The following is a 72,089-nucleotide window of genomic DNA, read 5'->3' as shown; positions in this document are numbered from 1 at the left end:
GTAACAAATTATAGGAGAACATTAACTTTCAGAATGGGAAAATAATTGACAAATGAAGTTCAACATAGATAAAGTTAAGACTGTAAGTTTTACTCCAGGCGAGATGGAGAAAGAAAGAGATGTAGGAGTAAAACACATCAATCACTGAAAGTTGAACCACATAAAAAAAGCAATTCTGGCACTGAGTTTTATGTCTAGTGGGATAGAATTGAAAAGTAAGGAAGTTACATTAAACCTGTATTCAACTTTGATCGGGTCACATTTGGAACACTTGCATGCAGTTCTGGTTGTCATAAAGGATACGGAAGCACTAGGGGTGGTGCAGAGAAGATTTAGAAGGATGATACCAGAAATGCACATGTACGCATATCAGGAAAGAATTGACAAACTGGTCCTCTTCTCTCTTGAAAGAAGAAGGCTGAGACGTCTTTAAAATTATGGAAAGTTTGAAAGAGTGAATGCAGGAAGAATGTTTCCTCTTGTGGGGAAGAGCATAACTAGTGGCCATTAATATAAGAGAGTCACCAAGACATCCGATAGGGCAGCATTTCACAGAAACCTGGGTTCTGCAAGAGGCCTCCAGGGGTCCCACAGAAATACAGGAGCAACATTTCCTACATCAACAAAATCCACGTGAGAGCAGCGAATGAAATCAAAGAATCCAATCAGAGTCAGGATTCAACATGTGCTGGCTGGTGATAGGTTAACTAGGGCCAGAAAGAAGGCCAAGCTCTTCCATAAAAGTGGGAGGCAGGGGCCTGTGTCCCTGAAAGTGCCAGAGAAGGCTCAGTGGACAGCAGATCAAGCAGCAAAGCGAGTGGAGGAACGGTCAGTGGATTGAGTGGCCAGCAAAACAGGTGGAGGAGCAGGTAATGGAGTGAACAGAGGAGTAGACCGTGAAGTGAGTGAAAGAGTGAGTGGAGGAGTGGGCGGCGGAACGAGTGGAGGAGTGAGTGGAGGAGTGCGCAGCGGAGCAAGTGGAGGAGTGAGTGGAGGAGTGGGCGGCGGAGCGAGTGGGTGACTGAACAAGCAAAAGAGTGGATGGCGAAGCGAGCGAAGGAGCGGGTGGTGGAGTAAACACAGGAATGGACGGTGGATTGAACAGTGGAGCGGGCAGCCAGAGCAGACAGCGTGGTGAAGGCCCAGTGGAGGAAAAAACAAACAAGAGAAAGCAAATGAGATGAGGGCATGAGGTTTGCATTGCTGCAGCTGGCTTGAATACCATGTAGCTGGCGAATGTAGCTGTACATATTTTTTATTGTGCTTCTCCCTAATTCAGAGGTCACAGGTTCGAAGTGATTAAGAGAGCTAGCGGAGGTGACTGAGCCAAACAACTGGCTATGATAGTGGCTTATCACTCATGAGTGCTAATCTGGGAATGCTACTTCGCAAAGGATCAATGGCTGAAGGAGGGCAGAAAACAAGAGATGAAGATGGACCACTTCAGCCAATCAGTGCAGAATAATCAGAGGCATCTTACAGAGTAAGTTACTGTATTGCACTTGTGGGAGAAGCCCGCACAATTGACAAAATGATTGATTAAAGCCTTCCATTAAAGACATTGTAATGTGCGTGCTCGGTGAACATGCTGGTAAAATGTTTGAGGCGCTAAAGCTGTTGGGCAACTTTGCCATTGACGAATTCACGATCTTGCTGCTGACATCAAGAGTTAACTAGTTTCTCACCTGAAATGTTGCAAAGCATATTCAATGTAGCTAGATGAGTCAACTGGCACGTCAGGGCTTGCAATATTGATTGTATTCGCATGCTATGCGTTTGATGATATTATTGAGAAGGACTTGCTGCTGTGTACCTTTTGCACAGCAACGCTACTGATGAAGAAATATTCAACTGCATTAACAACTTTATGGGAAGACATGGAATTAGTCAGAAGTGTGTGGATGTGTGCGTTGATGGCACCGGGGCAATGGTCAGGAAGACAGCAGGTGTTGTAGCACCACACTGCATGAGCAGTCACTGGTTCCTCCACAGACATCCACTTCGCTGTTAAGAAGATGCTGCACCTCTAAAAAAATGTGTGCATGATAGAGCAGTGTAAATGATCAATTGCATTAAAGCTCACCGACTGAAATCAAGGCTGTTTAAAACTTTGAGGCACGAATTGGGCGGAGAGCACACAGCACTGCTACTATAAGGGTAAGGTGGTTTTCATGAGTGTGGTGACCCACTGTAATTATATGTTATATGCCTGGACACACCCCTGCTGCGCCTGACCCGAGACTCCTCCCTTTCCACCTGATCGAGGTATAAAGGTAACGGTTCCTCCCTTTTGCCTCAGTCCGGGCCAGGCTAGCTACAAGGGTGTGTTCCAGTTCTTTGCGATTAAAAGCCTGTTGTTTTCACTCACTCACTGGAGTCCTCATAAATTGATGGTGCATCAATGAGGTAAAGTGCTTGTGAGAGTTTTTGAGCTTTGTGGTGAAGTTTTGATGTTCTGTGTGGATCAGAAACTTTGACTTCCGGAGATTTTGACAAGTATCTCATGGTTTCTAAGGCTTACATATCTTGCAGATAGTTTTTACAAGGCTAAATTAAGTGAACCTGTCACTACAAGGAAAGGATATTACTATCTGACTGCAAGAGATAAGAGTTGGAATTCTCTGTCCCCACCTGCGGTTGGGATTCTCCAGTCCTGCTGCAATGGATGGAGCTCTGGCTGAGCACAAAATTCTCCGGTGGAGCGGTGAACGAGATCGGAGAATCCTGGTCAAGGTTTTGTTGTTGTGGAAATCGTGCATTTGGACTTTGTACATTGAAAGTAAGAAATTTGACTGCTTTCCCGCATTGAATGACTTTAGTGAGATTTTTCCTCTGGCTGGGTCTTTTCATTCGACGGTCGCTCAGGTTCATCTTTCTTTTCATTTGCACAGTTGATTATTTTTCTGCTGCCTTTCAGCCTTTTTTCTCTTTCGAATTTTGCTCAGCTTTTTGTGATCTGGCTAGGTCCTCTGCCTCTGTTTGGTCAGGTCTGGCAACAGAACGTTTTAGGCTCTCTTGAAACTTGAGCCATGTCTTCAATTTAGGCAAAAACCCTCACAGGCTAGAGTGCAGTTTCATACTTTCAGGATTTTGGGGTCCATCCTTCACTGCCACCATGTTGCAAGAGTTGTTTGGTGTCTCACAGAGAGCTCTGGAGACCTATATGGTTGAACATTTAGTGCTCATTAAAAACTCTCCAGGTTATAACCCCTCCATGGGTGCTGTCTCCATGCTGGCTTACTAATGTACTCAGTCTATTATCATGTGAGGCTTCTTTCATCATCTTGTGGATGGTATTATTTTCCAAGTTACACATTAACCCTTGCTCTGCCGAACACCCTTATACTACAGGGTTGAGGCAGCTCTGGAAACAGGCATATAACAGATACAGGCACGTAACTGGATCAGCATGGCCTTGTACTGACTGATAATCTCAAGAGAAGAGACGTTAAGAGGTCTTAGGGACAACAGAGATGAATTTGTAGGGCTGGGGGGGTGCACTTAGGAAAGAGCTCCGACGTCAACTTGTCCAGGGGGCTAGAATGATGATCAATCAGAGCTTTGTTCAGTGGTTCAACAGCAGAACCTATGACTGCTGCCAAGATTGAGGTCCCCATCCTAATCACTGGTGTGACCCAATGGCAGAATTGTCACACAATAGGCAGTGTGTGAGCTATATTCCAGTGCAGACAGGCCAGTAAACAGCAGAGGAGGAAAACAACTTGACACACTCAGTAGCTGTACAGATGATAGTTACACTTCCAACTGTGCCAGTGTTCTCAGTAGGAGCCACCGATCCTAATCCCACTCCAGGAAGAGCAGGGAGGTGTCCTGTGTTGAAAGACAGTATTCAGAAAGACAGGTTGCTGAACATCTGGGTTACTTTTCAGCTGAAGGAAAAATAAAGGCGTTTTCATCACTGGTTATAACAATGTTCATTATATCAGACAGCCCTGACAAACTTTCACACAAGTTTCACACGGCACGGTAGCACAGTGGTTAGCACTGCTGCTCCACAGCTCCAGGGACCTGGGTTCGATTCCCGGCTTGGGTCACTGTCTGTGTGGAGTTTGCACATTCTCCTCGTGTCTGCGTGGGTTTCCTCCGGGTGCTCCGGTTTCCTCTCACAGTCCAAAGATGTGCGGGTTAGGTCGATTGGCCATGCTAAAAATTGCCCTTAGTGTCCTGAGATGCGTAGGTTAGAGGGGTTAGTGGGTAAATATGTAGGGATATGAGAGTAGGGCCTGGGTGGGATTGTGGTCGGTGCAGACCCGATGGGCCGAATGGCCTCTTTCTGTACTGTAGGGTTTCTATGTTAAGTTCTTTTAACAGGGCATAGATCAACTTTAATAATAACAGAAAATGCTGCAAATACTCAGACATGGAGAGAGAAACAGTTAACTTTTCAAGCTGATGCCCTTTCAAAAAATCTGGGAAAATTAGAGATGTTACATCAGGAAATGGTAGAATAATTCCAACAAATTGTGTTCTTATTTCAGATATCCAGCAATTTGTAATAGTGAACTTTACATTCTTTAGAAATGTAAATGTACAAGGAGTTTATGGTATTATAATTAATGTGGGATCCTTGATTACTAAAAGAGGCCATTCAACCAAAACATTTGAGAGCCACTGTGTTAGTGCAGGATGTACCCTCATTAATCCCACCCTTTACCTAGATCGCCTTGGTTTCATCACCAAATGGAATCTGCTGGTGGCCTTGGCTAGCTTCCAAGGGATGATCTGCTTGACCTCTCGCTGGCATTTCCTTCTCCTCGGGGCTGGGGTTGAGACTGGACCCGAGCTGCAGGTAGCTGGTCAGTGAGTGTTTGTGTGAGTCGTTTCAGTGCTGGAACCCTGTGCACAGCTCTGGCAGTATCCAGTAGCCCTTTGCCAGGTGAGGAAAGAAGATCCGGATCCCAGCCCTGGGTCCACTACATTGATTGCAGCATACAGGACACGGACCTGGCTGCAGGTGGTGCCACACATTGTTCTTGAAGAGCAGGTGGTTGTGCAAGTCCTTCTTTCAGTGAGTGTGCTGCAGGCTCCCACACTTTGTTGCACCTGGGAGGCCACCTCCAATTCACCAAACATGCAATTAATCTGGAAATTCAGTTGTGCACCGCCGGTTCTCAAAGTACTGCAGGGTGAGGTGGGTCTGCTTCTCTTGCCAAGCTTTTCAAAATGAGTTCTGACTGCCCAGAGCAACTGAGCATTTAGATATTGGTTGCATTGGATAAGGGTGAAGGCCTGGATAGTCCTGTATCATAATCCAGAGCAGCTGAAGTGAGTGAGGCGAGGCTGAAAGCAGAGCAAAAGCAATCCAGTGCGAACCCCTTAAAACTTAGTTTGGAAGCAATTATGAAACAAAACAACCCTGGCCAAGGTAATGCACCTTTACTATGTTATTGAACATGGGTTGAATGATTTATTAAACAATATTTTTTTAAGTCATAGATTTGAGAGTTGAATACCTCTCGGAAGAAAGCATTAAACTAGAAACAACTTATAATTAATTATCTGGCACCAAAAGAGAAAATTCTGGAAAATCTCAGCAGGTCTGGCAGCATCTGTAAGGAGAGAAAAGAGCTGACTTTTCAAGTCCAGATGACCCTTTGTCAAAGCTTTGAAGAGGGTCATCTGGACTCGAAACGTCAGTTCTTTTCCCTCCTTACAGATGCTGCCCAGCCTGCTGAGATTTTCCAACATTTTCTCCTTTGGTTTCAGATTCCAGCATCTGCAGTAATTTGCTTTTATTATAATTACATGGCATTTTGAACATAGTGAAACATCGCCAAGGTGCTTCACAGGAGCATTATAAAACAAAACATCATACCAAGCCCCATAAAGACACAGGCGAGGCAACAAAAAGCTTGGTCAAAGAGGTAGGTTATAAAGAGTGCCTTTAAGGAGGAGAACAAGGTAGAGAGTTAGCGCAGTGTAACAAATAAATTCCAAAGCAGGGACGTAGGCAACTGAAGATACAACCATCAATGAAGGAGCGAATAATTTTGGATCTGCTCAAGAGGCCAGAATTAGAGAAATGCGGATATCTCAGAGATGGGGTTAGATAGAAAGGAGAGAGGCCATTGAGATATTTGCAAACAAGGATGAAAATCTTAAAATAGAGATGTTCCTTTACTTAGCGCCAATGTAAGTCAGTTAACAAAGCTGTGATGGATGGGGCTTATGCAAGTTATGACACGATCAAGAGTTCTGGCAACCCCAAGTTTACAAAGAGTGGGATATGGGGGACAACCCAGGAATGTGTAAAGATACTATTCAATTGATTTTTAAAGTCAATGTGGTTTACTTTCATGGGATTTGGGCATTATTGGTTAGGTCAGCATTTATTGCTCATTCCCTAATTGCCCTTGAAAAGGGTGAGCCACCTTCCTAAACCATTGCAGTCCGTTTGTTGTACAAAGTACTGTTACAGAAGGAATTCTAGGATTTTGCCCCAGCAACAGTGAAGGAATGGTGATATAGTTCCTAGTCAGGAGAGTGTGTAACTTGGAGGGGATCTTGCAGGTGGTGGTGTTCCCATGTGTCTGCCGGCCTTGTGCTTGTAGGTGGTAGAACTTGCAGGTTTGGAAGATACTGTCAAAGGAGCTTTGGTGAGTTGTTGCAGTGGTAGTGGATGGGCAGACTGCTTTGTCCTCAATAGTGTTGAGCTTAAATAATGCTGGAGCTGCATTTATCCAAGTATTCCATTACACTTCTGATTTGTGTCCTGCAGATAGTGGACAAGCTTTGGGGAGTCAGGAGGTGAGTTATTCATCACAGACTTTCGAGCCTCTGATCTGTTCTTGTAGCCACAATATCTATATGGATGGTTCCGTTCAGTTTCTGATCAATGGCAAGCCCCAGGATCTTGATTTTGGAGGGGTTCAGCGATAATAATGCAACTGAATGACAAAGGAAGATGGTTGGATTCTCTCTTGTTGGAGATGGTCATTGCCTGGCACTTATGTGGCACAAATGTTACTTGCCACTTATCAACCCAAGGCTGATATGTTGTCCAGGTCTTGCATGTGGCCATGGACTGCTTCAGTATCTGAGGAGTCACAAATGGTGCTGAACATCGCGCAATCATCAGGAAACATGCCCACTTCAGCCCTTATGATGGATGGGTGGTCATTGATGAAGGGGATCGTCTGGACACTTCGCTAGTGAAGCAGGAGATAATTTCTTTCCATACTCCTTCAAGCTAATTGTTCCTCGTGAGACTTTGCAGACAGGTTACCTCTTTTCCAACAGCTTTGGAACATAGAAGGTACAGGGATACTAATGGTTGGTCATCTTTGACTGTGATTTCCAGTATTGGAATGTGGTAATCATTTTTTTAAAACATTAAATTAGTGGTTTGCCATGAATTAATAAGTTTGTAAAATCATGTTTTAATAAAGTATGGTTTCATAACAGTAACAAAGCAAATGTGACAGCATTTCAAAAGTAATCCCGTGGTTGTAAAGAGCTTCGGGAAGTCTTGAGAATGTGATAAGATTATAAGGAAGTAGGTCTGTGCAGTAAATTTTAGTTTAAGGTGACCATTTTAGGATGTTTTCATATTATATTAACTGTACTAAACTAACAAGGTCAAGGTGCCATTTTATAATTAGCACTAGGCCAAAGAAGCCCCTTTTGTATCCTGTACTTAACAATAACTCACATGTATTTAACAAGAATTGCTATGTAATTAGTTATCAGCCAGAAACAGATGATTGAATAAGTAGTACACCTCAATTATGTTGTCATTGAAGAATAGTTAATTAATCAAGTAGTTGTTGAGGCTGTATAAGTTTTGTCTGTGGGACAGGGAGCAATCAGGTACCATCAAGGAGAAATTTCCATTTTGTCCTTGGCAATCTGGAGCAGGTGCAGGATAACGACTGAGGACTTGCATTGATTCAGACAAGGGAAACATCATGAACATGCAGTCTCATTGTTCCATTTCTTGGAACAAAGTGCACAAATGGCTAAAACCAATGATATTTGCCCAGTAACAACACTTGACCTCTCAGCTAATTACAAAGGATTTGATTTGAGATGAAGTAATAAGGTTAAAAGTGAACGTTTCGAGAACCATCTTTGCTAATTCAAGAATGCAAAGCTTGTCATAAGAGGCTGGGTGTAGCCCTGGGGCTGGTTTTTGGGAAAATTGCTATCAGTGAGGAAATCTGGACCAATCTCCCAGTTGAAGTTGTAAGAGTCTGAGGTGTATTTGATATCGTTTTTCCATCTTTTCAAACAATATTTCTTCAGAAGTTATTTTTCAGAAATACGAGTCCTATGTTTCTTTTCAGCTGCCAGCTCTTAATTAATTATTAGAGCCGGTATGCCCTCAGATTTACACATCACAACCAACGTGTTTGGAAAAGTCATCTTCTATTTGTATGAAATAATAACATTCAAACTCCAGCATTCACCTTTGGAGCAAAGAATGCCTCAAGCTCAGTCATAACATTTTTTTAAGGTGCAAAACTTTGAGCTATTGAATAAAATGAATTTTAACACCATGGTGCTGAGAATTGCTCTTGGCAGTTGCATTGCCAGTTATGATTATAAAGAGGGAAGGAGATTTGCTACACTGCTTGAGCTAAAAGCACAGCCATCAGCTCAAACACTTTTATCTGGTGACTCATTTTGTCATGTGTGGTGCATATTTTGTTACTAAGACTGTACGAAGGATGGGTTAGACTGAGGAAACACAAAGAAAAATAAAGAACAACTTTCAAGTTCATTAAGTAAATGTCACATCAAACTGTCAATTGTGCAAGGCTTGCATTATTTTAGTTCACTCGAAACAACAGTCTAATATAACCATCACTTAATATTACCAAATCAACATGCTGAGATTGTCTTTACGGTTTAATTTTTTGAACTTTTTTTATTTTAAGGCCAGTGTAGGTTAAGCATCTGATTCAACAATTATGTTCTGTAGTTTCTGTTTTAGTTTTCAAATCAAAAACAATGATTGCAAGGGAAAACTAGCTCCTCACAAGATTGCAAGGTTTCAGCAGGTGGTGCCAACTGATAAGAAGCAATGCAAACTAAATGAATACCAAGTAGCCTTAGCCAACCTCCTTACAAAACACACAAAATACAATCGGGCATCAAACAAAACTAAAACATTTAGCCTCCTCCATTTTCTGAGATTAAATGGCATGAACTATTTATCTTTCTGAAACTTTAGAGCAGACTACCGTACAGTTTCTGTACAGGGTAACAACAACACCCCAGTCAGACCATCCTGATTTTCATTCATTGTAACCTGACCAACAATATCAGCTTTATCTGAAAAAGAATATGGGTTGTAGGGGACTTCAATTCCAAAAAGCTGGGAGTTTAGTTCAGGTGGGGGGCTTAAAGTGCTTTAAAAATTGAATCCAGATCCAAACCACCTCCAACCCCCAGCCTCCACCTATCCCCGTCTATTTTTAACCCACTTTCAAAAGGCAGGTTGGCAATTTAGGTTCCCTGCCTCTTATTTATCCACCATATCCCAATTTCCCATTTGACTTTGGGCAGCTGTCTTTTTCAAACCTTGGGAAACCCAGCAGTTACAGGAAAGCAACTGGGTCCAGAAAAGCACATTTCCACTTATCCATCTGATCCAGTGCACCTGTTTCGCCACCCACCACGATTGGATACCAACACCCATTCCCCTCCCGTCACCTCACCCCCCCGTAAGGTCTCTGATATCCCCTCCTTATCCCGAGGTCTCAGACCACCTTGCTTTTTCCAAGGCTTCTGTCAACACCGCCCCCAGCCCAGCCCAGCCCAGCCCAGAGGTTCACACCCCAACTGAAATGTCCGATATGCCCCCCAAGAAGTCTCCAGCATCCCTTCCTGGGGACTCTGATATCCTAATGCCTTAACCAATCAGACCTCATCCCCACCCCAAAGCCTTCGATCTCCCCAAGAGTTCTGCCCAATCTCTGCTGCACAGAAATCTCCAATCTCCCCGCTCCCAACCCAAAATCCAGAGTCTTTCCTCAGACCTTTGATCTCCAGCCCTTCCTCCACCCCAACATTGGATATGCCATCATCCCCTCCCATTGAGATCAGACTGCCTTTATCAGGGGTCAGGAATTGAAGACCCCATTCACCCCCCAACTCACGTCAAGACTTAAGCTTATCTGGTTCTGTGGTCTTTTCTACAGCATTTCCACCCTAACTAGAAGTCAAACTTGGATCAAATGGGGCACCTCAGTGACATCTGCACACAAGCTGCAGAGTTATACAGGGAACCCTTGATTTCTGGGTTTCCCATGAGCTATCGTCACCCTTACCTTACCCCATCTCCCATGCCCCCAGCTGGTTAAAAGTTAAAAATCCCATGTCTCTGCTATTCAACTTTAGATTCAAAGCAACCACAACCATAGATGGTCAGGGACCCGGGTTCTATTCCAGCTCTGGGTGTCCGTCTGTGTGGAGTTTGCATGTTCTCCCTGTGTCTACGTGGATTTCCTCTGGGTGCTCCGGTTTCCTCCCAAAATGTGCAGATTAGGTGGATTGGCTATGCTAAATTGCCCCTTAGTGTCAGGGGGATTAGTAGGGAAAATACGTGGGGTTATGGGGCTAGGGTCAGGGTGGGATTGTCGTCAGTGCAGGTGCGGTGGGCCAAATGGCCTCTTTCATCACTGTAGGGATTCTATTATTCTATAACAATATAAAACAAAACTCCTATTATCCTGCATTGGAAGGTCAATTGAGTTCATGAGTTCAAGTCCTCATGTGACGCCAGTAGACACAACTTTTTGATCCAAAGGTGAGAAATGTAACTCACTGATCCAAGCTTCAACTGTTTTAAGCTCTCTATTTTTACGTAACAAAAGTTTAATTGTATTCCATAAATGCGATCAAAACAATTACTTCACTAACTACCATTCAAATATGATGTGAGAAAAAACTCTTTCACACGACAGCTGGTTTGGGTCTGGAATGCATTGCCTGGAAAGTGCGGTGAGGCAGGTTCAATCAAGGCATTCAAGAGGGCATTAGATGATTACTTGAATAGAGTATGGGGGAAAAGCAGGAGGATGGCACTAAGACATGATGCTCATTTGAGAGACGGTCCAGACATGATGGGCCAAATGACCTCATTCTGTGCCATAACAATTCTGTGAAATCATTACACGCCTCAGTTTGTAATCATAGTCAAATATTTGATAAGGAACACTCCCAGATTATAATGCTTAGTTGAAACCTGACCCTGGGAACATAGCCCAGTAGTGTAAAATCATTTGCAAGAAAAATAACAGAAGCTATTCTAAGAAAGGAAAAAAGCTTATGTAGCAATAACATATTAAGAAACAGCGAGCATAGGTTTCATCAAACCTCTTTGTTTTTTTAAACGGGAGTGATAAATAAAGTACATTTTCTGAGGATACAGTTTATTGGGGCTTTCAGAATGTCTCTGACAAAGGAAGAGGTGAAAAAATACCAATGAAGCAAAAAATAAAAACAATGGAAGTATAATATGGGATTATATAAGAAATTGAAAGTAAACTCCTGAAAGACATGTTATCCAGCTGAGCTGTTTAGTGTTCCCTTTATATTTTCTTGGCTCCAGCTGCATGAGATCCAACTACCTTTGCAAAATGAGTGAGCAACAAACAATAAATTACATATGTATAGCATTTTTAACGGAATGTCTGAAGGGCACTTCACAGGAACGTAATCAGACAAAAATTAACACCAAGGAAATTAAGGTTTCAATCCCTCCACTGCCCCTGATTTCTCACCCTGCTGACCTGACATCCAGTACTGGATGAGCAGAAACTTTCTCCAACTGAATACGGGGAAGATTAAAGCCATTGTCTTCAGTCACCATCACAAATTTGAGTCCCTAGTGTTAGGGTGAAAGAATAGATTAAGTAAAGGGGAGGATAGCGCCAACACCCCAGTTTTAGAGTAAAGAGCACACACCAGTTAACTGCTTATACCTCAAGGACCCAAGATCAGCAGAACGTGCCAGCAAGGTTGTTTACTTGCAAGAAGAATACATAGTCTCTAGTTCGGAGGAGATAAAGGTGTGTTTTTTAGGGTGAAGGTTTATTAATAAATCTATGTAGGTAACTTTGGAATTTTAAGGAGTGTTCTGTGTACTGACTAATTGTATAAGCAGTGTGTACCTGTGACTTAGAATGCTCTGTATTAGAATGATCTCCCTTTGAGACCGTTTTAGAACTGAGAGCTGTATCAGAGAGTGCTGCTTCAGAGTTTTCTCTGGGGAAGTGCACTCCATGCTTGAATTTATGAATAAACAATTGTAACCTTTCCCTGGGTCTCCTGTGGTTAGTAGGAAGAAGTCCACCACAACACCATCTTTAATCAATACGACCACTTACCCCCATTTTCTCCCTTTCTTGTCTCTCCTAAATACCTTGTACCCAGGAATATCTAATGCCCAGTCCTACTCTTCTTTGAGCCAGGTCTCTGTTATTGCAATAATATAAGAGTTCCATTTGTCAATCTGTGCCTGTAGTTCACCAATCTTATGAACCACACTCCATGTATTCACATTCATGCACGTTAACCCCGATTCAGGTTTTTAAAATTTTCACAGAATCCCTGCAGTGCAGAAGGCCTATCAAGTCTGTCCAACTCTCTGACAGAGTGTCTTACCCAGGCCTTCTCCACCACCCTACCCCCGTAACCCCACACATTCACCATGGCTGATCCATCTAATCTTAGTGTCCCACATCTTCGGACACTAAGGGGCAATTTAGCATGGCCAATCCACCTAACCTTCACATTACACTGACCCCACCTAATGACTTACTAAGCCTGCTCTAATTCCCTCAAACTCTTCAAGTACTTTATTTACCTTGATACTACTCTCCGATATATCCTTATCGGCTAACACTTCCCTATGCCCCACTGCCAGTTTTTCTCCATGCCTCTCTGAACTTCCCCTCAGCTCCCCTCCCCCCGCCAACATTGTATAAACCTCCCCCTCCCCCCAACAGCACTAGCAAATATCCCTGCAAGGACATTAGTCCCAGTCCTGTTAAGTGTAAACCATTCTTCTTAAGTCCCAAGTGCCTCAGAACCGGTCCCCATGCCTCAGAAATCTAAAGCCCTCCCCTTTACTCCATGTTTCCAGCAACATGCTGAACTGTTCACTCTTCTTATTTTAATGCTCACCAGTACATGGCGCTAATCCTAATTACTGCGCTCTGTGACATCCTTGACTCTGGAACCAGGGAGGCAACATACCATCTTGGATTCACATTACAACTGCACAAATGCCTGCCTGTTCCTCTAACTATGGAATGCCCTACACGATAGAACTTCCACTCTTCCTCCTCCCCTCCTGTCCAACTGAGCAACCAATGGTATCTCAAACTTGGCTCTTGCTCCAATCCTCTGGGAACCATCTCAGTCATCAAAATGGAAAAGCGGTTAGAGAATGAGATTGCCTTGGGGAATTTTGAATTACCTGCCTGTTTCTTTTAGATACTCTGGCAGTCACCCATTTCTTCTTTGCCTGGGTACTTAATAGCTGCATTGTGACCACCTCTCCAGCCATGCTATCGACGTCATTCTCAGCCTTGCAGATGCACCACAGTGACTCCAGCCACTACTCAAGTTCCGCAACCTGGAGCTCAATTTCTGCAACCGATGACATTTCCTGCAGATGTAGTCATTGAGGGCACTTTGTGCCTGCATGACTTAGAGTAACTGACTCAATCCCTCTCTGATTTGATTTGATTTATTATTGTCACATATATTAACATACAGTGAAAAGTATTGTTTCTTGCATGCTATACAGACAAAACATACTGTTCATAGAGAAGGAAACGAGAGAGTGCAGAATGTAGTGTTGCAGTCATAGCTCGGGTGTAGAGAAAGATCAACTTAATTCAAGGTAAGTCCATTCAAAAATCTGACAGCAGCGAGGAAGAAGCTGTTCTTGAGTCGGTTGATACGTGACCTCAGACTTTTCTATCTTTTTCCCAAAGGAAGAAGATGGAAGAGAGAATGTCTGGGGTGCGTGGGGTCCTTAATTATGCTGGCTGCTTTGCCGAGACAGCGGGAAGTGTAGACAGAGTCAATGGATGGGAGGCTGGTTTGCATGATGGATTGGGCTACATTCATGACCTTTTGTAGTTCCTTGCAGTCTTGGGCAGAGCAGAGCCATACCAAGCTGTGATACAACCAGAAACAATGTTTTCTATGGTGCATCTGTAAAAGTTGGTGAGAGTCATAACTGACATGCCAAATTTCCTTAGTCTTCTGAGAAAGTAGAGGCATTGGTGGGCTTTCTTAACTATAGTGTCAGCATGGGGGGCCAGGATAGGTTGTTGGTGATCTGGACACCTAAAAACTTGAAGTTCTTGACCCTTTCTACTTCGTCCCCATTGATGTAGACAGGGGCATATTCTCCTTTACGCTTCTTGAAGTCAATGACAATCTCCTTTGTTTTGTTGACATTGAGGGAGAGATTGTTGCCGCACCAGTTCACCAGATTCTCTATCTCATTCCTGTACTCTGTCTCGTCATTGTTTGAGATCCGACCCACTACGGTGGTGTCATCAGCAAACTTGAAAATCGAATTGGAGGGGAATTTGGCCACACAGTCATAGATGTATAAGGAGTACAGTAGAGGGCTGAGAATACAGCCGTGTGGGACACCGGTGTTGAGGATGATCGTGGAGGTGGAGGAGATGTTCTTGCCTATCCTTACTGATTGTGATCTGTGAGTTAGGAAGTTCAGGATCCAGTCGCAGAGGGAGGTGCTGAGGCCCAGGCCATGGAGTTTGGAGATGAATTTCGTGGGAATAATAGTGTGAAGGCTGAGCTGTACTCAATAATTAGAAGTCTGGCATAGGGTGTCCTTGTTATCTAAGTATTCCAGGGTTGAGTGCAGGGCCAGGGAGATGGCATCTGCTGCAGACCTGTTGCGGCAGTAGGCAAATTATAGTGGATCCAGGTTGTCCGGGTGGCTGGAATTGATTCGTGCCATGACTAACCTTTTGAAGCACTTCATACTGATGGACGTCAGAGCCACCAGCCAATAGTCATTAAGGCACGCTGCTTGGTTTTTCTTATGTACCGGAATGATGGTCATCTTCTTGAAGCAGATAAGGACCTCAGATTGTGTAAAGAGAGGTTGAAAATGTCTGTGAATGCCTCCGCCAGCTGACCCGCGCAGGATCTGAGTGCACATCTGGTACCCCATCCAGGCCAATCGCTTTCGATGGGTTGACCTTCAAGAAAGCTGCCCTGACATCTGCAGTAGTGACTCCAGATAAAGGTTCATCCAGGGCTTCCAGGGTGGAGGGCATGCTCTGCTCCTTGTACAAGACTGTTCACAACAATGACGTCCTACTTGAACCCGAGATAAACTTCCAAACCCATATCCACTCCACTGCCTATTTCCACCTCTATATCACCCTTCATCTCAATCCCTACCTCAGCTCATACATTGGCGAAACACTCATTATACGTCTAGCACCTCAAGATTCTACTCATCCAATGGTTTCACAACTAACCTTCCATCTTCCACCACACACAAACTTATGCTGTTCCAAAACTCTGCTACCTTTATCCAAACTCGCAACAAGTTCCATTCCCCACCACCCTTGTGTTCACAAAGCTTCATTAGTCCAGCAATGCCTCAATTTTAAAATTCTCATTCATGTTTTCAAATCCTTCTTGGACCTCACCACTCCTTCTCTGTGGTTTCGTCCAGCCATACAACTGTCCAAGATCTCTGCACTCCTCCAATTCTGGCCTCTTGTAATCCGCAATTTCAATGCACCACTTTCCAAAACTCTCTGTTCCCTTTATCTCTTGTAAGACACTCTTTAAAACTGATCTAATATCTCCCATTGCTCAGTGTTAAACTTTGTTTGATAATGTCTTTGGATTATATTAAGGGTGCTATGTAAGTGAAAGTTGTTGAGACATTAGTCTGGTAGTAGGGTCGGGTGCATTCAGGGTTAAAGCAAGATGGAATATACCACTCCCCACATGGTGTTGCAAGAAGGCACGTGATCCAGAGCCAAGTTCAGTCTAGGGATGGACAGAGATGAGTAAAGATCTTGGATGGTGTCAGCTCCATACTTGTATTCTCTATTGTATATATGTATATATTCCTGAGTTAAGACTTGCTGTTAATATAATCAAGACTACGAAGTCTACTTCATGATGTTTGAAGCAGGATTTTTTGTGGTGGCTGCATCTGGATCAAAATCCTTACCTTTGCAAGAATGCAGAAAAAAAAACTAAGAGAAAGGGCACCTTCAACGGATTCTAACCTGAAACAAATTCAGAGCTGATGTGGAAAAAATTCACCAAAATGATAAAGCTCAGAAAACTGCCTGAAAGCAAGAAGGATAAAGTTTTACTCCAGCCTAAGTTTCCATTGACTTTCGCCTGGAAGTCCAGCTTCAGCAAGCAGAGCTCACAGCCTGCAAGGATGAGATAATTTTTCTAGCTACTGGACCGGCCAATCCTTTTTCTTCATTCAGTTAGAAGTGCTGTTTGAAAGAAAACCATCGCTAATCCTGATCCCCAACTTCGAGCCTGAACAAGTGGCTCCCATGTTCGGCAAAGAAAAAATAAAATAATTAGTTATGTCTATTTTGGGCACCTTGCGACCGTCCGATATCCTAAACAACAGGCCTGTGGTTCTTTTTCTACGTGTCTCGACTCTCAACACTATACCACTGATTAAACTAAGTTGGCCGCCAACTGACCCACACAACCATTGAGGACATTTCTTCTTCAGACAAGATTGCAAAGCTGCCATTTTGGAAAACCCACCAAAAACTGGTAAGCACAGGAAGATCCAATGATCAGCAGTGAAAGGTGACACTATCTTGGTGAAACCTGTAATCTCTTAAAGCTGTATCTGACCTCTTCAACTCTTCAAAATGAAACACAAATCTAACTCACCAGATTGGTTTGGACCAACCCAAGGGCCAAATCCAACAGGACATTTGGCAACCTTGAGAACAAATTTTTCACATTTCCTGATTCAGACTTTTGTAAAAAAAAAAGAGAAACACTTGATTAACGCTTTCTTTTACTGATTTGGTGATCTTGTGAATCATTTTATCCTGATACAAGACATTGATTAATCCTCAACCAGCTTCTGGGAACTGTTATTGCCTTTCATGAATATTTTCATCTTCCAGCTAGGGAAAGTTCAGAGTTTAAAAAGAGGCACAGGAAACTCCCAGCAAAGACAACATCTAATCAAACCACTTGAGGGCGCCAGAGAAACATGGAACTTTCCAGAATCCCCAGCGATATATCTTTTGGGGGGGTGGTTTTGGCTGAAGGTCTCATGGACATTCCTCCAGAACCATACCAGAGGCTGGTAATGAAAGAAAAAGAAAAAGCCCTGCACCAGGCGGACCAAGAAAAAGCAAAGATTCACTCAGAAAGTGCTTACATCAAAGCTGAGTTGTCCAAACTCAACCTCAAGTACGTGCAAGCATGATAGTAGCAAGAAAGGCAATCACAGAGCTCATTTCCTTAAATGACTCTTTGATGAACTAGTAGGAGCCCCTGAAGAACATAAGGATTTAGAAATAATGATGAAAGCTACTTCAGAGAAAAATAGCATTGGAGCTATCAGCAATGACAAAGCTATACACCGACACGCAGAATCAGAAGACAAGAGTTGAGCAAGACAACAAACAGTTGAAAGAGCAGCGAATTGTCCTCCAGGATCAGATTCAGAAACAATCCAATACCCTTCGGCAACATGACAGAATAAAGAATACCTTGTGGGGCAGAATGAAAGCAAAACAAATTCAATCAGACTCTGCTAAAATACAAGAAAACTCAAGATGAAGTATTTGAGCTTTGCAACAAAAATGAAAATCTGTCTTTGCATGCTACAAGGCTCCCTCAGATCAGAGTTTGTCCATCAGGAACAATACAAAGCGAGATAAAATGAATTTAATGCCACTCTGAATGAGCTGACGACTCAGTATCAAAGAAGACTCAAGAATGTTCACTGTTCCAGGAGGAAGCTGAGAGGTGCAAGAATGAGACTGCAGTGCTGAAACAAACAGTTGCAGGAAGGAACCTTGGAAAAACATTACATTCCCAAAGTGTCTACAAAAATATGAAAATTGAGAACATGAAATGCCAAACAAAGGTATAAGTTCACACTAAAGAGCATGAGGTCTGTCAAAAACAATTCACAGAAGCACAATTACAGAATGTGACCTTGAAAAGTAGCACAGAGGAATTATACTCTGCCAACGAAAACCTGATCAGTGGAGGGAATACAACATGGTGTAGCAAACAGAACTTGAACTGAACGTACAGTGTCCATAATCAGCCTTTCTCTCTTCTGAATAGGGATGCCTGCATAGCCCGCTATCTCCTCCAGACAGATGATGTCAAGTCTCGTACTTAGGGTCACTGTTTAAAAATAAGGGGGCGCTCGTTTAACACTGATGAGAAGAAATCGTTTCTTTCAGAGGGTTGAGTGTCATTGGAGCTCTTCCTCAAAAGCCAGTGGAAGCAGAGTCTGAATATTTGCAAGGCAAAGGTAAATAGATTCTTGATAAGCAAGGGGTTGAAAGGCTATGTGGGTGATAGGTGGAAGGTCACAATCAGGTCAGCCATGATCTTATTGAATGACGGAGCAGACTCAAGGGGCTGTTTGGCCACTCCTGCTCCTAATTCATAGGTTTGTTGGACTACCATTGTCATTGACCAGCCAGAACAGTAGTCCTTTGTTCTAAAACACTAAAGAGTATTCAGACTCGGACTTCTCCAATGATCTCTCTTCCCTTGTTGTGAATCAGGTTTGTCCATCGTAATTCCAAGTCCCAGAAAGTCCTCAATGGTCAGACCAATATACCACATGAGGCTATGATAGTACTTCCAGTGGGAGTGGTACCAGTGAAGGATCAACAGTCTGAGGAATCTCTTCCTCAAACACAACGATGGGCCAGTTGGGAGACACACTACCCACTGTGCACACACGGCAACTTTCAGCCAGCCTCCAGAACCACAAGGGATGCTAGAACCTCATAGCAGTTTTGCACCATTAACAACAAAACACAGAGGTGAGCATGCTACTCAATCTTCCTCTTACCACAGAAACATCCTTCCTCAGCCCCAGAGAGTGAAGGTCCAAACTGGAAAAGAAGCAAAAGCACTGCCAAGCAGATGAATACAATTTTCACCACCCCCACAAAAAAAAATCAAGAGTAACAATAACCATGTACCAAACTAGCCAGATCAACAAGGTGCGATTTAACCTCAGGCAGTACAAGAAACGGATGAAACCATACCCAAATGCTCTTCCTGCCCATCCAAACTTCAAGCCAACAACAAGAAACGAGAACTACCAGAGCCTACCACTCTCCCGATAGAATGGTATACAAGATGTTGAAAGATAATAAGGCCCCCACACTGTCTGAACCTCTAATTTCAAAGACTTGATTAGGGAGATGTTGTTAATATTAATATTGTCATAGTAATAATGTTAGAATAGCATTAGGTTCCTGCAAGCTAAATGAACAAAACATAACAATGTAATACTTGGAGTAAACTAAAGACTCAAAATCCATGGTATAAAGATTTGGGGGGGCGGTTGTAGTAAAGTTTGGTACATACCAGTTTAATGTGGGATCGAGTATAGTACCACTCACATGTGGTGTAAGAATATACATGACCCAGAGGCAGCCTAGAGATTTATACAGACCTAGGATGGCAGCAGCTCCATACCTGTACCCATATATATAGATATAGACCGCAAGAAACGACAAAGGGTCATGAATGAAGCCCAGCCATCACGCAAACCAGTCTCTCATCCATTGACTTTGTCTACACTTCCCACTGCCTCGGAAAGGCAGCTAGCAAAATTAAGAACCCCATGCACCCTAAACATACTCTCTTCTACCTTCTTCTGTCAGGAAAAAACTACGCAAATCTGAGGTCACATATCGACCAACACAAGAACAGCTTCTTCCCTGCTGCCATTAGGCTTTTGAATGGACCAACCTCATATTAAGTTGATCTCTCGCTACACCCTATCTATGATTGTCACGCTACATTCTGCACCCTCTCTTTTTCCTTCTCTATGTACGATATGCTTTGTCTGTATAGCGTGCAAGAAACAATACTTTTCACTGTATTCTAATGCATGTGACAATAATAAATCAAAAAATATAGTTATGAGTTGTTAATAAATACTTGCTGCTATTATGCTCAAGACTTCAAAGCTTAGTTCAAGGTGCCCATAGCAGGATTTTTCAATTTAGTGCAGGTGGCTGAAAGTTTGGGCAAAGTGGTAGGTTTTATGGAGCATCTCAGGGCAAGAGAGATGGAGAAGTCAAGAGGTTTATGGGGAGAACTTGAGAGCTCAGGCTGCAGGCAATTGAAAAATTTCATAGGCACTTAAAATGGCAAAAACTCAATTTTTTTTTAAGGTTGATAGTTCAGTTTCTACCTTAATCCCACGTGCATGTCCCAATTTTTATCTCTCTGTGAAATGATTGAACAATGATTGGTTGGTTTGCTCTGAGAAGACTTCAATCTGATTGTCTGCTCAGCCTGTTTGATGATTTCACTGATATTCTGTAAAGATGGGGTTAGAATGAAACTGACAGTGTAACAGGGTAAATCGATCACACTGTAACTGTTAAATCTTCGCAGATGGTTTCCTTTGAGGTCAGCAACAAGTGCCATCCCGTTGTCACTGACTGCAAAATCTGGGCCAAAAAATCTGCTTCAACTACCCTTTCAGACATTGTATTCCTGCACATAACAACTTTGTGTGTTGAAGTTTTTCTTCATTTCCCTTCTGTGCCCATGGTTACTGACCTTCCTACCAGTGGATGAGCACCTTGCTGTAGTTGGGGGAGTTTACATGATTAAAATTCAATTAAGCATTAGTCATCTGCGTGAGAAGCAAGGTGTTCAAAATAAGCACACTATCACGTTTAGACTTGTGGACAATAATAACAGTGCACTAAATTGAATGGAAATGCACAGGCATAATTCAAAAATAAAAATATTGAATATTATCTTGTATATTCTTGGATTTGTGCACAAATTTATCTGTTTAGGTCCTGTGGTGAAGTTCAGTGGTATAGGTTAAGAAGGATATTTCTGAGTATAGGGTTGCACAGTGGTTAGCACTGCTGCCTCACAGCGCCAGGGACCCGGGTTTGATTCCCAGCTTGGGTCACTGACTGTGTGGAGTCTGCACATTCTCCCCAGAGGGTTTCCTTTGGGTGCTCCAGTTTCTTCCCAGTTGAAAGATGTGCTAGTTAGGTGCATTGGCCATGCTAAATTCTCCCTCAGTGTACCCGAACAGGCACCCGAGTGTGGCGACTAGATTTTCCACAGTAACTTCATTGCAGTGTTAATGTAACCCTATTTGTGACACCTAATAAATAAAGTTGAATTATCATTTTTACACTAGTTAAGAAAATTACATATTTAAGGCCGTCATTGATAATTCATTCCTATTTAGTTTATACAACTTTCTGCATTGAATGGCTTCCTTCTGTGTCAATAATGACTCTACGCTATATTAACATAGGCGATGTAACAGACGGTGTATCGATTTAAAGGGCAGTAAGAAGTCTCACAACACCAGGTTAAAGTCCAACAGGTTTATTTGGTAGCAAATACCTTAAGCTTTCGGAGCACTGCCCCTTCGTCCGAAGGATGTGGATATCTATTCTCCAACAGTGCACAGAGACACAGAAATCAAGTTGATTTCTTGATTACTTGATTTCTGTGTCTCTGTGCACTGTTGGAGAACAGATATTCACTCCATCTGACGAAGGCGCAGCGCTCCGAAAGCTTATGGTATTTGCTACCAAATAAACCTGTTGGACTTTAACCTGGTGTTGTGAGACTTCTTACTGTGCTTACCCCAGTCCAACGCCGGCATCTCCACATCATGACTACCATCGATTTAAAGGGCCAGTTTATGTTTTGACGGTGGAGATGAAAGCCAGTCACAGTCTCACTAATGTCAACAGTTGGGCGGTGCCGAGCCCGGGTTTTTTTTTCCAGTCATTACCTGTTCTTTGAACCTGCCACATCGAAGCTAAGGTGAAAGTGAAAGGGTGTTTTGGAAATTCCTGTCGAAGTTGATTGAAAAAAAAAGGCACCAACCAGCCGTTTAATAAACGTCTTTCTTTCGGCGTTCGCTCACAAATCTCGACAGCCCGGAGCTGTACCCGGTCTGATCGCCACCTGCACCTTAATCAGAACCCGCCAAGAGTGAGCTCGGGTCCAGGTGTTGGCCGAGGCAACTTGCCTGAATGATGCTGACCTTGCCCAGCACCAAGGAACACAGTAAGTGGGGGACAATTTAGCTCATCACTCTCCAAGTCAAATCACCTAATTTAATTTACGCTTGTATTTACTTTCTCTATTTTGCTTCCAAACAGCAAGTCAACAAAAAGTTCAACCTCACCGATTTTTGTTTTCCATTTCCTCCTTGATTGTGTTGGGTTTCATTTTCATTATAGATTGAAAACGATTTGTTTGCAATTTTGACTAGCGATTGACCCTCGGTATGTTTTTCAAGTGTTGTCACAAATAAGCCCTCAGGGTGTGAGCGTCACTAGCTGGGCCACCATTTGCTGGCCATCCTTAATTGCCCCTGAGAAGGTGGTGGTGAATATTGTAACCATAAAAGGAAAAATTGCTGACGGTTTGAAATTTGCTGTATATTTTTACTATATCATAGAATCATAGACTCCTACAGTGCAGAAGGAGGCCATTCAGCCCATCGAGTCTGCACAGACCACAATCCTACTCAGACCCCTATCTCCGCAACCCCATGCATTTACCCTAGCTAGTCCCCCTGACACTAAGGGGCAATTTATCATGGCCAATCCACCTAACCCACACATCTTTGGACTGTGGGAGGAAACCGGAGGAAACTCATACAGACATGAGGAGAATGTGCAAACTCCACACAGACAGTGACCCAAGCCAGGAATCGAACCCAGGTCCCTGGCGCTGTGAGGCAGCAGTGCTAACCACTGTGCCACCCATAAATATATAATGAGGTCTTGCAAGTTGGTGCAATATGTTGCTTGTGGGGTATTTTCATTTTTAACTGATCTGGATTTAATTATAGTGAAATTATCTGCCTTTGCAATCATTACTCCGCTGATGAAGGAGCAGCACTCTGAAAGTTCATGATGCCAAATAAACCTGTTGGACTTTAAGCTGGTGTTATGAGATTTCTTACTGTGCCCACCCCAGTCCAGTGATGGCATCTCCACATCATGTCCACTAAAATGAGCAGCTGCTTCAGGAGTCTGTGCTTGCAGACATCCAGAAGTTGGTGTCATTGAATCAATGCTTCTCCAGAGGGTGTGCTGTTCAAGCCTTCGAAAGTGCAAAACCTAAGCAATTGGTGAATTCTTGTACTTTTGCTGTAAAGCCTTTGAAAAAGTTACACATTGTGTGAGGTATTCATCATAGAAACCCTACAGTGCAGAAGGAGGCCATTCGGCCCATCAAGTCTGCACCGACCACAATCCCACCCAGGCCCTACCCCCATATCCCTACATATTTACCCGCTGATCCCTCTAACCTACATATCTCAGGACACTAAGGGGCAATTTTAGCATGGCCAATCAACCTTATCCACACATCTTTGGACTGTGGGAGGAAACCAGAGCATCCAGAGAAAACCCACGCAGACACGAGGAGAATGTACAAACTCCACACAGACAGTGACCCAAGCCGGGAATCGAACCCAGGTCCCTGGAGCTGTGAAGCAGCAGTGCTAACCACTGTGCTACCGTGCCACCCCTGTATTACTGGCCCAGTATTACTGGGCCTTTAATGATATACCAACAAAATAATTACTGCCAAACATACTCACTGGGCCTGAAAAGCTAATTTTATTTGTGGAATATCAAAGTTCTCTCATTTTTAAAAATGTGGAACTTTGCATTTTTAAAACTTTTGTTTGTCTTCCTTTATTGTAATGTGTCTAAATCCAATCATAACTACTTATTTCACTATCTGACAATTTAAATTAAAAGTGAAGAGATTCGGTGCTTCTAACTTCTGGGTTCTTGTCTGTGAGAAGATATCAGTGTGATTGGTTGCGTACCCCACTTGCCAATATCACTATTGCTGAGGGACCTGGCAAACTCCTTGACTTTGGCACTGAATTTACAATGTTCAAGGTGGAGGAAGTCAGAATCACAAAAGATCGCAAGGTCTTTTTGAACAGCTTCTCTCAGAGGGCAATGGCTTTGCAATAAGCTACAAAATCTAGCCCAGTTTCTTTGAATGGGCTAGAAATTGCTGTGAAGTAGCACAATTAGAATGATGCATTAATGTTGCTTATTATTCATTAATAAAATATCAAAATATACTCCATAATCCTTCATTAATTGTGGGATGATTAGTGCTGCTCTGCCAGGAACGAAGCCGAAGCTGTGTAAGTGTTGTTCTTGCCATGAGACTGCCTATTGAACTTAATGGAGAACATGAAGTTAAATTGATGGATTTGTAATAGAATTAAAAATTTATCTAGTTCTTGGATCTCCCAGCCCATTACTTGGTGGTTAACCTAGGAATGAACCCTGCTTGAACTTTAGGGAGTGTTTGCCACTGTAATAATCAATAGGCCAGAAGCAAGGCATCTCAGAAACTAAATTTGGCAGTATGAAAAGTTTTTTTTTTCCAGATCATCTTTGTACATCAGTTTAGGTAAAATTGACCCCCCAACCCCAATCTTATAGAAGCTTGACATTAGTGACAACATGCTAAAAATTGATTGGCCATGATTTTTGGGCAGATGGTTTGCAATTCAGAACTAGCCAAAGCCCATTCAGATTGCAGAATATGCAAACTTTATGTACCTGATAGAATGATTGTGGTGTTGGTCTGGGTAGCAGCAGCACTGCGGTCTGCTCCTAAATGCAACTCAAACACCCATCACGTGGAGAAAAGCGGACGGAGTGAAGATGAGTCTTGATACATGATTCATGCAACTCGGAGTTCAGTTCAGTACTGGTCAGACAGTCATAATGATGAACCACTAAGGTAATGAGGAGAAATATATGATTGGAGTTGTTGTAAAGAAACTACCTGCATTCACATATCTAGTGAAGACTGGAGAGCAACTCCATTAGTATCATATCAATTATTTGCTTGAAGAGGAAATCTGATGAAAGGAGAATATGTCAGAAAATCAAAGTCACAAAGTAACTGAAAATTTGTCGATATCACAGAATCCACTGGTAGAGCAAAGTGTGCCAGGGGATTTGAAGGATGAAGGATTTGTCTTATGAGGCGAGACTGAGCAGTTCAGGCCTTTTTTGGCTGGAGTTTAGAAGAATGAGAGGCGATCTAATTGAGGTATATAAGTTGCTAAAGGGGGTTGATATGGTGGGTGTAGAGCGAATGTTTCCCCTTGTTGGACATTCTAGAATAAGAGCCCATAGTTTCAAACTAAGGGGTGGCAGATTTAAAACAGGAATGAGGAGGAATTACTCCACTCAAAGGGTCATCTGTGGAATTCTCTACCCCAGAGTGCACCAGATGCCAGAACACCACAAGCTTGAGGACTAAATTTGTGAAGGGATGTGTTAAAGGGAACAGGCAGGAAGATGGAGATGAGGCCAAGATGAGATCAACCATGATTGTATTGGATGGCTGAGCAGACCTGAGGGGCTGAATTGCCTACTCCTGCTTCTAATTCTGATATTCTTTGCCACAGTCCCGACCATTAAGTGGAGTCGGTAGTCAAAGTTCAGGTTTGACATGGTCAGCTGTGACTGTTGTGTTAAATCCAAAAAAATTGATCAGTTTTGGTGTAAAATTAATAGACTTCGTATTGTCTCTACTCCTTGCTCTAAGCCTGATGATTTTACTTACGTTGACTTTTCTCCATAAGCTCAAAGTTTTGTCAGAGTCTTCACATATAGTTCTGTTTCAAAAACTAGTGTTCTGATTAGGACAAATAAACTGGAGAAAAATATGTGGAATGTAATTGATAATATAGCAATAGTTGAATGTATAGTTTATTAAGGGTACCAAACTATCGTCCAGAGAAAACTGTAGTGGTGCTATTGAGTTACAATTCCATGCAATATTTAGAAATCTACCTTTTTGAAGGTAAATATTTTATCCATTATAGATCTCTTTTTCCATTTCATTTGAGTTGTAAAGGCTTGTTTGAGAGTACAGTATTGCTATTTAAGTTTCTTGTATGACTGATATCTTAATGTTCAACTATATGCATTTTCATAAATACTGTATTAAATTGTATTCTCTTAAGCACAGAAGGGATACTGAACTATTGCTTGCATTCAGAAGTGTAACAGAAAAACAGCATCAAATGATGTCGAATTCAAAAATAGTGCCAAATGATGATCTGCATGGAGGCAAAGGTTCACTTGATGGAAACCGGGCTGCCTGTAATGTTTCAGATGTTGAAACTGGGATCACCAAAAAGAAAAAAAGCTTCCGCAGAAATAGTAAGAAATTATCACAAGAATCCAGTAACGTGGATGTTGATGTGCCTGATTCAAGTCCAAGAGAACAGCTTGGACTGCTTAGAAGTGTGCTGCGATTAAGCAAAAGGTTTAGTTTGCCACTTTCTTCAGATTCAGAAAAAAGTAAAACAGCAGGTGTGTCAGCTGGAAATACAGTAAACAGCTTAAAAGAACAGGAAGAAGCGTGCAATGCAATAGAAAACCAAGATACTAAAGGCACAATTGAAAACACAAAGTTGCCACTGTCAGGTAAGAAATAGAAATGTTAAGGAAAACAGTATGGATTTACATTTGAAATTAATTTCAGAATCTCACATACATTGACTATAAAACGTAGGAGCAAAAGAAGGCCATTCGGCCCATTGAGTCTGCTCCGCCATTCAATGAGATCATGACCAATCTGATATGATAATCCTCACCTCCACTTTCCTGCCTTATCCCCATAAAGCCTTGATTCGCTTACTGATTAAAAATCTGTCTATCTCAGCCTTAACCTTACTTAACGAACCAACTTCTACAACCCTTTGCGGTAAAGAATTCCACAGATTCACTACTCTCTGAGAGAAGAAACTCCTTCCCATCTCAGTCTTAAATGAGCAATCCCTTACTCTGAGATTATGTTCTCTGGTCCTAGCCCCTCCCACATGGGGAAACAACCTCTCAGCATCTACCTTGTCAAGCCCCCTTAGAATCCTATATGTCCCAATAAGGTCACTTCTCATTCTTCTAGACTCCAATGTGTACAGACCCAACCTACGTAACCTCTCCTGATAAGAAAATCCCTCCATACCCAAATCAACCTAGTGAACCTTCTCTGGACTGCCTCCAATGCCAATCAATCTTTCTATAGATAAGGAGACCAAAATTGTTCAAAGTATTCCAGGTGTGATCTAATTGGTGCCTTATATAGTCTTAGCAAGACTTCCCTTTTTTATACTCCGTTCCCTTTGAAATAAAGGCCAATATTCCAACTACCTTCCCAATTCTTTTATTTATTCGTGCAACATGGGCATCACTATTTTCCATTCTTATTGCCCTTGAACTGAGTGGCTAGCTAGGCCATTTCAGAGGGCAGTTGAGAGTCAGCCCCATACAGTGCTGTGGCTCTGGAGCCACATGTAGGCCAGACCAGGTAAGGACGGCAGACTTCCTTCCCTAAAGAACATTAGTGAACCAGATGGGTTTTTCTGACAATTGACAATGGTTTCATGGTCGTATGTAGATTCTTAATTCCAGATATTTTTTCGAACCTGGGTGCCCAGAACATTAGCTGAGCATCCGGGTTAATAATCTAGCGATAATACCACTAGACCATCACCTCTCCAAAGTACCAATTACCTGCTGAACTTGCGTGCTAGCTTTTTATGATTTATACACGAGGACCACCAAATCCCTCTGTGTTGCAGTTTTCTGAACAAATTAGATGGATTGGCCATCATAAATTGCCCCTTAGTGTCCCGGAATGTGTAGATTGGGGGATTAGCAGGTAAATATGTGGGGTTACAGGGATAGGGCCTGGATAAAATATTCTGTCAGAGAGTCGGTGCAGATTCGATAGGCCGACTGGCCTCCTTCTGCACTCTAGGGATTTTATGATTCAAATTGTTTCAGCTCCTTTATTTTTCCTACCAAAGTGCATAACTTCACATTTTCCTACATTATATTCAATCTGCCAAATTTTTGCCTACTCACCTAACTAGTCTATATCCCTCTCAACTCTTTGTGTCATCCTCACTACTTGCCTACACATCTATTTTTGTGTCATCCACAAACTTGGCAATAGTACATTCACTTCCCTTGTCCAAATCATTAATATATATGGCGAATAATTGTGGCCCCAGCACTTTTGTACCCCACTAGTTACAGAATACCATCCTGAAAATGTTTCTCCTATCCCAACTCTCTGTCTTCTATCAGTTAGCCAATCCTCTATCCATGCTACTATACTACCCCTAAAACCATGGCCTCTTATCTTATTAGGTAACCCTTTGTGGGGTATGTTATCAAATGCTTTTTGAAAATCAAGTATATTACATCTACTTGTTTCCCTTTATCTATCCTGCTCATTTCCACTTCAAAAAATTCTAATTTGTTAGGCATGATTTCCCCTTCATGAAGCCATGCTGACTCTGCTTGATTATATTATGCATCCTTTATAATAGATTCTGACATTTTCTCAACGACATATGTTAACTGGCCTATAGTTACCTGATTTTTTTTGTCTCCCTCCCTTCTTGATTAAGGGTATTGCATTTTCTGTTTTGCAGTGCTGTGGGACTTGCCCAGAATTTAAGTATTCTTGAACGATTACTACCAGTGCATCTACTGTCTCTGTAGCTACTTCCTTTAATACCCTGGGTTCCACCCATTGGGTCCAGGGGATGCATCAGCCTTTAACCCCATTAGTTTTCCTTTTTTTTTTCTCTATTGATAGTTATTGTATTTGTTGTGAGACATGAACTGTTTTATAAACGTCTGCCATTGCTGATCAACTGTCTTTCCTGCTAAACCCCTTTCCCGGTCCATTTTAGCCAACTCTCCCCTCATTCCTTTGTAATTACCCTTATTTAAGTGTAGCACTGTTATTTCTGACCCATGTTTCTCACTCTCAAACTGTGTGCTAAATTCTATCATGTGACAGGATCCTACATTGCAGAAGGAGGCCATTCAGCCCGTCGAGTCTGCACTGACCACAATCCCACTCAGGCCCTATAACCCCTAGCCAGCCCCCCTGAAACTAAGGGGCAATTTAGCATGGCCGATCCACCTAACCCGCACATCTTTGGACTGTATGAGGAAACCGGAGCACCTGGAGGAAACCCACGCAGACACAGGGAGAATGTGCAAACTCCACATAGACGGGAAGCGCTGTGAAGTAGCAGTGCTAACCACTGTGCCACCGTGCCGTGTCATTGTTTCCTAGGGGATCTTTTAGTCTTGGATTGTTTACTGCCTCATTATACATTACCAGATCCAAAATAGCCTGATCCCTGGTTGGATCCACAACATATTGTTCCTGGAAATTGTCCCGAGCACACCCTATGAATTCTTCCTCATGGCTACCTCTGCCAATTTGATTTTCCCAATTCACATGAAGATTAAGGTAACCCATGATTAAAGTACTGCCTTTTTTATATGCCCTCTATCTCCTGATTTATTCTCCATCCTACAGAATAGCTAGCGTTAGCAACTGAAGTGTTGCATGTGATTTGTATCAATAACAGGGCTGCCGTCATATTACTTACTTTACCTTTCACCTCTATGATTAACTTGAACTCTATAGCTTTCCATAATATCTGAGTTTCAAAACAACCGACGCCAATAAAAAATGTTTTTTTTTAAATTTAAAGAATCATTCCTGTGGAGCCAGAAGGAGTGCGCCTGTCTCCACAGTCCTCCTGATTAAATTATGCAACGTAAAATGTGCAAGCAAATAGGAATGAGGCCCAAGGACCAGTCTTGCGATTGGGGCATGCACTATTAGCGTGCCACTGGATATGAAACAATTTCCACCCCCACAGATCAGTTTTGTGCCCTTTATTTCTGGTTGCCAAAGAAACAAGAAACTTCTCAATGTGTTCTGACTAAAGTACCATGCCATGGTCACAAATTCTTCTTCCGTTTTGACTTATGTCCTTCAATATTATGTTGAAGTAATTCTATATGACATGGGTGCCTGAGAGCAGCATGTAAATGAATACTTATCACACTTGAGTAAATATAAAATTATTCCACCCCCTCCAAGGTCAGCGTACCAAATGCAGGTACCCTGGCTAATCTAACCCTCCATGCAGTTTAAGGTCACTGAAGTTAGATGTAACTTCAAAACAATTGAACCTTGCTGGTTTCTAAGACTTAACATCACACCACACACTTGCAGATCAAGTCATTGAGGGAACCTGCTATTTCCATCAAGAAACAACTCACTTATGACTTGGAATATATTTATGTGCCACATTTGCATATTGAAAATGGTTTCTAATTCAGTAGAAATATATAAAATGTTTTATGGCCTTCATTCCTGTAGCCTATTCTGTATATAAGATATATCCCTGAAACTCAGAAGAAAAGTTAAGGTCAAACAAAGACTAGTTGATGCAAACAATACAGGAAATATAATGCTTTTAAACTGCTTATTCTGTTTAATTGTTTTGCAGTAATGGAAATAAACCAGTTAATCTCCAAAAATTCATTATTAGAGGCAAATGAAAATATAAATAAATTGGAAGAAGAGTTGCTCAATGAGAGAGAGCCTGAAAAAGGTGAAGTGGCATATCAAGAATACACCAAAAACGTTCGAGATTTCAACTTGCTCTGTGATGAGCTTGCCAAACAGATAAAGTCCATAATCACTAATTCACTCAGTTTAGCTGAAAGAAACAGTAACATCCTATGTTTGGCATTGAAAGTTGTTGAACTGGAAGAAGCAGCAGATAAAAAATGGCAAGAAAGGATGGACCATCCTGGCGTTAACTGTTTGAGAAGACCTCGGAAGTGGAAAGATTTATGGGGAGAAACAGTTAGAAAAAGTGTGGAGGAAAGGATAGCGAAAGTGCATTTACCTACAAAGGAGCAGGAGGCATCATGGCTTGCATTACACTTAGTGCATCTTCAAAAAACTATTTTGGCAGACTTGAGAATTGTAAAAAATTTGGTACAAAAATGTTACCCAGAAAAATACAATATTTTTAACGTGTACATAAAATGCTATCATGAAGCTGTATCGTCTCATCTGGAATGCATCCAGCAGAAACACCTTGAACTAAATGATCTTTTTTCATTTCTCAATTGGATTATTCACACCTACAAAAGGTATGTTATTTAAATGTTTTATATTGGTCTATTAAATGGTTTGAGGAGAAACAATCATTTAACGCTTAAAATATTGCTTATTCATGAAATCATATGATAGCCATGACAAAACTCCTACAATTATCATAAAAGAAAAATACTGCAGATGCTGGAAATCCGAAAGGAGAACGGAAAATGCTGGAAACACTCAACAGGTCAGACAGACCTGTGGAGAGGGAAGCAGCTTAAACATTTCAGGCCAATGTCCTTTCATCAGAACAGTTATTATATGATATAGTGGACAGCACTAAATTTTCATTAAGTACATCTATATAACTGGGCTCACTACTATAATTTCAATTTGCATATGTATCAGTTCAGGAAATGTGCTTCAAAATCTGATGTTGATTTTTTAAAAATTAGTGTTATCACTTACCGGGACAATGTTTCTTGTCCTTATTAAAAATAATTTTTCCTGTAGGTGACTTTCCTTATCAAGAAGATTTTTTCTGTAGGTGAATTTCCTTTTCATTGGATTCACTACACTATCATCAGTTATGTTCTAAGGTCTCTGATTAATTTTATTCTCAATTTTTTTAATGGTAAAATAAGCATGTATTTAGCTATATCTGGTTAACAAAGGTTAATCGAAAGTATATCTTTGCTTACTCTAATAATACATCAAGAATGTGTGTTTTATTTATTTTATCATTTTAGTTATGGTACTTTTTTTATATCCTAATGTTTTATCCTCAACTTTCCACCCCAACCCCATTGGGCTTTGGCTAGGAAACGTGCTGTGAGATCATGACCGATTGTACTTTGTGACCAACAATAAGGGAGTCACTACAGCTGAGTATGAACCAGTGGACATGGTTTGTTTAGATTTCCAGAAGGCCTTTGACTAGGTGCCACATAGGAAATTAATGTATAGTGTGACAAGTTGTGGTCCCAGCACCGACCCCTGAGGCACACCACCAGTCATCGGCTGCCATCCTGAAAAAGACCCTTTTATCCCCATTCTCTGCCTTCTGCCAGTCAACCAATCCTCTATCCATGCCAGGATCTTGCCCTTAACACCATGGCCTCTTAGGAACAGAGGGCACTGTTGCTAAGTTTGCAGATGATACAAAGATATGTAGAGGGACAGGTAGTATTAAGGAAGCAGTGGGGCTGCAGAAGAACTTGGGCAGGCTAGGAGAGTGAGGAAAGAAGTGGCAGATGGAATACAATGTGGAAAAGTGGGAGACTATGCACTTTGGAAGGAGGAATGGAGGCATAGACTACTTTCTAAATGGGGAAATGCTTAGGAAATCAGAATCGCAAAGGGACTTGGGAGCCCTTGTTCAAGAATCTCTTAAGGTTAATGTGCAGGTTCAGTTCGGCAGTTAGGAAAGCAAATGCGATGTTAGCATTCATGTCGAGAGGGCTAGAATACAGGAGCAAGGATGTACTGCTGAGACTGTACAAGGCTCTAGTCAGACCCCATTTGGAGTATTGTGAGCAATTTTCGGTGCTGTATCTAAGGAAGGATGTGCTGGCCTTGGAAAGGGTCCAAAGGAGGTTCACAAGAATGATCCCTGGAATGAAGAGCTTGTCATATGAGGAACGGTTGAGGACTCTGGGTCTGTATTTGTTGGAGTTTAGAAGGATGAGGGGGGATCTTATTGAAACTTACAGGATACTGCGAGGCCTGGATAGAGTGGATGTGGAGAGGATGTTTCCACTAGTAGGAAAAACTAGAAACAGAGGGCACAACCTTAGACTAAAATACCGATCCTTCAAAACAGAGATGAGGAGGAATTTCTTCAGCCAGAGAGTAGTGAATCTGTGGAACTCTTTGCCGCAGAAGGCTGTGGAGGCCAGGTCATTGAGTGTCTTTAAGACAGAGATAGATAGGTTTTTGGGCCGAGTGGCTTAATTCTGCTCCTATGTCTTATGGCCTTATGTGCTGTAGTGTTGGAAGGGGGAGGAAGAACAAAGGGGAAAGTGTGGGATCGGGTCGAGGAAGGGAGAGATAAAATGACAAAGATATTGTGGAACAAAAGACAAGAAGTGGTCAGTTGTAGTAAAGAAACACAGCTTTGATCTAGAGTGAGCATGAATGACACAATACTGAATAGCTCTGTCCAGAAGCAAAAACATGCAAAACAAAAGAATCGAAATGGGGAACAAAGTTGATGGTCTAGAATTGGTGAACTCAATGTCGAGTCCAGGAGGCTGTAAAGTACCTAATCAGAAGATGAAGTGCTATTCCTCCAACTTACTTTGAGCTTCACTGGAACACTGCAGCTACCGTCCTTCAGTTAAGAAGAAATCATATTCTTCTATCCCGATATGCTTCCAGACCTACTGAGTATTTTCAGCACTTTCTGTTTTTATTTTAGAACATCCGCAGTATTTTGCTATTATCTTGAAAATTTTGCCTTAATTAATTATGCTCTTGTTCTTCAAATCGATCTAAGTAATTCAGTGGTATATGCAGCTTTAAGTATTCTGAAAATCAGGCGCCTGAAAAGTTCCATTTTGTTGCAGTAGCGATGTTATGAGTCATCCTGATCTTTCACCAGAAGTGAACGTACCAGAACTCAGTCCTTTGTTAGACCAAGAGGTTATAGAAAATGTCATGGACAAATATGCCAAAGAATTAAAGGTATGAATTAAGTGATGAATGGTACTATTCAACTGATTTAATGAAGGTGAACTACATTCTGTAATCATTGACGCAAGTGCAAATACGTTGTCGATTTTAAGTCCCTCACATATTGTACACAATGCCTTTCTCTTTTTGGTCACAATCCTTTGCATAGCAGTTTTTTTTAGTATTTTTATTTTTATTCTTAAACCTGATCACTCATGCACAAGACAAGACACAATTTGCTTTTAGACAGCTCTTCTGAAACCAGAGGAGCGCTTTCTGGTGTGGGTCAATGAGCAGAGCAAGATGGTTTATTCTCAGCTTGATTGAACTTAGACTTGAAGCTTTTTCTCCCTTAGCAGTCCCTCAAGGTCGAGGATGTCTTGCTTCCATTCTGGGGTGGTGGGTTCTACAGTGGCTGAATAGTCCAATCCTCGAGCCGCAGACTTTGCCACAGGTTTGGCAGGTATTGTTTGATGAGGCAGGTGGAACGTTCTGGATTCTACGTTCTCTTTTTGCTGTTTACTCTTGGCCTCCATGTGCTTTGCCCGGTGACACTTGAGGTGATTGGCATCTTCGCGGATGTTTCTTCTCCAGTTTGTGTATTCTAAGGCAAGCAACTCCCATGTGTCGATGGCGACGTTGCATTTATTTAGGGAGGTTTTCATAATGTCCTTGTAGCGTTTCCATTGTGGAGCTCGGAATGGAGGACTTGTTTCGGGAGTTTTGTGTCAGGCATTCGGACAATGTGGACCACCATAGCAGCTGGTCGAGCGTGACCAGTGACTCGATATTGGGGATATCGGCCAGGGAGAGGATGCTCATGTTGGTTCACCTATTCTGCCAATGGACTTGCAGGATTTTGTGGAGGCAATGTTGGTGATAGCTCTCTGGGATTTGGGGTGTCTGCTGTACATTGTCCATGTTTCTGATGCATACAAGAGGGTGGGGACCACAGCTGCTCTGTAGAGCAAGAGCTTAAAATTAGGTCTCTAACAAAAAGTCATTTTCCTAAAGACATGTAAGGGATGAGTGATCTTGCAGTGTTTTGAAGTGGCAAGTCTGGCAACTAATGCAATATTTCACTCTTGACTCCATTGTGTTTTCTTTGATCAAGGCCATTATAACTCAGTGCTATTCATTCACTCTATCTGGAGTTTGCATTGTTGGGAAAAGCAGCAAAACTACATAATTTAACGCCTGCCACAGTTTCAAAGGACAAGCTGCCTCTATTATGTGAGGGCACAAGGACATCGGAGAATTACTACAATGGAGAAATAATTGCCTTTATTTGGTTGCCTTCACAAGTTGAATATGTCCCTAAATGCTCTTATATCTGTGGATGGTGCAACAGGATCCCGAACTTTCAGGTTTTCAGACTTGTAGAGGTTTTATTTGCACAAACCTCTGGAAAATAGTAATAGTGGATTTATAATTGGGGGAAACAGGCCAAACATTCAATGTTCCAGTATAGCAGAGATCATGGTAATCAAAGTAACAGGGGAAATACCACCTTGTAATGATATAGCTTAATAAGCACATTTCACATTTGTAGATACCATACCTTCATTGAGTCGAGCACCAACTGCTACACCTTAATGGAAATTTGCATGAGATACCGTAATACGCACATATCTCTTTTCTTGCCCAAGTGTTCATTCACTCACAGCCTGACATGAAAGAATGCTTCACCTGATTGATAATAGCATATTACCTGCAGCAATTATCATGCATATTAAGAACTAATTTGCTGATAGCTGGGTTGGATTCCATACCTAGACAAGTAGAGATCTTTCAGACATCTACATTCTTCTTGGAGAAAAGGACCCATTATCGATTGCACAAAACAAAACTATTGGTAATAGAACCAATAGCTTTCAACCTTTTTCCTCATATGAAGAGAAAACTCTGGAACATTTGGGCAAATACACAAGAGAAGTAGATGGTAAAACTGGGTGGCAAGCTGCAGATTAATTCTAACCACCATGTTCTTGCGCTTTTTAGCTTCTGTAGGATAAGCATAGGTCTGGATTTTCGTCCCATGGTCGGGTTTGCAGAGTTGGGAGATTTCCTGGCTCAGTGATCCCAATCTTTAGAAATATTCACTCGCAGGTAGGATTTTCAGTCAGTGCCGAGGGAATCAGCTGAAACAGGAGTAAGGATAGATGACCCTGGAACACGTGTGGAGGCTGCCAGGTGCAGAGGTGGGCTGCACAGGAGGTTTTGCCTCTTTGCTTTGGCACAGTTTAAATAAACTAATGATACAGCAAAATACATTCCTCCTACGCTCGTCCCTCCTCACTCTTCTCCCACGCATAAGCCCCCATACCCCTATGCCAACTAAATAACTGTTAACCCATGCCTCCCACCCACCACCCTTTGCCTTTACCCCTCCATGCCAATTCAGCTAATATACTTGGACAGTTCCTTGACAGGTTTGACACTTCATGGATAGTTTTGGCAAATTTGACAACTGAACAGCTCCTTAACATACCTTGACAGCTGGGTAGTTCCAAAGGATTTGTGCATAAAAAGTGCATAATGATGTTCACATTTGACAATCCCAAAGCATGCCTCACCTCTCCCAAAGTGTCCTGTGACCGTATTCAAAGGAGGACCTTACCTCTCCAAAGTGGTAGCCTGGCTATTCATAAAATCTTGCCGAGTTCAGACCTCCTCCTGTCTATTCTAATCTGCACACTCCAGATTTCACACACCTGTTCTTCCAAAGTCCCACTTCAGTGGAGACAGCTTGTGATTTAAATAGCCATCTGACTCCCCAAGTTGTGCATGCGTGAACACTGGCCCCACTCAGGCAGAAATGGGAAATACAGGGTTCGGGGATGGGATTTCAAAATTTCGGCCACATCCATGATTTTCACTGTGACGGATCATAATATTTCAGCACAATATATGTTCGTTCCCCGCACCGAATGTTCCATGGCTATTGTGCTGCCCATACTTCCTTCACTTGTAGATGTGTCACGAAGAAAAGCAGAAAGAAGAATTTGTTGCCACTGCTTCAAGGCTGCACACTCCCTCTTCACATATTTGTATATATGCTGCTATCTGCTCAAGTTCTACCTCCTGAGACATCTGCGGGGTAGTGTAGGAAATAAACCTGAATCCTGAGGAAAATGAGGTGTCACATAGAGTACAAGTTCCTTAGACACTGGAAGTCAAAAGATGAGGAGGCATTTCGCAGATGGCACTTGTCCAAATCTCAGGGGATTTGTATTTAAAAGTAGGTTGCTTGTAGATCATTAAATTTTTGAACAGACAACTGAGGATGGTGTCTCAGAATGTGCCACAGATGGTGGCACTGTTGGAGGAATCAATTAACTGCAATAATAGCACTATGATGATGGTATCTTTTGCATTTCAGTAAATAAATAGGGCAACAAATGCTTTTTATGCCTACACAGTTATTCTGTGTTGTAGGACTAATAAGCAATTCTATAATAGCCAATTTCACATTGCTGAAGTACATGGGTGATCTATTACAGAAGCTTTTCTGATATGATGTGCATATATCTTTTAAGGAAGCAACTACTGTCAACCATTGTATACCTAAACCAATGGTGGTGTAAAAGCCGCATGACTTGCAGGTAGTTTGCAAGCAGCAAGATATAGAATAGGACTCAACTGTTCGGTTAGATTGCCATTCCACTCCTTGTTACTTGCCCTGAAATGCAGGCGTACCTTTCTTACCCAAGCTTCTGACTTGGACCGAGGGGGAACAGTGAAGTGCAGCAGGTTCCCGAGGCCTTCAGTCAAGGGCAGGAGAGTCCAAGGGTAAAGAAGACCCACTTTTTATTTTAAACAGCACTGGCTGCCATAAAGTAGATAGGTTTAAAGGTCCAGCCACTTTGGGAAGTCAGGGAGAAGCTAAGTGGGTAGAATAGGGTGGAATAGAGGTGGGGTGGATGTGGATGGAGTTGGGTAATCAGTGGGGTGTGGTGTTGTGGTGGTTCGGCAATGGGTTGTTCAATTGGGGGAGGGGGCAAGTTGGTTAGTGGGGAGGATCGGGTCATCAGTCGGGCAGATAATCAGTGTAGAGGGATCTGGTGGTCAGTGGTGGGACAGGTGGTCAGTGACAGGTGATTGGTGGGGAATTGGTCGATCAGCGTAGTTGGTTTGGTGGTGTGGTAGGATAACTAATATAGTTACCCAGGAGTTAGAAGTGATTTTAATTCTTCAAATTTTTCCTAGGTAACTATTCTTGTGAGACACTCAGAACCATCCAAAGAATGCAATTAAAATCAGAGCGTCTGATGGTTCCCAATGCAGGACAGTTGGCCAGTGGAAGCTTGAACATCCCAGGCAATTGCCATGCAATCCTTATGTGCATCTTTGGGGTACCCTCCCAGGTACAACACCCCAGAGATCCATTTTTAAGGGCCTAGATGCTTAGCCTCCTAGTAAATCTATCTGTATATTGTCTTATCTTCAAATAAAGAACCTACATTACATTTTCACCAATCTTTGTACATGATTGGTACATTTACATCGAAGATTACATCGAATATCATTCCAGATTTTCAAGTTGCCTTCAGAAGTAAGTCATTAACATTAATTTTTGAAGGTTTGGTCATTTGTAAAAACTTGCCAATGTTGTGGTACTGAAATATTCCAGTGAGAAACATAAGGTATGCTTATATTATTCATTTTTTAATTTATTGCCCATCCCTAATTGCCCTTGAATTAAAGGATTCCTCAACCATTACAGAGGGTGTTTAAGAGTCATATATAGGCCAGACAAGGTAAAGTAAGCCAGATGGGCCTTTATGTCAGATCACCAATGGGCATCATTTGGACTCTTAACTTCAGATTTTTATTGAATTTAAATTTCACCATCTGTCTTGGTGGGATTCAGATCTGGGTCCCCAGAGCCTTACCCTGAGTCTCTGGTTTACTAGTCCAGTGACAATATCACTACACCATCTGCACCCCGAGATGAAGATAGCGGTAGTTATGTAAGTAGGCTAAAGCAGAAAATGAAAAAAAGTCACACATATTAATTACCTACCTACCACAACAAAGTTCAACAACCTAGTCAAAAATCTCAAATGTAAAAACAGTCATCTGAAATAATGGAATAAGCAGTCCTTCACTCTCAACTGTCCTGCATTGGGAACCATCAGACGCTCTGATTTTAATTGCATTCATTGGATGGTTCTGAGTGTCTCACAAGAATAGTTACCTAGGAAAAATTTGAAGAATTAAAATCACTTCTAACTCCTGGGTAACTATATTAGTTATCCTACCACACCACCAAAGCAACTACGCTGATCGACCAATTCCCCACCAATCACCTGTCACTGACCACCTGTCCCACCACTGACCACCAGATCCCTCCGCACTGATTATCTGTTCGACTGATGACCCGATCCTCCCCACTAACCACTCTCAAAACTCAAGGTTTTTAAGTGAAATAACTTCTGCCATTTTTTGAATGTTCAGATCGTAATTTCAACCTGGATGAAAAATGCTTTGGAGGAAGAGATGAAAAAATTTGAATCGCAGGAACCAGAATTACTGATGGGTTGCTACCATTCTGATATGGCCATTCACATAAGTCAGGTAAATATTTCAATATTCTGAGTATATATCAGTACATTGGAACAGGAGAAGGCCATTCAGTCTCTCTAGTCTGATCCATCATTAAATGAGATTATGGCTGATTGGTACCCTAATTCCATTTTGTCTTTATGTCGCTTAGTTAGCAAAAATCTATCCATCTCAGATTTAAAATTATTAATTGAGCTTTCTTTATTCCGTCATGGGACATAAGCACACTGGGAAAGGCAGCATTTATTGCTTATCCCTAATTACCCTTCAAAGTGATGGTGAGCCCCTTCTTCAACGACAGCAGTTAATGTGGTAGATAAGCTCATAGTGCTATTAAATGGTGCACATTGCTGCCACTGTGCACCATTGGCGGAGGGAGTGATTGTTTAAGATGGTAGATGGGGTGCCAATCAAGCGGGTTGCTTTTTTTCCAGATTGTGTTGAGCTTCTTGAGTTTTGTTGTGCTTCTTGATTGCTTTAGGAACTGCACTTGTCCAAATAAGTGAAGAGTATTCCATCACACTCCTGACTTATGCCTTGTAGATAGTGGACAGTCTTTGGTGATGTTAATGGAGTTCAACATGAAATCATAGAATTCAAGGAGAGATGGTTAGATCCTCTTTTATTGGAGATGATAATTGTCCAGCATTTGTCTGGCATGAATGTTCCTTGTCACGTATCACCCCAAGCCTGAATGTTGTTCCAGATTTTGCTGCAGTATGTAGGCAGGTACACACTGCTTCAGTTTCTGAGGAATTGCGAATGGTACTGAACACTGTGAAGTCATCAATAAGCATTTCCACTTTGGGCTCTATAATGAACGGATGTAGCAGCTGGCCTAGCTCACTACCCCCAGGAATACCTACAGTGACGTCCTGAGGCAAAGATGATTGGCCTCCAACAACAAAAACCATCTTCCTTTGTGTTGGGTATGACTCCAAGCATCGCAGTTTTTCCCTAGTTCCCAATTACTTCAATTTTTCTGGGTTCCTTGATGTCATGGTCAAATGCTGCCTTGATGTTCAGAGTAGTCACTCATCTCATCTCTGGAATTCCGCTCTTTTATTGGACTAAATATGTTATGAGGTACTGCATTGAGGGATCTTGGCAAAGCCAGGAAGTTTGTATCAGCTACAAGATGTACTGCAACAACTCACCAAGGTTCCTTTGACAGCACCTTCCAAACTCATTACCTCTACCACCTAGGAGAACTAGGGCAGCGAATGCATGGGGACACCATCACCTGCAAGTTCCACTTCAAGCCACACATGATCTTGATTTGGAACTATGTTGCCTGTTTTTCACTGTCGCTGATTCAAAATCCTGGAGCTCCCTTAACAGCACTGTGGGTGTACCGACATGATGTGGACTGCAATAGTTCAAAAAGACGGCTCATCACTTTCTAAAGGCAATTGGGGAAGGGAAATACTGCCTAGCCATGGACTGTCTGCCCATTATAGAGTCCAAAGTGGAAATGCTTATTGATGACTTCACAGTGTTCAGTACCATTCACAACTCCACAGAAACTGAAGCAGTATGTACCTGCGTGCAGCAAGATCTGGAACAACATTCAGGCTTGAGGTGATACATGGCAAGTAACATTCATGCCACACAAATGCTGGGCAATGATCATCTCCAATGAAGGAGGATCTAACCATCTCTCCTTTCACCCATATCTCATGAAAGAATAAATAAAAGCAAGCTTTTGAATATGGCTTGCACCTCTTCCAAAGTCAACATATCCTCTGTAAGGTGTGGTGTCCAGAACTATGCATAATATTTAAGTATTGTTGCTTGCTTGTTTATCAGTTTATCAGTTTTCTGAGTTGTCCTTGCTGCATTATGTTAACAACAGTGGTATAACAAAATAATCTAGTTTTGTGGTTTTCAGGAAGAGCTTCTTATTTCATGAACAAAAATGTTGTAGAGTATACCAAGACCTTGTTTTGCTGCAGCAACACTTCCAACCCTTTCATATTCTAGCCCCTCGTTATGAAGACTAATATCCCATACGCCTTTTTGATTATGTTTTGTAAATGACCACTACTTTTTATTAATCTTTATATAGGGGCAGACAGATTTCTTTGGGCCTCCGCTGTTCCTAGCTTTTTACCATTTAAATGATCCTCAAATCCATCCTCTTTTGATCCTAAATGGATGACTTGCATACCTGCATTGAAATCTCTCTGTCACACTTTTAACCATTCACTTAATCTATCTTTTTTTTTTTAATTTTGCGCTCCTGTCTATACTATTTACTGTGTCACACATCGGTTTGTCATCAGCATTCTTAGATATTTGTCTTTCTATTATGTTTTTTTTAAATTAATTTACAGATGTGGACAACACTGATAAATTATTTCATTTCAGTACTTGCCAAGGAGCGAGAACAGGTAGACGTGACATTGAATAATGAGATGTTCAAAAGTGCTCTTAAAATTAAAAAGGGGACCTATTGAATAAACTAAACAAACTCACATTACTACAAATATTTAATAATTTGTTAAACAAAGGTATAGGCTGGAACTCTACCACCTTGCACGCCATGGAATCGGTGGGGGCGAGGATCTGACAACAGAAACCTCCGTTGACCTCGGGCAGGAATTTCCAGTCTTGCCTGAGCGAGGCCTAAAATCCCGCCCATAGTGCCCAGGTGACTGAACAAATAGCTAAATAATTCCAATTTTTGAGAAAGGGAATAGAACATGTCCAGAGAATTATAGACCAGTCAATTTAACATTGGTGGGAGGAGAATTGATGGAATTTCTACAAACCAAGAGAATTGAAGAGGTGGCCCAGAATAAGACTATTGAATAAGGCTAGTTTCTGTAGAGTCAGGGGACAAGTAGCAGAATGAATTTTTAGTTGATAGAAAGTAGAGACTGGGAATAAAAGATATTATTCAGAGTGGCAGAAGGTGGGACGCAGTGTTCTACAAGGATCAGTGCTGAGATCACTGCTGTTCACAATTTTACATGAACAATCTGGACTTTGGAATCAAAAATACACGGATGAATTATCAGCCTGTGTTTACCATCAGAGAGAACCGGAGAGTTAACATTGCCCGATTTTCCCCGCAACTCACCGGTGACATCACAAGGTTCAGGCCCACAGAGGGCAAGAACCTCATTTTAATGGATTTGAATAAATCTTAATATGATTACACAGCTCCTCCCACCTCCACCACATGACCCCACTTCACTGAATATTCAAACTGCGCCAATGTGATGTCACATCGGTGATGTTCACAGCAGCTTTTTAAAAATGAGATTCAGTCGAGAAGATCCCTCCAGGGCTGCAAAGGTAAGTATAGCCCCCCACTGAAGGAGAGGGACACACCCGGACAGAGCCCTGGCGCTGCTGCCTGGAACAAGTTGGTACTGACAGGTTAGCACTGCCAACATGGGACAGTGTCAGGGGCAGGCCCTTGTTACAGTCCCCATGGGAGAACATAAGAACATAAGAACTAGGAGCAGGAGTTGGCCATCTGGCCCCTCGCGCCTGCTCCGCCATTCAATAAGATCATGGCTGATCTTTTCGTGGATTCAGCTCCACTTACCTGCCCGCTCACCATAACCCTTCATTCCTTTACTGTTCAAAAATTTATCTATCCTTGCCTTAAAAACATTCAATGAGGTAGCCTTAACTGCTTCACTGGGCAGGGAATTCCACAGATTCATAACCCTTTGTGTGAAGAGGTTCCTCCTAACTCAGTCCTAAATCTGCTTCCCCTTATTTTGAGGCAATGCCCCCTAGTTCTAGTTTCACCCGCCATTGGAAACAACTTCCCTTCATACTCTTATGTTTCTATAAGATCTCCCCTCATTCTTCTGAATTCCAATGAGTATAGCCCCAGTCTACTCAGTCTCTCCTCATAAGCCAACCCTCTCAACTCCGGAATCAACCTAGTGAATCTCCTCTGCACCCCCTCCAGTGTCAGTGTATCCTTTCTCAAGTAAGGAGATCAAAACTGTATGCAGTACTCCAGGTGTGGCCTCATCAGCACCTTATACAGCTGCAACATAACCTCGCTGTCTTTAAACTCCATCCCTCTAGCAATGAAGGACAAAATTCCATTTGCCTTCTTAATTACCTGCTACACCTGCAAACCAACTCCTTGAGATTCCTGCACAAGGACACCCAGGTCCCTCTGCACAGCAGCATGCTGCAATTTTTTACCATTTAAATAATAGTCCATTTTGCTGTTATTCCTACCAAAATGGATGACCTCACATTTACCAACATTGTACTCCATCTGCCACACCCTCGCCCACTCACTTAGACTATCTATATCCCTTTGCAGACTTTCAGCGTCCTCTGCACACTTTGCTCTTCCACCCATCTTAGTGTCATCTGCGAATTTTGACACACTATACTTGGTCCCCAACTCCAAATCATCTATGTAAATCGTAAACAATTGCAGTCCCAACACTGATCCCTGAGGCACACCACTAGTCACTGATGGCCAACCAGAAAAACACCCATTTACCCCCACTCTTTGCTTTCTGTTAGTTAACCAATCCTCTATCCATTACCCATAACACCGTGCACCTTTATCTTATGTAGCAGTCTTTGGTGCGGAACCTTGTCAAATGCCTTCTGGAAACCCAGATATACCACATCCACAGGTTCCCCATTGTCCACTGCACATGTAATGTTCTCAAAGAATTCCACCTAATTAGTCAAACATGACCTGCCCTTCATGAACCCATGTTGCGTCTTGCCAATGGGACAATTTATATCCAGATGTCTCGCTATTTCTTCCTTGATGATAGATTCAAGCATTTTCCCTACTACAGAAGTTAAGCTAACCAGCCTATAGTTACCTGCCTTTTGTCAACCTCCTTTTTTAAACAGTGGTGTCACATTTGCTGTTTTCCAATCTGCAGGGACCACCCCAGAGTCCAGCAAATTTTGGTAAATTACCACGAGTGCATTTTCTATTTCTCCCGCCATCTCTTTTAGTACCCTGCGATGCATTCCATCAGGACCAGGAGATTTGTCTACCTTTAGCCCCATTAACTTGCCCAACACTACCTCTTTCGTGATAATGACAGTTTCTAGGTTCTCACCTGCCATAGCCTTCCTGTCATCAATTTTTGGCACGTTATTTGTGTCTTCCACTGTGAAGACCGACACAAAATACCTAATCAATGCCTCAGCCATTTTCTCATTTCCAGTTATTACATCCCCCTTCTCGTCCTCTAAAGGATCAATGTTTACTTTAGCCACTCTTTTTCGTTTTATATATTTGTAGAAACTTTTGCTATCTGTTTTTATATTCTAAGCTAGTTTACTCTCATAATCCATCTTACCTTTTTTTATAGCTTTTCTTGTTGTTTTCTGCTGACGTTTAAAGATTTCCCAATCCTCTAGGTTCCCACTAATCTTTTCCACTTTGTATGCATTTTCTTTCAATTTGATACCCTCCTTTATTTCCTTAGATATCCATGGCTGATTATCTCTTTTTCGACAGTCCTTCCTGATCACTGGTATATACTTTTGCTGAGCACTGTGAAAGATTGCTTTGAAAGTCCTCCACTGTTCCTCAATTGTCCCACCATAAAGTTTTTGCTCCCAGTCTACCTTAGCCAACTCCTCCCTCATCCCATTGTAGTCTCCTTTGTCTAAGCACAAGACACTGGTACTGGATTTTACCTTCTCGCACTCCATCTGTATTTTAAATTCGTGATCGCTCCTTCCAAGAGGATCCCTAACTGTAAGATCATTCATTATTCCCATCTCATTACACAGGACCAGATTTAGGATAGCTTGCTCCCTTGTCGGTTCCATTACATACTGTTCAAGGAAGCTATCGCAGACACATTCTATGAATTCCTCCTCAAGGCTGCCTTGACCGACCTGTTTTGACCAATTGATATGTGGATTAAAATCCCCCATGATAATTGCTGTACCATTTTTACCTGCATCAGTTATTTCTTTGTTTATTTCTCGCCCCACCATGATGTCATTATTTGGTGGCCTATAGACTACACCTATCAGTGACTTTTTCTCCTTACTATTTCTAATTTCCACCCAAATAGATTCAACCTTTTTTTCCATAAAACCTATATCGTCTCTCACTACCACCCTGATGTCATCCTTAAATATCAGAGCTACACCACCTCCCTTACTTTCCTGTCGGTCCCTCCAAACAGTTTGATACCCCTGGATATTCAACTCCCAGTCGTGACCATCCTGCAACCATGTCTCTGTAATGGCCACCAAATCATACTCGTTCGCAATGATTCGTGCTGTTAACTCATTTACCTTGTTTCGAATGCTACGAGCATTCAGATAAAGTGCCCTTATGCTAGTTTTTGTACCTTCTTTTTGAATTCTAACACTTCCATTAATAACATCTCCTGAATTCTCCTTCCTTTTAACTTTTTTCCTGATTTTTGATGTAGTTGGAACCTTCTCCCCACATTTTATCCTTGCTCCCTCTTTCTCGGACTCCTTACATAGGTTCCCATCCCCCTGGCATATTAGTTTAAACCCTCCCCAACAGTTCTAGCAAACACTCCCCCTTGGACATCAGTCCTTCCCAGGTGTAACCCGTCCAATTTGTACAGGTCCCACCTCCCCCAGAACCGGTCCCAATGCCCCAGGAATCTGAAACCCTCCCCCTGATACCATCTCTTCAGCCATGTATTTATCTGATATATCCTCTCATTTCTACTCTGACTAGCACAGTGGCACCGGTAGTAATCCTGAGATCACTACCTTTGAGATCCAATTTCTTAACTTTCTTCCTAGCTCCCTATATTCTGCTTTTAGGACCTCATCCTTTTTTTACCGATGTCGTTTGTACCAACGTGCACTACGACCACTGGCTGTTCGCCCTCCCCCTTCAGAATGTCCTGCAGCCGCTCCAAGACATCCTTGACCCTAGCACCAGGGAGGCAACATACCATCCTGGAGTCTCGCTTGCGGCCACAGAAATGCCTGTCTATTCCCCTTACAATTGAATCCCCTATAACTATTGCACTGGCACACTTTTTACCCCTCCCCTCTGCAGCAGAACCAACCGTGGTGCAACGAGTTTGGCTGCTGCTGCTGCTTTCCCTAGAGAGGTCATTCCCCTCAACAGTATCCAAAGTCGTATATCTGTTTTGCAGGGGAATGGTCACGGGAGATTCCTGCATTACCTGCCTATCTCTCTTGCTCTGTCTGGTGGCCACCCATTCTCTTCTGCCTACGGAGTCTGCGGTGTGACCAACTCTCTATACGTGCTATCCACGATACTCTCTGACTCGCGGATGCTCCATAGTGTCTCCAGCCGCCGCTCCAGCTCTGAAACTCGAGCTTCCAGGAGCTGTAGCTGGAGACACTTCCTGCACACATGCTGACCCAGGGGACTGGAACTGTCCCCAGCCTGCCACATGGAACAAGAGGAGCAAACCACAGCTTGGAGCTCTCCTGTCACGTCTTACCCCTTTAAATTAAACTTTTGAAAGATGTTTTGTTTCAGATATATACAATTTTCTAAGGCCCTTCTTTCCTGCTCCTGGTTACTACCGAGTATAACCTTTTCAAACTATAAACCACAGAAATTACACAGAAACACTGTAATAATGTACAACAAACACAATGTCAAGAGCACAAAGAAAAAATAACACTTGCCAATCAGCACTCTCGCTTGTAGCCTCTGCTGCCTGTTTCACCCAACTCCCTGTGTTCATCCAACTCCAAAAGGACTCCTCTCAGTCAGACAGCACTCACCGTGCAAGAGGGAAGGCTTCCATTTCTGCGTGGTGGGGGAGAAGAGTGGACACTGAGGGAGGGGGGTAGAAATGCTGGCGATACATCTGTGGTGGTGAGGGGAGATGGGAAAAAAGTTACCGATTATTGATAGCCCAGTGGGGAATAGGGTGCCCCTGATTGTCTGGGCCCGGTGGAGGGGGGGGAGCTGTTGGGGGGTACGAAGTGGTCACTTCTGATCTGGGCGCCCATTAAAGATGGCGCCCTGTTCTCTGTGGAACCAGGTGCCGACTCTATCAGGCCCTACCCCACCAGGCAGTGTAAAATCCAGCCCACTCTTTCTTTTATTCATAGAGGCTTAAGGTCTGGAGAGAAAACTGGTCTGTGCAACTGGAGAGCTACATGCTAGCTTTCACTCAGCCTGATGCTTTGAAAAAATACGGTATGAACAATTTCTAAATTTGTGGATGACACCACATTAATGGAGATAGTCAATACGGAGAAGGACTAAAACAAATACAGGAGGACATTAATAAACCTGCAGAAGAGGCAAGTGATTTGCAAATGAAATTTAATACCTGTAAATGTGAGGCAGGTAGAATCGGGGATTATGCTGGGAGTTTTGTCCTGCCATCTAATGTTGCAAATAGATCTCTGACGACAAAGATGAAATTCTTCTAGTTGGTTTACCTGCTGTTGGTAGGTTATCCAATTCTTGTACCAATGAAGAAGTGATATAATAACCACTGCTTGATAGACTTCGACGACTTGTGCTGAGGCAAACTCCGAGCCTGTGAGTGAGTCTGTTACACACTGGCTCGCTTTTGCCTAGCAATGGTTGATTTTTGTCATCCAGCACAGTGTTATTGGAGAAGATCTTCCCAAGAAAGCAAAACCTTCCTGTACCACATGGAAAGATATGTTGTTGATAGTGACTGTGGGGTCTTGGAGTAAATGGTCAGGGAGGTGTTTTTCATTGCATCATACAGTTTCATTTGGAGTTGGTGTACTTGGTCACTGCCTTTATCCCTTCTGACAAGTCGTGCTTGGTCAGTTCCTCGGGCAGCAGCAGGCGCACAGCGGTCTGAATCTCCTGGGAGCTGATGGTGTTGCGCTTGTTGTAATGGGCCAGGTGGGAAGCCTCATCCGTGGTGCGTTCAAAGATGTCTTTGACGAACAACTTCATGATGCTCATCGTCTTGCAGGAGATGCCGGTGTCAAAGTGAACCTGCTTCATCACTTTGTAGATGTGTATGGAGTAACTCTCCTTCCTGGACTTCCTCCTCTTCTTGCTGCCCTTGGGTGACATTTTCTTGATGACTTTCTTGGCACCCTTCTTGGCTGCCCCAGCTTTCTTGTCCTCAACCATGATCCTGATCAACTTCAGAAACAGAATGACTTGCTACAAAATCTCTGTCTTCTTCATGCTTAATGTCAGCCTGTGTTCTGAGGATAGGGCAAAGCGATAAACAAGCAACCCAATTCCCCCCAGTGGAAGTATAAGCAGTAATTAACACAGCTTGTTCCAGCAATGGACAATGGAGCACACAAAAACCCAGACTGGATTTGTCTTGTAGATTCCTCTCACTTAATTCTAAGATTCTGACTTTTAAATTTCTGTAGTCACTTCGGTCTTCTGTACCCTGTTGAGAATTCCTTGTACTTCTCACACCCTAGGTAGAGATATTTCTTGCTGGATTTCCTTTCTCTCCATTGCAAAGAACATGTTTTTTTTTTACCTCCATATACCCCAAACTGTTAACAAGTTTCCTCTTCTACAAAGCATTTGAGCAAATTGACTAGTTACCAGGGCACGTAAATGACTTTTTAATTAGCTCCGAGCATCTGATGTTAGCTCCTAATCTGCTACATTCTGAAGAAGGTTCTCACACATCCAGAACACCTTATCAATTTATACCATGTCTCGCCAGCTTGGTGAGGCTTAATGTAGTTAAAGGCAAGTATGCAAGGCATGGTTATAAAAATGCATTTGAATTCTACATCATAGTGTTTAAGCTTATACAGATACGTGAAGTTACGGTATTTAAATCCATGGCTTAATTCTGTTAAAAATTGTAATTCTTAAGGCGTAACTTTCGCACAGGAGGGCCATATGCAGTCTACATTGTAAAAATATGAATCATGCCTCTCAGTTTGATGTTGCAGCTCATCAGCTTTTGTGTTCCACTAGTTATTCTGCATTCCTCATAAGGCATGCTGGAGCTTGCGTCAGCAATTTTACAGGCTTGGTGGTTGTCGCTACAAGACTTGCATGTGCAAATGGTTTCTGTTTGAGAAGATGGCAAATGTTTTCATCATTCTCATCAAGCTAGTCTTGGTGGTTGTGCTTGCAGTATCCCAGGACTTCCATTGAACCTTGAAGATCTATTCATTGAGCTGCTTTCATTCATCTCCTAAGTCACTGGGGGAAGTTATGCTAAACCTATATCAGACCTTTCTTGGACCACATGCAGTCCTGGGCACCTTAATAAATAAAATATAGCAACACTGTAGAGAGTGCAGAGAAGATTTGCAAGGATGATACCAGAATTGTATGGGTATACATATCAGGGAAGGATTGGCAGGCTAGATCACTTTTCTCTTGGGGAATAAAAAGGCTCACGGATGACCTAATGGAGGTCTTTAAAATTGCGAAAGGTTTTAATAGAGTGGATACAGAGAAAATGTTTCCTGTTGTGAGGAAGAGACTAACTCGAGGCCTTCAATATACAATAGTCACTCCAATAGGGAGTTCATAAGAAATTTCTTTACCCAAAGAGTGGTGAAAATGTGAAACCTCAGGGAGTGGGTGAAGCGACTAACATAGATGTGTTCTACATGTGGTGAGCTAGATAAGTGCTAGATAAGTATATGAGGAGAAGGGACAATGGTACAGAGTTACAATGGTAGATTTAGATATGAAAAAGATAATGGATTCAAATGGAGCATAAACATGCATGTGAACTGGTTGGGCCTAACGGCCTGTTTCTTATCATATATCCTATGTAATGTAACCCTATGTAAATGACACTCTTAAATCATTTTTCTTACATACGAAATAGGAGCAGAAGCAGGCCACTCAGCCCTACAAGCCTGCTCCACCATTGAATAAAATCATGGTTGATCTGATTGTAACCTCAACTTCGCATTCCTACCTACCCCATGACCTTTCACCCCCTTGCTTATCAAGAATCTATCTCGCCCTGCCTTAAGTTTTTTTAAAATTCATTCATGGGACATGGGAGTCGCTGGCTGGCCAGCATTTAGTCCTATCCCTAGTTAGAAACATAGAAAAGCTACAGCACAAACAGGCCCTTCGGCCCACAAGTTGTGCCGAACACATCCCTACCTTCTAGACCTACCTATAACCCTCCATCCTATTAAGCTCCATGTACTCATCCAGGAGTCTCTTAAAAGACCCTATTGAGTTCGCCTCCACCACCACTGACGGCAGCCGATTCCACTCGCCCACCACCCTCTGTGTGAAAAACTTACCCCTAACATCTCCCCTGTACCTACCCCCCAGCACCTTAAGCCTGTGTCCTCTCGTAGCAGACATTTCCACCCTGGGAAAAAGCCTCTGAGAGTCCACCCGATCTATGCCTCTCAACATCTTATATACCTCTATTAGGTCTCCTCTCATCCTACGTCTCTCCAAGGAGAAAAGACCGAGCTCCCTCAGCCTATCCTCATAAGGCATGCCACTCAATCCAGGCAACATCCTTGAGAAGGTGGTGGTGAGCTGCCTTATTAAATCGCTGCAGTCCACATGCTGTGGGTTGACCCACAATGCTGCCAGGGAGGGAATTTCAGGATTTTGACCCAGCGACTGCGAAGGAACGACAATATATTTCCAAGTCAGGATGGTGAGTGGCTTGGAGGGGAACTTGCAGGTGGTGGTGTTCCCATGTATCTGCTGCCTGTGTCCTTCTAGATGGAAATGGTTGTGGGTTTGGAAGGTGCTGACTTTGGTGAATTGCTGCAGTGCATCTTGTAGACATTACATATGGCTGCTACTGAGCATCTGTGGTGGAGGGAGTGGATGTTTGTAGAAGTGGTGCCAATCCAGCAGGTTGCTTTGTCCTGGATGGTGTCAAGCTTCTTGAGTGTTGTTGAAGCTGCACCCATCCAGGCAAATGGGGAGTATTCCATCACATTCCTGACTTGTGCCTTGTAGATTGTGGACAGGATTTGGGGAGTCAGGAGGTGAGTTACTCGACACAGTATTCCTAGCCTTTGACCTGCTCTTGTAGCCACTGTGTTTATGTATTCAAAGATTCTGCTTCTGCCACGTTTTGAGGATGAGAATTCCAAAGACTCATGACCCTCCCTAAGAGAAAAAAACTTCATCTCTGTCTTACGCGGGCAACCTGTTTGTTTTTAAACAGTGACCTCCCATTCTAGATTCTCCCTCAAGAGTAAACAAGAGGGATGAGGGTCAGGTGGAGCAAAAAGGAAAGACAGACAGAGATAGGTTAGAGAGCAGGAGAGATTAAATTACAAAGATGTCATGGAACAAATGGCAAAGAGAATGGGAATGATAGTAATAAAGGAACAAAGCATTTGTCCAGAGCAGAAGTTAATAGCAGAATAGTCAGAAGCTTTTTCCCAGGGGGGGAGGAGTCAATTACTAGGGGGCATAGGTTTAAGCTGCGAGGGGCAAGGTTTAAAGGAGATGTACGAGGCAAGTTTTTTACACAGAGGGTGGTGGGTGCCCGGAACTCGCTGCCAGGGGACGTAGTGGAAGCAGATACGATAGGGACTTTTAAGGGGCATCTGGACAAATACATGAATAGGACGGGAATAGAGGGATATGGTCCCCAGAAGGGTAGGGGGTTTTAGTTCAGACGGGCAGCATGGTCGGTGCAGGCTTGGAGGGCCAAAGGGCCTGTTCCTGTGCTGTAATTTTCTTTCTTTTCTTTGTTCGAATAAAAGTCAGCACTGTCTGAAAGAAAAAAACGTGAGAACAAGGTACAGACTGGCACTAGGAAAATATGCAAAATGGAGGACAGAATTCATGGCCTGAAGTTCCTGAACTGGTTATGTCACTGAACTAGTAATCCTGAGGCCCAGAATAAGGCTCGAGGGACATAGATTCAAACCCAACGTTGCGGCTGGTGAAATTTAAATTCGATGAATAAAAATTGAAAGCTAGGCCTGGCATTGGTGACCATGACACTATCATCAATTGATGTACAAACCCATCTGGTTTACTATAGAGAAGCAGCTGAGGCTATCTCAATGAATGTTTTTAAGGCAAAGATAGATTTTTGAATAGTAAAAAGAATTAAGGGTTATGGTGAGCGGGCAGGTAAGTGGAGCTGAGTCCACAAAAAGATCAGCCATGATCTTATTGAATGGCGGTGCAGGCTTGAGGGGCCAGATGGCCTACTCCTGCTCCTAATTCTTATGTTCTTATAATGCCCTTTAGGGAAGGGGTTCTGTCATCCTTACCTGGTCTGGCCTACATGTGACTCCAGATCCACAGTAACGTGGTTGACTCTTAAACTGCCCTCTTGAAATGTCCTAGCAAGCTAATCAGTTCCAGGGTAATTGGCATGGGCTGCAAATGCTGACCTTGCCGGCAGCACCCACATTCCATGAAAGAATAAATTAGATCCAGCAGAAGCTGTAGTGAGAGGAGTAGTTAACATTTCAGGTTGACGTCCTTCAATTAAACAGAATGCCCAATTTTCCATGTTTCCCTTTTGCTCTTCTGCTTTTGTCATTTACGTCTCCTTCTGATCCACCTTTTGCTTCTTTAGTTGCCCCATTGCCAACACCTTTTACCCTATGTCATTATCACTTGGGTTACTTAATCTCTCCTGCCGCTTGTTTTTTCTCCCCCAATCTCAATTTTCCATTGCATCAGACTTGGGAGTCTGTTAATCTCTAACACGTTCCAACTCTGATAATAGGTTCTTGACTCTCCACAGCTGACTTTTAACCTGTTGAATGGTTTCTAGTATTCTGTTGTTATTCTGCATTTAGATACATCTACCCTATTTTAAACATCTTTCTGACATGATGTGTGGGAAGTGGAGATAAAATTGAAATACTGCCTGTGTAAATTTATTCCTTTTTGGTCAAACTGACTAAAATCTACAGCACCATAGTACCATCTAGGGGTGGAGAAAAGTAGCACAATTGAGGGATTTTATCTTAAACAATGCCAACAACTTATATTTATATAACATCTTTAATGTAGTCAAATGTCCCAAGTGCTTCCCATGTGTGACTCCAAGTCACATAAGGAGATACGAGGTTTGATGACCAACTATCTGGTTAAAAAGTGTCTTAACAGAGGAAAGCAAGGTAGACAGGCTGGCAGAGAGATGTAGGGAGGGAACTCCAGAGCTTGGGGCCTAGGCAACCGAAAGCACGGCCACCAATGGTGGAGTAATAATAACTGGGAATGCTCAAGAGGCCAGAATTAGCTGAGCACAAATATCCTGGAGGGTTGTGGGGCTGGAGTAGATTATAAAGGTAGCGAAGGGCAAGGCCACTGGGGCATTTAAGAACAAGGATGAGAATTTTAAAATCAAGATGTTCCTCGACTGGACAAGGTTTGCGAGCACAGGGGTGATGAGGGAATGGGACTTGCTGTGAGGTAAAACATGATCAGCAAAGCTGATCAGCAAAGCTTTGAATGACCTCAGGTTTACAGAGGGTAGAATGTGAGTGGCCAGCCAAGAGTGAACTGGAATAGTTAACTCTAGAAATAATGAAGGCATGGATGAGGGTTTCAACAACAGATGAGTTAATAAAATTAAAATACTGCGGATGCTGGAATCTGAAACATAAATAGAAAATGCTGGAAAATCTCACGGCATCTGTGGAGAGAGAATAGAGTAAACATTTCAAGTCAAGGTGACCCTTCATCAGAGCTCAATAATGGGCTAAGACGGAGGCCATTTGGCCCATTGAGCTTGCACTGACAGCAATCCTACCCAAGCCATATCCCCGTAACCCCACATATTTACCCTGCTAATCCCCCTGACTCTAAGAGGCAATTTAGCATGGCCAATCAACCTTGCCTTCACATCTTTAAACTGTGGGAGGAAACCGGAGCACCCGGAGGAAACTCGTGCAGACACAGGGAGAACGTGCAAACTCCACACAGACAGTGACCCGAGGTTGGAATTGAACTCTGGTCTCTGGCACTGTGAGGCAACAGTGCCAACCACTGTGCCACCTCATGGACCTAATGGTTCCAGCAGGAGCTTCCAATGCCATTCCTGTTTTTCCCCCTGGTTTTCTTTTTCTATTATTTCTATGTCATAAATTTTCTGTGCCATATGAGACCAATTCCTTCATTCTTATACAAATGGAATTCAGTATAGAAAATGCTGTTCATGTGATTTAGTGCCAGCGTAATGAGTGTGGATTTGGTTTCTTGTATAGTAGTCAAAGTTTTAAGTTTGATGATCCACAAAATCAATAAGTATGCGCTGTTTGTATTTTTATTCAGCTCTATTAAGGTAATATATGGCTGTGCAATGATGTGTAATTTAATTCCTTTGTGATTTTATTTTGCAGATGATTCATGAAAACCTGAATAAATCAGGCAACATCAGCAATAAACTGAAGGACAAAGCTTTACGTTTCTGCTTGGATGAATTAACAAATTTACTACACTGGTAATTTTTATAATAACATTAAGTCCATTGTAGCCTGCTTTACAGTCACAAGTTTACAGCCTCAGTGGCACTGGAGGTTTTGTGCCAATATAACTACAATTGAGTTTTTGCCAAGGTGCTTGTACAAGCCATAATGATTAACATATGCTGCTACTAAAGCAAGATGTGAGTTCAGTCAGGGACTTTGCAGCAGTCCCTACAGGGTATAAAGAAGACAGAAGTTGTAATCCTGCAGAAGAAAAGAATCAAGGTGCAAGTCTTGTAGCCCTAACTCTGACCCATGCTCCCTATGAATGTGGCTACCTTGCCAGAATCACAGGAAATCACCAGTGTTTTAAATTGAAAGGTTTTAAAGCCTGATTGAATGCTTTCAAATCCTGCTTTCATTTTTATGTTATTCCCCTTTTTATGAAGAATTCCTTAACTTCCTTAAATAGTGGAATCACATTTGAGTGCCATGACATTTGTGGGTAGTGGGGTCTGTAACTCACTGTACAGAGGATGGCAGAGACGGAAACCTTCAGCACACTTAAAAAAAACACTTCTTTACTTGCAGTTGAGGTTAACCCTCAAGGCTGTGAACAAGAGCTGGAAGGTGAGGATTATTCGGGTTAGGTCTTTTTTTGCTGGTATGGGCACAAAGGGTCTAATGGCCCCTTTCTGTGCCATAAATATTTCTTATATTTCCACATTTTTTATAGATGAATGTACAGCAGAAAAACAGGTCTAATACAAACCATCCAGCCTGTTCACTCTTTCCAGATAGTTCGAACCTCTCAGTTTTGGTATCTTTTTTTTTACACCATCTATAGTATCCTTTATCCTTTTATAAATATGGATTACAGAACTGTACGTAGTAAGTGTGGTCTCGCGATGGACCTATACACGTTTGACATTATTTTCCTGCTTTTCAATTCTCTTCCTCTAGAAACGAACTCCAATTGCTTTGTTTGCATTTTTATGGTCTTCGTAACATCATCGTCATCAACAGCAACCCCTTTAATTTAAATAATGTTTTTAGCTTAATAAACTTCCTATGGACTTCACAGAAATGATATCAAACAAAATTTAACACCAATTGTTCTTAAAAAAAAAAGGGGGATATAAGTTCTAAATTCAGGGTTTGTATACTTTTTATATTGGAATTAAATAAGTGATTTCATTTAATCATTCTTTATGTTGATAACATTGATGCGCGATTAATTCACTCGGGAGGCTGGATCATACCCGGGAAATAAAGGCTTTTATTAGCAACAAGAATGGAGCATACTGCTTAACAATACAATGATGTGGAGATGCCGAAGAGACACCTGAAGAAGGGGCTTAGAGCTCCGAAAGCTTGTGTGGCTTTTGCTACCAAATAAACCTGTTGGACTTTAACCTGGTGTTGTTAAACTTCTTACTAACAATACAATCCCAGACTAAAGGGTCACTAGGCAGTGCAGTGACCTTTATACTCCTTTAGGTAGGCGGAGCCAACCGGAGTGTACCACAGAACAATACCAACAGGTGGAACACCCCAACCCTAACCCCAACAGTAACAAGAGTAACATATGTACAAGTACCCATAGTGATAACCATCTATGGTTCACCACAAACATTTATTTCACCTTTAAAGGGTTCAGTATATTAATGAATTAAGACTTTTTCATCGATGTTTATCTTTAATAGTTTGTACATTATTATTACTTATATTTTACATTTAATATATTTTCATTAGAATTAAACTTTGAATTTTTTTTGTTAGCTATCAACAGGAACTGAAGGTCAAAAAAACAAGCATTCCAAACCCACTGCCATTTTTGATAGTAAGCGTCAACAACTATATTGACATAAGGTAAATCTTCTTAATGACTGATATGAATAGTGTTGCCCCTTGGATATAGGGTTAACTGACATTACAAACAAAGGCCAGAATTTTACCACCCTGCCCGCCATGGGAATCATAACGGGCAATGGGCGGGCAATGGAAAGGTCTGTTGACCTCGGGCAGGATTTTATGGTTTCTGGACAGGCGAGGTTGTAAGATCCTGCCCAAAGACTCTCAACTTATCACACAACAACCTACTTTATTATATCTTACCAAGTTACCACAAAAGTATCAAAACTCCACTACAAAAGATATCAAAACTTTTTTACACACACAGTATTCATTCCCTGTCTTACTTCATTATACACAAGGTATCTGACTTACTTCGTTATACACAAATTATTCAAAAAGTATTGAAAGCTTCACAAAAATATCAAAGTCATGACTTGAACTTAGATACTACCCATGGCGAGGCAAGATGATCAGACTCTCTCCCGATGGGCTTTGTTCCGATGTCTCAGAGTCCAGGACTTGGAGTCTTGTCGCTTCTTCTGTGATGGTTGGTCCTGCGGGTTAATACTGTCAATGCTTCTTTGTTTCTCTTTCTTAAAGAGATCCTGCTGACACTGATGTGTCTTCCGTCACGTACTCGCAGGACAGGCACTAATCAGTGTCACTGTCTTTCTGGTCACAAATGCTTAGGGAGTCGTGTCTCTCTCAAGGGGTCACATTTCTCTCAGGAGCACGTTACACAGGGTCTGTGTAGCCAGAGCCGCTGTCCAATCAGCTCCTGTGCCTGTTCTTCACTGCGCTTCCTGTTCTTTCCTGATACAGAGTTAGCCATTTTTAACCATCAGCCTTTGCTGGTGTCTTTGTGACTACCCATTAGGCTCCAACAGCATAAAAATGTTATAATATATTCATATTAGTTGCAGTTTTAATGAAAGGAAGACTGAAGGGCATCCAAAGTGCTCCATAGTCAGTTAAGTACTTTTGAAATGTAGTTGCAGTTCCAACATAGGGGAAAAGTTAGCACTATTAGGTCTAACAAAGTGTGATTAGATGAATGCCTTATATTCATTTTTTTGGTGATATCGATTGAGGGTTAAGTATTGCCAGAACACTGGTGGAGCTGTCTTCCTTTTCTTCAGATAGTACCTTGGGACCTTTTATTTCTAATTGAGAGAGCATATTGGACCTCCCATGAATGTAACATTCCACAAGTCCTGGACTGGTTTGTCAGCCTGGATTATGTGCTGAAGCCTCTGGAGAAACCCCTTGAGCTTGTTCTGTATTCAAGGAGATCATGGTTGACCTGTTACCTAACCCGAAATACCCATTGCTCCATATCTCTTAATATTTTTGGTTAACAAAAAGCTTTTCAATCATCAATTGTTTGTGATTTGTTGTTTGTAGAGAGTTACAAATTTCTGCTATTCTTTGTGTGTAGAAGTATTTTCTAAATTCACTCCTGAAATATCTGCCTCCAGCTTTTGCTGGATTTAACTAATAGTGTTCTATGATATTGGATGTTGTTTGGGAAAGGGCCATTTCTCAAGAGTTCAAGAATGTAGATAGCTGGGAACAGGAGTTAAATCTATGAGAGACTGTGTTGTATATCCCCTATTGTAGTTCAGTGTACTGTTGTAGTGTATTGTAGTCTTGTTTTATGTGTTTCTTTTAAGTTAATTTTTTTTATTAATTGATTGCACCAAGTTCCTTACCAATTTGCAGATCTTTCCACACACTGTACCAAATTGAAAATAAACGCCACTAAGAACCAATGTTCCAAGTTGAGTTTTGGGATTTCCTTGCACTTAACATCAGTAGGGTTTTTCACATAAAGATAAAGCTCTTGTGGATAGGAGTGATGCTATTCAGCCTACATGTAGCTCAATCTTCTGGAGAAAACTGCAGTTCCCCATTACCTAATAGTGGGCGGCACAGTGGTTAGCACTGCTGCCTCATAGCTCCAGGGGACCCGGATTCAATTCCTGGCTTGGGTCACTGTGTGGAGTTTGCACATTCTCCCCGTGTCTGCGTGAGTTTCCTCCAGGTGCTCCGGTTTCCTCCCACAGTCCAAAGGTGCATGCTAAATTGCCCTTTAGTGTCCTGGGATCTGTATGTTCAAGGGATTAGCAGGGTAAATACGTAGAGTTACAGGGATAGGGCCTGAGTGAGATTGTTGTCAGTGTAGACTTGATGGGCTGAATGGCTTCCTTCTGCACTGTGGGGTTTCTATGATTACAACACCTCTATTACTCTACCTGAAAGGCCATTCCAGGTATTTTTATGTGAAGAAGTGATGACATCAGTCCAGAATGTGCCTGTCACCAGTTTGCATGTATATGCCCAAGTCCTGTGGTTGTTGTGTATAGTGAAACCATTTTCAGATTACCCTAATTTGTTCTGTTTATATTTTATGTACTTTTGAATGGTTGCCTCCTTTTAAAACAGAAGAGTCCACATGTTTCTAATTTGCCCTCATTTCTCAGCTGATTAACACTAGGATTTCTGGTGTGGTTTTTCTCTAGACTGTATTCAAGTCTTGAATGTTTCCAGGGAAGTTTTCCTCCTGCTGCTACCTTCCCATTTATACCTCAAACATTGCAGGTCCTTTGGCCCAACCACTTTTGTTGATCTTTCTTCTCCAAATGAACAGTAGCTGGCAATTCCATGTGTCTACCTTGCTCCCATCCCTGTTATCCTCCTGTTTTTTTTAAGTAACCATATAACCTGATAAACGTTGACTAGGCCTTTGCTTCAGCCATTATTTCTGGTAGTATGTTCCACTGTCTGTAAAAATGTTCTTCTTGCCGCTGTCCTAAATTTCTTTGTGGATGAAATCTTGAACCCACGTTTATCTAAATATTATTAACCCACCGCCTCGCCGTCACCTGACACCCACCACCCCACCCCCGCTGCATATTGACTGTGCCAATGTGACGTCACGTCAGCACGGTTTATACCAGGTTCATGGGCCCGATTTTGCCAACAATTTGCGCCCGTTTTCGGGCGCGAAATCGTGGTAAATTCGGGCGTCGGGCCTTTAACGCGATCTGCACCCGAATCCGAGCAAATCGCGACTTTACCGACACCCGATTCGGGCGCGGATCCGGTCCGCACCTGAATCAGGCAGCCCGACGATTTAAATGGATTAGCATGCATTTAAATCGATTTTAATGAACCGCGCACCCAACTCTACCGCCAAATCCCACTTTACCACCGCGCGGCCCGATCCGGATCTGCGCTTTTAGCGACCTGCTAAATAAAAATCCGAAGCGGATTTCTATTCTGCAGGGGAACCTCCGAAGCTCTCTCTGCCCTTGTGAAGTCAGTCTGCGGCCACCATCCTTCTCGACCATCCTTCTCAGAGCGCCCTGATATCCAGCACACGCCCCCCAGCAGTGGCAATCCCTCCACCCCCCTTACCCTGGCAGACCCCCCCGCTAACCACCCCAGCAGACCAACCCCCCTCCCCTGGAGGCAGATCCCTCCGATGGGAGGCAGACCCCCTCCCCTGGTAGAGCACCCCACCCCCTGCTGACCCTGCCCCCCCCACCCCCCCCCCCCCCCCCCCCCCCCCCCCGGATCAGACCCCCCTGGGAGGCAGGCCCCCCTCAGTAGACCACACCCCCAACCTGCCTCGATCGCTGGTCTCCCTCCACCCAATCCTTCTCGACCATCTTCAGTCCTTCGAGAGCCTGCAGCACCTCCCCGGCCACAGACTTGGAGCCACGGCTAAAGTGACCGGGCTTCACACCGTTCCGCTGGCGTCCGCCAGAGGAGGGGGGCGGGCTCAGATGGATCTCTGGTTGGGGGGGGGAGGAGGGGGCTCAGATGGATCTCTGGTTGAGGGGGAAGGAGGGGGCTCAGATGGATCTCTGGTTGGGGGGGGAGGGGGCTCAGATGGATCTCTGGTTGGGGGGGGAGGGGGCTCAGATGGATCTCTGGTTAGGGGGGAGGAGGGGGCTCAGATAGATCTCTGGTTGGGGGGGAGGGGGCTCAGATGGATCTCTGGTTGGGGGGCGAAGGAGGGGGCTCAGATGGATCTCTGGTTGGGGGAGGAGGAGGGGGCTCAGATGGATCGCTGGTTGGGGAGGGGGGAAGAGAGGGCTCAGATGGTTTCTTGGGTAGGGGGGTTCTGCCGAGTGGGGCCTGCCTCCCAGGGGGGAATGTATTATTAAACTGGCCAAAGGGTAGGTGTCCTGGGTCATGTGACCTTGCTTCTCCACAAAAACTTCAGAAGGGATGTTTATCTAATGTCTGGAATAGGGGGCATTACTCAAAAGACCGAACGCACAAATATCACAGCGTGAAAAGCCAGCATTCTTTTAGATGAAACATACAGTCACCATAGACTTTTCTTCAACTGCAGTAATGACTGAAGTGGCCCACATAGGACAAGTTGGAAGAGAGCTGACAGCCTCCAGTGTAAAGTGCAGCGAGACATTTCAGAGTCCGGTGAATGGTGAGATTTTTATTTCAGCATCAAAGGCAGAAAAGATAATTTATTGACCAAATTCAGTTGTTCCAGATGAGACTCGACGGTTTCCAGGCAGCTGGACAGAGATATTGGTACAGGATGGATCAGGGGGAGCACTGGCTGACAGACTGGTCCATGGAAATCTTTCGGCACCCACTCGTTATCTGTGTTTAACAACACAGATTTGTGGCATCATGGAAATATTAAAAGTTACTTCTGATCAGCAAGAATGATGCAAATTGCAAATGTAGTTAAATACATGCAGCTGTGTTTATTGCTTGTGAGTGGCTTGCACAGGAACAGGTTATATTTTTAAGCTAACAAATAATTGTCATTCTGAGTGAGAAATTTACTCGCAGGTATGATTTTAAGTCAAGGCATCATTTCTACTCCTCAGATCTGTGATCTGACACGGGCGCGCTTTTTCAGATTTTTTTCGAACGGCGCATGCGCAGTTCAGAGCTCCGATCGTTCTGGCAGTGGTAAGCCCCGCCCACAGCACGGATCGGACTGGAACCGGCAAAAAGCGTATGGGCGCGCTGCAAAGAGGATTTCAAGGTCGGATCTGTACTACCCCAGATTCGGCACTTGGAATCAAAATGGGGCCCCATGTGTGAACCTGACGTGGGGTTTCCTGGGGTATAGAGGTAAGTATAGCCACCGGGGAATGAGGGACATCGCCAGGCAGTACATAACCAGGCAGTGCCCTGGAAATGCTCTGGCACTACCCTTTGGCACAGATTGGCACTGCCAAGGTTGACACCAGTGTGAGTCTCATGGGGGTAATGGGGAAGGTGGAGGTTAAATGCTGCTGTGCTTTTGGGCTGGTAGCATTCTGGCGAGCGAGGGATGCCAGATGCCAGTGTTCGCCATCGCACTGGGGTGGGTGGCATGTCTGACTGTGGGGGGGGAAGAGGGGTCGATGATCATGGGGGCTGGGGGGGTCGGTGGGGGTGGGAGGAAAGGACCGATTATCGCGGTGGGGTGGGATGGGAGGGACGTCAGAATGAATGCTCGGTCCAATTGTGGTGGGGAGGTGAGGGGAGGAACTGAGGCCTCAGTGGTAGGGTGGGGGAGCTTTATTGGAGTTTTGATCAGGGCACCCTTTAAAGATGACACCCCGATCTCTGAGCTGCTGGGTTTTGACGGTGTGCTTTAACCTCGCCCCCTCTAACGGTCTGAATCATGCCCCCTTGAATTTTTTTGGCAAATGTGGTAGAATCTAGAGAGAAAACCAACTGGTTTTCTCGCCAGAAGCAACACTGTCATTTATTGGTAAGATCTCGCCCAATCAATATTTCTATGCCCCCCTCCTTGTTCTCGTTTTTCTCAATCATTGTAAGCAATCTGTTTCTATCTTGCCTGTTCCATACCTTCATTGTTTTAAATACTTCCTTGAAATTACCCTTTAACCTCAAACAAAAAGCAATAAAATGTGCATGCCGAATAAACTACCAGAAAGGCAGAGGAAAATATCGCCCAGTGTTGCCACATAATATGTACACCAGGTGGCACTCAAAAAGCATAGGTTGACATCTAACACTACAGGAATACAAACTACCTATTACATTTTAAAAAATTATTCTCCACACCCAACAACCGATCTCTCATTTATTGTCATCATTTCATACATTGAACGCTTATTATTTTAATCTCCCTCCTTCACTGCCACAGGGTATATGTAAAGACTCTTAAGCAGGACAATGATGGGCATGTCGGCAAAGTAGAAGAGACACTGAACAAAGTTGTACGAGGGCTCAATGAAATTCTCTTAGAAGACATTCTGCTTCAGGTGAAGGTATGTTGGGAACGGGGCGCTCAAATATTTCAAACATCAACAAAATGCTACTGTACTGGAAACTTTATTTTCTAGCTTAGGTTTAAGAAGCTCATGGTCAGGAAATGGCTTTCCAATAGTGAGGATTTTGATCAGATAATAAGCATCGCTGAAAAATATTGTGAAGAGCTCAAGAAAATGAAACAAGACAATTACCAGGTATATTTTTTTACATTTCAAATATGAAGCACTTCAATTGTCGAATGCTGTAAAAAGAATAACTATTAAAAAATAAGTGAAAATTAATTATCTCTGTTTAAATAAAAGATCCTGATATCTGATGTCCACTCTCGGTTCGTTAAAGAGTACGTTACACAAATCCTGAAACAGTACCTTCACTGCAAATCATCTAGCCAACGTGACACAGCAGCAAATAAGATTAGGAAAGAATTGGGAACAATGAACAACATGTATGAAGAATGCGTAAGTAATATAAACTATTTTATGTTGGTTTTAATTGTTGGGTTTTTGCTGAAAGATTTTATTTATGCACCAATTGGCACACCTCAGTCCTAGCTTCCCCAGGTGAGCTGAAGCCTGTTCAAACACAACTCATCCACCATGTATAGGCCAGTTTGTTTAGAACACCTACCAGTCATAAATCTAACAGTGACTCTGTCTGTCATAATCATGTACTTTGCATCCTCTTAGTGTGCTTATCTAATAGAACATTGTAAAGATACTTTACTGTACTTAGAAGTAGGAAAATATCCTTCTTGTTAACATTCAGCCATTGTACTAAACAATGGTTCACTACACAGCTTGGTTCTCACAGTTTGTCATTTATAGTTGCTAAGTGCTTTATTAGGCCCTTGACAAGCATAAATGGACTACTATTGAAGGTGCAACAGGATGGCCTGCTAATAGTTTTGCTACTAATGAAATCACATTCTAAAGTTTATTTATTAGTCACAAGTAAGGCTTACATTAACACTGCAATGAAATTACTGTGAAATTCTCCTAGTCGGCACAGTCCGGCGCCTGTTCGGGTCAATGCACCTAACCAGCACGTCTTTCAGAATGTGGGAGGAAACCCACGCAGACACGGGGAGAACATGCAAACTCCACACAGACAGTGACCCAAGCCGGGAATCGAACCCGGGTCCCTGGCACTGTGAAGCAGCAGTGCTGGCCACTCTGCTACTGTGCCACCCCAAACTGTCTCTCAAGTTGTATAGTTGAAAGCCATGTTGGTATCCTCCATGCCCGTTCCTTCATATGAAAAAGCAGTCTCTTTTTCTAGTTCTTTGCCAAAGCAGGAATGATGGCCATAGATATTCAGTCAGCTGTATTATGAAGTCATTGATGAGTAGTGCTTTAAATTACCTGACCTGTATCTAATTCCAATACTCATTATTAATTCTAAATTCTAGCCTTATTTAAAATTTGTTAATTTTCTAAAAATAATCATTCCTCTAATTTTTGAAATTAAATGGTTCCTAAATTTAGCAAACTCTGATGACAAGTGTCGTTTAAAAATATATTTTTGCTTGGGGAACCCCCCCTGCAAATATTAACAAGCTTTTGGAGACCTCCAACATATATTGACTCTTCCAAACCTGTCTGAAATTCCAAAAGACTGTCAGACAATTGAAGAAAATTACCAATTATGGGTGGCACAGTGGCTATCACTGCTGCTTCACAGCTCCAAGGACCTGGGTTCAATTCCAGCCTTGGTGGGTATCTCTGTAGAGTTTGTACATTCTTCCCGTATCTGCATGGGTTGCCTCCGAGAGCACCTGTTTCCTCCCACAGTCCAAAGATGTGCAGCCGACATGGATTAGCCATGCTAAATTGCCCCTTAGAGTCCCAAGATGTATAGGTTAGGGGGATTAGCGGGGTAAATGCGTGGGGATATGGGGTAGGGTGGGGGTTGGGCCTTGTTAAGATGCCCTGTTGGAGATTCGGTGCAGACTCAATGGGCCAAATGGTCTCCTACACTACACGGATCTATGATATCATTGCAGATTTTATCATTACAATACAATAATAGAAATGAGTTATTAAGACCAAAAGATATAGGAGCAGAATTGGGCCATTCAGCCCATTGAGGCTGCACCACCATTCAATCATGGCTGACAAGTTTCTCAACCCCATTCTCCCACCTTTTCCCCATAACTTTTGATCTCTTTACCAATCAAGAACCTATCTATCTCTGTCTTAAATATACTCAATGACATGGTCTCCACAGCCTTTTGTGGCAATTAATTCCATAGATTCAACCTCTGGCTGAAGAAATTCCTCCTCATCCCAGTTCTGAGGTTGTGCCCTTGGACCCTAATCTCTACTCTAATGGAAACATCTTCCCCACATCCACTCTATCCAGGCCTTTCAGTATTCTGTAAGTTTCAACAGGACATCTTAACAAGGCCCAACCCCCACCCTACCCCATATCCCCACGCATTTACCCCGCTAATCCCCCTAACCTATACATCTTGGGACTCTAAGGGGCAATTTAGCATGGCTAATCCCCTCATCCTTCTAAACTCCATCAAGTATAAACCCAGAGTCCTCAAACGTTCCTCATATGTCAAGCTTTTCATTTCCGAGATAATTCTCGTGAACCTCCTCTGGGCCTTCTCCAAGGCCAGCACAAGTTTCCTTAGATACGGGGCCTAAAATTGCTCACAATACTCCAACTGTGGTCTGACCACAGCCTTATATTAGGAAGTAAACAAGTGTATAAATAGGACCTCAGGATAAAATAACATGTTTTGGGAATGGATTAATCGACTCAAAGGCATAGTAATCAAGTAGCAATTACTAGTGAAAATATAGTTCTAAAAATATAGATATTTGTCATGATGACTCAGAAATGCATAAATTACTGGCTTGTAAATTTTGGTGTCAATCAGTAGTTGCGTGATAGAAGGCAAAGTTTAAAAGAAGTGCTTGTAGAGTGCATCAGTACGAGTAATCAATTTTTAGGTAAAGGCAAAATACTACGGATGCTGGAATCTGAAACAAAAACAGAAAATGTTGGAGAAACTCAGCAGGTCTGACAACATCTGTGGAGAGACAATAGAGCCACTGTTTCGAGTCTGGATGACCCTTCGTCAGGGCTGAATGCTAGGAATGCCTTCCCTGAAGAAGTCCTGCTCTTCTCTCCAGCCCTGACGAAGGGTCATCCAGATTCAAAACGTTGGCTTTATTCTCTCTCCACAGATGCTGTCAGACCTGCTGAGCTTCTACAACATTCATAATTTTTTAGGGTAGTGGGTATATTAACCAAACTTTTTGTTTTTCAGGGCAGTACTGCTTCATGGCTTTCTCCAGTAACTCGAGATCTGTCTGATTTTATTGGTTCAAATGAAAATGAACTTGAGACAAAACTGAACACCTTATATACGGACTATCCAGATATTAGGTAAATTGGTCTGCTTGGTACTGAAACATTTGTCAAATCATGTTTCTAAGACGCGTTAAAGGCTTTATGCTTTCTTTATCTTTAGCTCTCCCAACACAGAAATTTGCGTGCTGAATTTGGACACGTTTGACTCCTGGAGCTTGGAATGCCCCTGCATTAGTTTAAACCATAGAATTGTTTGAATTATTTATGATAACTTTTGCTAATGCATAATTAATCATAATAGGTGCACGTAGCTATTCTAAGGTTTCACGTTGTCTCCTCCCTGTCCTCTGGTTACTAACTCTGCACCTAATATCTGCCATTTAGCCTAAACTTCCTTGGCGTTTGTCTGTTCTTGGCTACTGTGCTGAACTTGAGCCCAGTACGTTAATCTCTCTTTATTCTTTCATGGGGTATGGACATCACTGGCTAGTCCAGAATTTAATGCATATACCTAATTGCCCTTGCCCTTGAGAAGGTAGTGGTGAGCTAACAAAGCCCAGTCCGTCACGCAAACCAACCTCCCATCCATTGACTCTGTCTACACTTCCCGCTGCCTTAGGAAAGCAGCCAGAACCCTATGCACCCCAGACATTCTCTCTTCCACCTTCTTCCGTCGGGAAAAAGATACAAAGGCCTGAGGACACGTACCAACTGACTCAAGAACAGATTCTTCCCTGCTGCCATCAGACTTTTGAATGGACCTACTTCATATTAAGCTGATCTGTCTCTATACCATAGCTATGACTGTAACAGTACATTGTACACCTCCTTTCCTTCTCTATGAATGGTATGCTTTGTCTGTATAGCACATGAAACAAAATTTTTCACTGTATACTAATACATGTGACAATAAATCAAATCAAAAGTCAGATCCAGTATAGATACATCCACAGTGCTGTTAGGGAGAGAGTTCCAGGAATTTGGCCCAGCAACAATTCAGAAACGGCGATATAGTTCCAAGTCAGGATGGTGTGGGACTTGGAGAGGAACTTTCGCATGGTGGTGTTCTCATGCAACTTTAGCCCTTATCATTCTGGATGTTAAGAGGTCGTGAGTTTGGAAAGTGGTTTGTGAGTTTGTGAAGTGCATCTTATAGACAGTACTTGCTGTTGTCACTGTGCATCAGTGGTAAGGGGGGTGAATGCTTAAAGTGGGGGGTGGGCTGCCAGTCAAATGCATTGCTTTGTCCTGGATGGTGTTGAGCTTCTTGAGTGTTATTGGAGCTGCACTCGTCCAGGCAAGCATTGATGTGGCTTGTAGATGGTGGACTGGTTAAGGGGAGTCAGGAGGTGAGTCACTCACCACAAAATTCCCTGCCTCTGACCTGATCATGTAGTCACCAGTATTTATTTGACTGGTCCAGTTCAGTTTCTGGGCAATGGTAATACTCAGGATGTCGACAGCGAGGGATTTAGCGATGCTTACTGCCATTGAGTGTCAAGGGAAAATTATTAGGTTCTCTCTTGTTAAAAATGGTCATTGTCTGGCACTTGCGCGATGGGAATGCTCCTTGCCACTTAGCCCAGGCATGAATGTTGTCCAGGTCTTGCAACATATGGATGTTCAGTACCTAAGGTGTTGTGAATGTTGTTGAACATTTGTGCAATCATCAGGAAACATCCTCACTTCTGACCTTACGATGAAGGGAAGGTCACTGAAGAAGGAGGTGAAGATGGTTGAGCCTAGGACACTGCCGTCAGAACGTCCTGCAGTGAAGTCCTGGGATTGAGGTGATTAACCTTCAACAACCATAGCCATTTTCCTCTCTGCTAGGTATGACTTCAACCAATGGAGATCTCTCCCCCAACACCAACCAACGCCCCACCCCCCGCCCCCCCGCCCCCCACCACCACCCCCCTGCCCCCCACCACCACCCCCCTTTCCCATTGAATTCAGTTTTGTTCGGGCTCCTTGATGTTACAGTCAGAGTCAGAGTGTCTTACAGTGCAGAAAGAGGCCCTTAGGCCCATTCGGTCTGCACCAGCCATCAAGCTCCTATCCCATTTTCCCAGCATGCTCTTCTGTCACCTTTTTCGCTCTGCCACTTCCAAGTTCTCATCCAAACACTTCTGAATTGTTGTTAAGAGTTCCCGTCAGTCCCACCCTCTCGGGAAGCCAGTTCCAGATTCCTCTGGGTGAAAAGGTTTCTCCTCAAATCGTAGCATCGTATAGCGCACAAGAGGCCCGACGGCCCATCGAGTCCACACTGACACATTGGAAACACCTGAACTCCCACCTAATCCCACCTGCCAGCACCGGGCCCTGAATGTTACAACAAGCCAAGTACTCATCCAGGTACTTTTTAAAAGGATGTGAGGCAACCCACCTCCACCATCCTCCCAGGCACTCAGTCAAATGCTGCCTTGATGTCAAAGGCAGTAAAAGCTCTCGCATCACCACTTAGTTCAGCTCTTTTATCCATTTTGGACCAAGGCTGTAGTGAGATCAGGAGCTGATTGGCCATGGCAGAACCCATGAGCAGCTTATCGCTGAGTAAGTGCCATTTTACAGCGTTGTTGACAATCCCTTCCATCATTTTGCTGATGATTGAGAGTAAGCTGATGGGGTGGTAATTGGCTGGGTTGGATTTGTCCTGCTTTTTGTGGATAGGACATGCCGAGAAAATTTCCCAAATTGCCAACTAGATGCCAGTTGTACCTGTACTGAGGCAGCTTGGCTAGGGACGTGGATATATCGGGAGCGTCATCAAGGTCCATAGCCTTTGCAGTATGCAGTACCTTCAATTGATTCATGATATCACATGGAGTGAATCGCCTGGCTGAAAACTGGCATCTATGTTGCTAGGGGCCCATCTGAGAAGGTTGAGATGGATACTTTGGTACTTCTGGCTGACAATGGTTGCACTTGCACTGTTGTGCTGGGCTCTCCCATCATTGCAGATGGGGATATCTGTGGAATCTTCTCCTCTTATTATTAGTTGATTAACTGTCCACTGCCATTCATGACTGAATGTGGCAGGACTACAGAGCTTGGATCTGATCCATTGATTGTGGGATCACTTAGCTCTGTCTATCACATGCTGCTTCTGCTGGTTGGCAAGCAAGTAGTCCTGTGTTGTAATTTCACAAGGTTGACACCTCATTTTTAGGTAAGGTGTTGGTGCTGTTCCTGGCATGCCCACCTGCACTTTTTATTTTGATCCCCTGGCTTGATGGCAGTGATAGAGTGAGGGTTATGCCAGGCCACAAAATTACAGATTATGTCTCATGGATACCAAGTTTTGAGTTGCTAGATCTGTTTTAAATATATCCCCTTTGCATGGTGGCAGTGCCATGCAACACAATGGACAGCATCCTCAGTGTGAAGACATGATATAATCTCTGCAAGGTCAGTGCGGTCAATCCTAGTAATATCGTCATGAACCAATTAACCTGCAGTGCATAAGTTGGTAAGGACAAGGTCAAGTAGGTTTTTCCCTCATTGTGGTTCTCTCACCTGCGACAGATCAAGTCTAACAGCTTTGTCCTTTGGGACTCTGCTAGCTTGATCACTAATGATGCAACAGTGCCACTCTTGGTTCCGCAGCAAGTGTATGCCCTTGCCACCCTTCTTCCAAGTGGTGTTCAACATCTGCTGAGTGGGTGGGGACGATTGGTGGTCATCAACAAGAGGTCTCCTTGCCCATGTTTGACCTGATGCCATGAGACTTCATGGGGTCCAGAGTACGCTCAGGGAAACTGTCCAAATTTAGGGGCGACACGGTGTCACAGTGGTTAGCACTGCTGCCTTATAGCTCCAGGGACCTGGATTCGATTCCCTGCTTGGGTCACTGTCTGTGTGGAGTTTGCATGTTCTCCCTATGTCTGTGTGGATTTGCTCCGGTTTCCTCCCGTAGTACAAAGACGTGTAGGTTAGGTGCATTGGACATGCTAAATTGCCCCTTAGTGTCCTAGGATGCATAGGTTAGAGGGATTAGCAGGGTAACTATGTGGGGTTACCAGGATAGGGCCTGGGTGGGATTGTTGTTGGTGCAGACTTGATGGGCTGAATGGCCTCCTTCTGCACTGTAGGAATTCTATGATTCTAAATTATATAGCACTGTTTTGCCAACTCTGGTGGATTTGTCATGCTGGTAGGATAGAACTGACCAGAGATGGTGATAATGGTGCCTTGGACATTGTCTGCAAGGTATCATAATGTCAAGCTGTTTTTGATGAGTCTGTGAGGCAGCTCTCCTAATTTTGGCACAAGTCCTCAAATGAGAAGAAAGATTTTGTAGTGTCAACAGGGTTTGGTTTGCCATGGTTGTCCATCCAGTTTCATTTCTTATTGACTTAACTCTATCAGTTTGTTTGACTAAGGGGCTTACTGGCCCATTTCAAGAATCAACCACGTTGCTGTGGTTGGTATAGGTCAGACCATTTAAGGACAGCAGATTTCATTTCTTTAAGGTCATTAGTGAAATAGATGGGTTTTTACGGCAATGATTTCAGATTTAATAATTAAATTTAAATTCCACCAGCTGCCATGGTGGGATTTGAACCCAGGTTCCCTGAGCATTTTCCTCGGCCTCTGGATTACTAGTCCAGTGATGTTACCACTACACTCCTGCCACCACCTCCCCTCTTCCAATTACAGTCCTCTCTTTTGACTTTCCCTTACTCTCACTGATCTCTCCACCTCCCCGATATTCACTCTACTCGATTCCTATCCCACTCCATCTTGGCTTCCTTTGCTCCTGCTGCCATCGCCTTTAATCTCTATTAAACTGCTACCCTTTCTGTACCTTGCTGAATGTATTTTCAGCCAAATGTTTAAAATTTTTTTGTTTTTGTATAGATTCTTCTAATGTTTGGTGTACCCTCTACCTTACAGAGAAGAACATGTTTCAGCCCTTCTTTATTTCCGTGGGATCGCGAGAGGGAAAAAGAAAAACAACTTAATGAAATATTTCAACCAATTGGAAAATGATTCAGAAGGCTCAGTAACAGAAGCCCGCCATTCACTTTTTGAACAAATTGTTGTCGGTGGACCAGTAAGCTGCATGCCTTCATTTACTTGAAATCAAAATTACATCCATAAATTTAATGGATCGATCTCAAATATTCCAAGCATCCTTGGGTATAATGTAAGATTCCTCCAATACTTGATGGCTACGAAAATTATTTTTGCCATTTTCAATGTAATACAATTCTTAAATCGGTACTTATTAAAAAACTTCTATTATGTCCAATGTGTTTTAATTGTTCCACTAACAATGACTACATCTAGCTTGATATGGTTCCTGCTCCGACCAAGACCGCAAGAAACTACAAAGGGTTGTGAACGTAGCCCAATTCATCATGCCAACCAGCCTCCCACCCATTGGCTCTGTCTACACCTGCCGCTGCCTCGGAAAAGCAGCCAGCATAATCAAGGACCTCACGCATCCCGAACATTCTCTCTTCCACCTTCTTCCATCGGGAAAAAGATACAAAAGTCTGAGAACGCGTACCAACCAACTCAAAAACAGCTTCTTCCCTGCTGCCATCAGACCTTTGAATGGACCTACCATATATTAAGCTGATCTTTCTCTACACCCTAACTATGACTGCAACACTATATTCTAGACCCTATCCTTTCCTCCAACCCGCCCCCCCCCCCCCCCACCATTTACCCCATGAACGGTATGTTTTGTCTGTATAGTGCACAGGAAACAATACTTTTCGCTGTATCCCTATACATGTGACAATCAAATCCGATATACTGATGACAGTGTCTGTTTTGTTGAAAAGCAGAACTTAAATACTTGGGACTATGAGATTGTTTAATAATGA

The 72,089-nt window shown here is 42.8% G+C and overlaps 2 protein-coding genes across 2 annotated transcripts; one reads left to right on the top strand and one right to left on the bottom strand.

Annotated features, from left to right (window-relative positions):
• The first annotated feature begins 22,045 nt into the window (after positions 1 to 22,045).
• Positions 22,046 to 71,502, top strand: LOC144507178 (exocyst complex component 3-like). Its single transcript, XM_078234029.1, has 12 exons — positions 22,046 to 22,305; positions 26,267 to 26,732; positions 30,641 to 31,295; positions 33,810 to 33,927; positions 39,376 to 39,495; positions 54,727 to 54,827; positions 56,575 to 56,664; positions 62,798 to 62,921; positions 62,997 to 63,119; positions 63,228 to 63,383; positions 66,209 to 66,327; positions 71,149 to 71,502. The coding sequence occupies exons 2-12, from the start codon at positions 26,327 to 26,329 to the stop codon at positions 71,333 to 71,335; spliced, it is 2,199 nt and encodes a 732-aa protein (XP_078090155.1). The 5' UTR covers positions 22,046 to 22,305; positions 26,267 to 26,326; the 3' UTR covers positions 71,336 to 71,502.
• LOC144506840 (histone H2B-like) lies at positions 48,179 to 48,556 on the bottom strand. The gene has a single exon (XM_078233195.1). It carries the CDS (start codon positions 48,554 to 48,556, stop codon positions 48,179 to 48,181), a length of 378 nt encoding a protein of 125 aa, XP_078089321.1.
• Positions 71,503 to 72,089: the final 587 nt, after the last annotated feature.

The sequence above is a fragment of the Mustelus asterias genome, chromosome 18, assembly GCF_964213995.1.
Source record: "Mustelus asterias chromosome 18, sMusAst1.hap1.1, whole genome shotgun sequence".
In the NCBI taxonomy this organism is placed as follows: domain Eukaryota; kingdom Metazoa; phylum Chordata; class Chondrichthyes; order Carcharhiniformes; family Triakidae; genus Mustelus; species Mustelus asterias.
Note: the sequence above shows the minus strand (reverse complement) of the source record. Positions and strands in the feature narration are given on the sequence as shown.

Excerpts from the sequence above, each read along its gene's own strand:
- LOC144507178 (XM_078234029.1), top strand. The coding sequence starts at position 26,327 with ATGATGTCGAATTCAAAAATAGTGCCAAATGATGATCTGCATGGAGGC. Across the intron at positions 39,496-54,726 it reads TGGCCATTCACATAAGTCAG|ATGATTCATGAAAACCTGAA; the intron begins GTAAATATTTCA and ends TTTATTTTGCAG. Across the intron at positions 63,384-66,208 it reads ACAACATGTATGAAGAATGC|GGCAGTACTGCTTCATGGCT; the intron begins GTAAGTAATATA and ends TTTGTTTTTCAG.
- LOC144506840 (XM_078233195.1), bottom strand. The coding sequence starts at position 48,556 with ATGGTTGAGGACAAGAAAGCTGGGGCAGCCAAGAAGGGTGCCAAGAAA.